The following is a 72,089-nucleotide window of genomic DNA, read 5'->3' on the forward strand; positions in this document are numbered from 1 at the left end:
TTAGGAGGCATGAACTGAGGTTTACTGAAGCTTGTTGTGCTTCATGGAAGGTCCTTCTGTGTGTTATGCATTAATGTTATCCTGTGCTGAAGTTATAATCTGATTTTTAAAAGAGTATTTGAGCCCTAGGGTTGTATTGAATGCTGATCCCTTAAGGACTATTTTGACATCAGTGCTGGAGTATGGATTGGTTTTAGCCACCCACATGAGTTTAAGCTTTCTGTTCCAGCTGGTGAAAATCCTGTTTTGTTTTGTGCTAGAATTGAATTGATTTATTATTCTGAGGTCTGCAGATTCTTACAAATGAAGACAAGATTTAAATACTTCAAATTATTCCTATTGTTTTCTTCTTAAGCAGAAAAAATGTATTTGGATGTTGACCTATGTCTCAGTTTGAGACAATTTGGAGGGGCGTAGACTCAGACAGAAGTCTCCTTCCTCCAATTAAATACTCCTGATTCTCTCCAATACTGAGAGAGAGAGATATCAAACATATCTGGATGTAAGTGGGAAAAAACCCCAACTCTTTACCAAGAGGAATGCTAAAAACCAATACTGCTAAAACTGGGTTAAGCTAACCAGAAAATACCCAAGCTCCCACCCACCAGATCAAAACGAGATGGCTGCCGGCCTCCCCCCACCTGTAAAAACCTGGTAGGAATGGTTTGGAGGGTCAGTGCTAGAGTGAGGCTGCAGAGTTGGCACAGGCAGTTGGAGCAGGGCTGCAGACCCCCAGGCAACTGGAAGGACCCACAAGACACCCTCTGGATCAAGCAATGAGACCTGGTCGCTACAACTCCCATGGTGTTTGTAGTCCTGTTATGCTGATGTGGTGGTAGAAGCCCCAGGTGGTAGAAATCCTGTGAAGTGACGGAAGGAGAGCCTCGATCTGCCGAGTGAAGTCTCAGTGTGGTCTTCTATTGGGCTCAGGGTAGGTGGAAATGCCTCTGGTACCTCCTCTGGGGTGGGGAGTTCTTCACTAGATGATTAACACTTGATCATGGGACATTTCAAGAGTTTTTGACACATTTTAATATGTTACAACTTCCTGTTATATCAGCACAGATGGATCCATGATGGCCATCAGCAGAGATGAATATCTTCAGGCCATGTGTGTGAATTGTCCTGATGCCTCCCCAGGGGGAGTTATCAAGATGAGTCATTTGTGTAAGGACAAAGAAATAACACCCAGCTCATAGCATGAGGTATGCACACTCTCAGCACCTGGATTGTCTGAGTCATCAGCATTCCACTCTTTTCAGACTTGTGGATACATTCTTCTCCTAGGATAATAGAGTACCACCCTTAAGTTCCTCCCCACAGTTTAATTTAGTAGGTATATTGGGGGAAAAGAGAAAAGAAAACTATATCACAGTCTTTGTGTAACCCAGGAGAACCTGCAGGGCTGCAAGATGCTATTCTTGACAATATAAGGGACTATGGGAGTGGGTCTGAAGACTGATGGTCACACTTGAAGTTCTTAATTTTAAATAGGTGTTTTCATTGTCGGCTTTAGAGAGACCTTTTTTCTTTCAGATTCTGCTTTCAGCAGTCAAATCTGCTCTGGTGGGTTGACCTTGGCTGGATGCCAGGCGCCCACCCAGCCACTCTGTCATTTACTCCTCTTCCCAGCTGGACAGGGGAGAGAGTAAGATGGAAAACAACTCATGGGTTGAGATAAGGCACTTTATTAGAGCAGAAGCAAAGCAAAAGCCTGCACACGCAAAAGTGAGGCAAAAGATAACGTAGTTTATTCTTTATTTCCCATCAGCAGTGATGGCTGGTCACCTCCACAAAGCAGGGCTTCAGCACACGTAATGGTTCCCTAGCAGGTAGCCATTGGAGACAATGAATGCCTGCCTTCCTGCTCCTTGCCTTAGCTTTTATATCTGGGCTGATGTCACTATGGTATGGAATATCCCTTTGGTTGGTTTGGGTCAGCTGGCCTGGTTGTGTCCCCTCCTAGAATCTTGCCCTTGACCGAGGAAGGAACATTACAGTGCTGATGCTGTGCTCAGCAGTAGCCAAATCACTGGCTATGTGTGTTATCAGTGCCTTTCTAGCTACCAATGCAAAGCACAGAGCTGTGAGGGCTGCTATGGGGAAACGAACACCACCTCAACCAGACCCAGTACACCTGCATACCTACATTCCAGTCCAAGTGGGAAGATGGTTCTAATTCCATAACTGACTGTCTGGTAAGAATTGTAAGGTCATTACACATGACTGACAGTGCTTAAAGAGCAGCTGAAATTTGTATTGATTGTGAATTTTTGTTGATTGTTGAATGGCTGACTGGTGAGATTTTTCATCCAAGGGCTCTACCTTGGGTTTTTTCTGAGCTGTGGCATCACATGTGTAGTGAATTTATGAGCCAGATAATACCATGTTAGTTTCTTCTGTAGTGGGTGTGTATTTTAGGACTTTTGATTATTTTCATAGTGTCATACACCAATAATCTTTACTGAAAACACTGTTTTCAGTAAAGTGTTGAAAGAATTGGTGCTATTTTCAAATTGATGCCTACTAGCAGCAATAACTCAAACAGAGTCAATTGCAGAGTTTTGAGACCTTTCTTGAACCTGGCTTGTTTACAGGTTCTGGAAGAAAATGAAGCAATAAAATCTTATTAAATGTAAACATTGAGGAGAAGGCTACATGGTCTTGAATTGTGGTTTTATCTGGTTGCAAGGACGGTTGTTCCAGATTAATTAAGACTGATCATGTTAGAGGTGGGAGTCAGGATATCAACAGGCTACTTGAAAAGGTCTTCCCACATACCTAAAGGCCAATGTGTGTCAAAAGCCTAACATGCAGAAAAGCTTCTGCAGCTCTAACTCTGATTGCCTAACTCTGAGATAGGCTCTGCAAAATAACACCTAGCCAGTGGTGCAGATACAACCTTTTAAATTTTCCTTTATTTCCCACTCTCTTTTTTTTTTTTCTTTTAAGTTACTCCTAGTCTTTTTTCATAGCTATTTTTAAGATGTGAAAGTGAGTATTATGCCTGCAGGTATTTAAGGTGTCTTAATACAAGAGTGTAAGAAATGTGTATTCACTGGAATTAAATATTTTGCAAGATAGGCTTTATTTAGAAGTCTGGTTAAAAGACAGTGTAATTTCTGATTAAAAAAAAAAGTGGTTACACTTCAGCTTAGTAGAAAGAATCGTGATAGAAATAAAATGGGGAGAAGATGAGAAAGACATGGATGAACGAAGAGTGGAAATATAAGTAAAGAGTGTTACAGAGGAGATATTTTGATATTTAATGTTGTCCAAAATATATTGGACAACATGAAACTCTCTAGTCACAAATCACAACTGAAATGGCTTAATGATATCAGTTTTTCAAATTTTCTTTCATTAATAAAGGCACAGTTATACTGATTTCTAGTTTATTTTCATTTTCTATTAGTATTTCACATGAAAATGGGACCTGATTTTTGGTGATACCGCTAAGGAGACAAGGGTGTCTCACCCACCTTGTCACCAGCTGGTCATCCTCAGAAGTCTGATCGGTTTCCAGGTTGGAATGAGGAAGTGTTTCCAAGGGTGCTCAGACTTCATTAATGTGTCACGGCTTCATCTGCCATTGCTCACAGCGAGGAGCAGCCCAGAGTAACTTGTCAGAAGCGCTGTCTGCATAATCTGCTTATGGCTTGTGTGATCAAGGAACATATGTCTAATAAACATGGTTATAAACAAACATATCATCAATATTCCTGCCTCCCAAGCCCACCTCAGAAGAGATCATGGTGTGTCAGGTTGGATATAACAGGTTGATTTCAGTGCAGAATGACAGAAGTGCAGATGTGCTTGTGCCCAGATTCAGCACGCTTTTGGTTAATACCCACATCTGCAACCTGAAAAGCCCGGGCTACAGTTTAAGGACCTGCATCATCCATAAAGCCAGTAAGGATTATAGACATCCATGACTATGTTTACTCAGAAGTAAACTAATACATTGAAAAGAAAGAGAGAGAACATTTTAGAAGGGAAAATCTGAAAACTATACCACCCCTGTTATAGGTTCTTTCTGTACTCTAAAAAACTTGATGTTTTCCAGGTAGCATTTTTGCTGCTAAAGGCAGCTGTTCATAGAGCTTAATAGTTTAATTCATGGTGTCCAGTGTGATACATGCAGGTTTTTGTTTTTTTCTTTTTGTGAACCAAAAGTTATCTCTTTTTATTAGATTATTCTTTTCTAAATACATTTTTAAAAGCACAAAGAGGTATTTATTGCATGGTATGAGTAAGAAAGGATCAGTAAAATTTAAGGGCATATTTCAAACTGCACTGAAATCAACTGTAAAACTCCCATTGATTTCAACAGGCCATGGACCAGGTATTAATGGAAGTTGACATTAGGCAGAGCACCTGTGTAGACACTAACTATTATGCACAAGCAGGTGCTCTGCCTTGCTTCTAGCTGGTATTTAACTTCTGGAAAGCATGTCTTTTGTTGACAAAAGCTTTATAGTTTAAAAGGTTGGTTCATTTTCAAGTTTGGATGTTGCACTTGTCAAGTACAGATAACAAAGATTCTTGCTGTTGAGCTTTATTAATATAGTCTCCTACACAGAACTACATAATCATCCCCTTTCTAAATTGGCGTGTTTACTGGCAGTGACAATAATGGGTAGGTAGAGTGCAGAAATGCTATTAAGCATAGTATTGGTACATTGGCTTAAAGATCTGGATCTAAGAAATATTGGGGGAGAGAGAGGAAGAGTAGCCTGAATTGTAATATTAGTGTTTAGACCAAAGGAAGCAAAACGTTATCGCAGCTCACCTGGTGTCGTATATGATAGGAGATCTCTTGTGATTTATGCTTCCTACAGTACTGCAAAGAATGTATACATTGGAACAGAGTTATCTTGAGTTGTCCCATTCCTAATTTAAACTGATTGCCTCTGGTCCTTCCTTTATAAGGGTGAGCTGAGGTTTGCATCATACAGCCTCGGGCTTTCTTGAGGAAGGAGAACAGTAGAACATGCTTGATCATACAGTATCAATGCTTGTTTGGCTGTTTTTGTACAGCTGACCACCTGGATAAGCCGTGCAGCTCAGCACATAGTATTGATCTGCTTCTTTGACCACTGGCATGAAAAGGGCTAGTAAAAATCTGTGGTGGTTTTTGTTTGTTTATTTGTTTACGGTTTCTTTGGTTTTTTTCTCCTTTTATGACTTGCATTCTGTGGGGCTCTGCAGAGAGTGCACTACAGAGAGCACAGTGCTTCACTTTGCAGTCTCCAAGGCAAAAACTATAGTTTAGTACAGTTTTTGATTTTACTAAACTATAGCAAAGTATAAGTAGACATCAAGTGGTACATTCCCTATGCTCTATCCAATTGTACAAAATACAATACTTAAGAGCCCTGTAATGGACAGCTGCCAGAAAGCAGATATTGATATCTGTCTGATGAGTTCTCTTCTGAAAATGGTGCTGTTCACATTGCCTTTTGTTCCTCTCTGGTCTCTTACAAAGCCAGTAGAATGCTGTGCTCACAGAAACATAAGCACTTCAGGCTTAAAGACTTTAAGATTCAATGCAATGACTCCTTTCTGCTACTTTCAAAATAGATCTGGGGAAAAAATGTCTTATTGCTTAAAGTGCTGCCTGCCCCTCCCATGCTCACTGCTGAGGGCCTGTGACATAACGGTTTGCCTTGGCAGGTTTTCCACTCCCCTGCTGCTTCTCCCCCTGCAGTGGCTCATTTTGGAGCCCATGCGGCTGCATATGTTGCTAAAAACCACAGCTGCTCTGCATCTATTGTAAGCTCCAGCTATTGATTTAGATTCTCCAATTTTTATGTGCTGAAAGACAAAATGGTTGTTTAAAAAGGCATTTGTGTGGAACCTGGAGTCAGCCAGGGCCTTAAGGCAGAACAGCTTCAACTTCTCTGCATGGATGATGTGACAAAGTGCTCAAAGTAGCTCCCAGTCTCTTGTCCTTGTTTATTATAACACACACAGAGTGCCCACAAAAGCCGCTCTGTCACTCCCCTTCTCAGCTGGACAAGGGAGAGAAAATATAACAAAAGGCTGGTGGACTGAGATAAGGGCAGGGAGCGATCACTCACCAGGCACCGTCATGGACAAAACAGACTTGACTGGAGGAAATTAATTTGTTACCAATCAAACCAGAGTATGGTGATGAGATATCAAACCAAATCTTAAAACCACCTTCCCCTCACCCTTCCATTTTTCACAGGCTTAACTTCACTCCTGAATTCTCTACCTCTTCCCCTTCAGAGGTGCAGAGGAATGAGGAAAAATGTTGTGGTCAGTTCATCATGTTTTTGCTGCTCCTCCCTTCTCAGGGAAGGCACTCCTTCCCCTGCTCCAGAGTCAGGGTTCCTTCCATGCGAGACACTCCTCCACAAAATTCTCTAAAGTGAATGCTTTCCACAGGCTGCAGTTCCTTACTGCTCCAGCATGAGTCCCTTTCCAAGGGATGAAGTCCCTCTGGAACAGACTGCTTCAGCATGAGTCCCCTGAGGGGTTACAGGCCCCGCCAGCAAACCTGTCCCAGTGTGGACTCCTCTCTTCACAGTTCCTGCTCCAGCACGGGCTTCCTGTGGGGTCACAGTCTCCTTCAGGCATTTATCTGCCCCAGTGTTTGCCCTCTAGGGGCTGCAGGTAGACAGCCTGACTCACCATGCTCTTCATCACACACTGCAGGGGAATCTCTGATCTGGCACCTGGAGCACATCCTCACCCTCCTTTCTCACTGACCTTGATGTCTGCAGAGATGTTTCTCTCACATACTCTCACTCCTCTCATTGCTGGCTGCAACTGCTTTTGCACAGTAACTTTTTCCCCTTCTTAAATATGTTAGCCCAGAGGCACTATCACCATCACCTATGGGCTCAGACTTGGACAGTGCAAGGTCTGTCTTGAAGCTCTCTGACATTGACTCTGTCAGACACTAGAATAACTTCTTGCAGCTTCTCACAGCAGCCACCCTACAGATTTTCCATGTAATCTCCAGTGAGATTATTTAACAAAATTCTTATTTTGCAAACGGAGAATGCTGTGCTCTCAGGGACAGCTGGGTGTACTTTTTTTCAGTTGAAATCTATCTGACAATGCCACCGGAAGGACTAACATGTAGAGATGCAGCATTCTCAAGTTATTTGAGAATTTCAGTTGCATATCAATGCTACAAGAAATGGAAATATTTGCTATTATCATACGAAAAATTCTCTTTTTAAAGGAATATTGCCAAACCAGTTCTACTGTGAATTTTATTACAGTAGGTTAAATTATGAGTCTGGTAATAAGCTGTAAAATACATTTGATTTGTTTTAAATCTGCAAACAAAAAGAAAGAAGATCCAATTTCTTTCAAATTAAGTTTTCAAGGTGTAACTGTTTTTAATTAGGGGAGCTATTTGCTGCAAATTATTTATACTGCTTAGAGGTAGAATTAGAGGTATCTATCTAAAGGTAGAGTGGTTTCTAGTGTGCATATTGCTTGCCACAGAAATGTGAATAGACTACTATACTTACTCCAAGGATGGAATGAAGCACAGCTCAGGAACAGCTTTCACCCTTGGATTAAGTTAGAGAGTGAGGAAAGGAACTGACATCTCCAACTACCAATTTTTCCCTACTGAATATAACTGTTCTGTACTTTGGGAGAGTTGCTAACTTGTCATGGGATGTGTATTGTACATTAGCAGACCTATGAATGCCCATGTTGCAATTTATGTTGCATCCACACTGGAATCCTATCGTGCCTAGTAGTTGGGAGTTTATGGTGTGCACCTTTTGCAGCTGAGGTTATGGGTGCAATGTGAGATTCGGAACGTGTCTTTGAACAAAATGTGGTTTGTATGCATTGCTGAATTCACTGCTGACTTTTCTGCCATGGGAATTATGGTGCAATCAGGTTTTGGGGAATTGACAAAGGAAGCTTGTCTCATGTCTGGAAGTTTGGCACTTCGGTGTTAACACTGAAGGGACAGCTTTTTGATTTGGGATGGAACATGTGTTTTCTTAGTCACTGTGCTTTCAAGTTCTACAGATGATCTGTCACATATTCTGTGCCATTGCACACACTTGGCAGTCTCTGTTTTGAGCTGTAGCAAAATATTAGTGAAATGCAGTCTAAGTCTCCTCAGGGAGGCTGTTTGTACATATACAAATGGCACTATTGGTAACTGTAAAAGGAATTCAAGAAAGCTAAAAGGCATCGTAATTTAGAAGACAATATCTCCTGTGTAGCTAAAACACTATAATGGGTTCCTTCCTTTTTTACCCCATATATTACTCTTTACCTGGAACAAAGAAGACTCATGAATAGCCACCTTCTCCCCTTGCTTTCCTGATAAAAGAAATTAATTAGAAAAATCTGGTTCTTTGCAGAAGAGAAATTTTGCTGTTTATAAAGATTTGTCTTAGCAGTGTGAAATAACATCATGCATTAAAAAAAGATGTATCCAGCTCTTAGTAGGAGAACACTTAAGGCTCAGAGATTTCCAGTGTAGTCTCTTTAGATGTGCATTCTCACTGAATGCTGCTCTCATGGGATTTATTTTATTTTTGTGTAGCCTATTGTTTCCCTATAACCCTGTAGCTCAGGTGTCACAATGACTGACGTTGGCTGTTTGGCCTGCAAATGACTTCTGGGAAAGTTAGTAAATCTGTGAATTGCTCGGGTTTCTGTAACTTGAAGACAAAGTGGCTTCTAATCATATCACAGAGTAGACAGAAGAAACTATTTAAACCAGGGTTTGACTATCAGTCACTTGCAGATTTTCACTATACCTGAGAAACAGTGCGAAGTAGGGGTGCTTTAAAAGTAATTAGTATGTATTCAGTTAATGACTTCTCACTCTGACTTTTTTTTTTGGAAAAAGAAATAAAAAAACTGTTTCACAAACTTTCAGTTCTCAGCTCTAGTCCATCAAGAATTTTAAACAAGCACATTAGAACTAATGTTATTACAAGATATGTAGTTGATTAGTTTTAATTAGGAAAAGTATGTTGAATACACAAATATAATTACAGATTTTTTTTTTTAATAAACCAGCAATTACTGGAAAAAATGTTACTAACTCAGAAGCTTTATTTACAAATATAAATTTCCAATGATGTCAATATAAATATAGAAGTACCCAGCTTTATCACACCACTGTTGTTGTCTTAATTATGAATCTTCAACTGACATGAGATGTACATCCACACTGTAAGTGTCCTAGAAAAAGCAATGAGAAGACTAATGGGCATGTTGTCAGTGTTGCTTTTTTTTTGGGGGGGGGGGGTAGAAATTCTTATAATCAAGTGGCACTTGAAAGCTTGCTATATAAATTGATAGTTTGGGTGAGTTGAAGACTTCACTTGACAGAAAGTCTTATGTAGGTATTGAAGGCAGATATTAACTTCTGAAGATGTTTTAAGGGGCAGGTCTGTGCTGGAAATTCCTGTGAGAGAGGTTTTGGGAGGATGTGAGAAACACAAACTGAATATGGTATGCTGAAGATACTGAAAGATAAGCTGCTCAAGATGCACACACTACTAGTGCAACAGTTTTTTGGGTTTTTTTCCTGAATGACAGTAAAGATGTCAGAATATTGCAGATTCAGTAGAAAAATATATGCATGTGTGCCTGTGATTCTGGCTACTTGCCAGATACTGGAAATAATGTGTTAGACACAGGAATTTCCATGGCTCTTCTCTGCACCCCCCTTGCCTGCTTCCATCCCCTCTTCATTAAATTGCTGAAGAGACTATCTTTTACCTGTAGTATCTGTGAGAGACAGACTGTGGAAAAAAAATTTAGTTCACTGCCTCTGGAAAGCTGATAGTCTGCAGCTTAAGTCTAAATTGTCTTAATGGGTTTTATACTGCTAGATAGCAGGCATTCTGCTCTATGACAACTCTACTTTGGAAACTCACTGAACAGACCTAATGGAAATGGATATAAAGTTTAGTGATTGTTAAACTGTGATGCTGAGAGACAGCACCCTTGAGGTAAAGTCCTCCAAATGAACTGCAACTGCAGAACAGTTGCAGATAAGGAAATTTGTCATATAACCACTAGGATCTGACATTGCTCCTGACTGGCAGAAGAGAGGATAAAAACATTTTGTGGATTCCTACAGTCAGAAGCAGAATTTCCCAGTTTAGAGTGAATCTAAAGTCCTTTTTTGTGTGTGTGTTTTATCTTTGTAAATACTTGGTTATATTGATGTGCAAAGAAGCCTATTAAACAGGTCATATTAAATACTCATAACTCTTGCAGTAAACAGTGACAAATCCTTTGTTACAATGTCTAATTTTTTTTTTTTTGCTTAAGAGAAAATGACAGGGTATTTAATTTACTTGTTGTTTGAGAACTTCAGCAAGGTTATCAGAGATTCTCCCTGACCTTGTCACAACGTTGTCCTTCACTTTGTGATGCATTATGGAAGGTGTGATAGGATGCAAATTTCAGGAGTCTAAAGCTGTAAATAGGGACACTTTTTACTATTCAAGTTTATACTAGGCTTAATTGAGTGCCAAGCCAGGGTTATGTACTTGAGCTGCACAGCTCAAAAAGTTTGGCTTCACAGGCAGATGGGGACTGCTCACTTTGTTCAGCAGCTCCTTTTAGAGCAGAGCAGGAACTTTTCACCAGCCTCAAAATTGAGAATTCATAAGCTGGCATGTTACAGATGTCATTTTATAGCATGTGGAAATCTGTGTGGAAAGGTATGCATTTCAGTAGGTTTAACAGTAAACTCTAATATGAAGACCCTTTCATTAAAATCCTTTCCTTTAGATACCAGATGCTCTGAAATCTGCAAAACTGAAGTTGAATTTCAGTGGATCCATTCTGTATGGAAGCATAATTCATGATGTTACTGTGAAGATGAAGAAGGGGATATCTGGTTTTTTTGAGAGTTTTATAGTCGTAGTAGTGTTCAAAGAGGACTTGCATGACACTGGGAGTTCTACCTCTGAGATACCACCATGATAAATAACTAAATAAGATGTCTTGGTGAGTAAAGTCCTTTGTAATGCAGTCCCTTTAGAAAACAATAGATCAGACTCCTAGCTGAGTTGTCCAGTATTGTTCCATGGCTTGAATATAAATACATGCATATATATATATATATATTTAATACTTTCTGAGATTTTGCTCTGTATTTCTAGGAAGTTCTTCACTGAAGTGCATCAAGGTGATCTTGGAGCATTGCTATAGAGTAGGTTGTTGGCTGAAAGAATCTTTGTGTGCTTCAGGTTATGGTTATAGAATAGTCCTTTCTCTTTTACATTTTGAAGTGTTTGGTTTTTTTTTTCTGTTTGAGAAGAGGTCTAAGAAATTGGGTGCTTTATCTCAAATTGGAACTGTCCTAGATGAAATCTCAACACTTACTTTTATATGCTCTACATACTTTAATATGTTTCTGACTATGAAATAAAATGCATCATCTCAACAGAATAGCTTCTTTTTTACTGCTATTTCACTCTGCAGAGCATCTTCTGCAATATGTTTAACTTCCCAGTAGCAATTCAGTTCAGTTAATATACTACAAATGCAGAACTTGTATTAAATCTGCAAAATGACTGCTCACCCAAAAATGATCTCACTAAAGAAATTCTCCTAAAATCTTTTAACATATCCTAATAAAAGTATGTAACAGCTTTAGAAAGTTTAAAGAAATGCTATGGAACTGCAAAGTATTTCCAGAATCTATTTTATCGCACTTCTTAGGTGATCAAGGTATGAAGGCAGTTGCTGTCAAGCTGTAGCTGTGAGAGGCACAGCTTAAGGACAGCACAGCTGGATAGTAGAGCAGCTGAACTGAACCTTTTCTAGACCTCTTCCACAGTGTAATTGTCCCATCCAAGGCTAATGCCACTATCCCATCACATGTCTGCTGGAACACGCCTCTGCCTCTCACTCTCCCACACCACCAGGTAGGCAGGAGACGTACAGGTTTCTCTTGTGGAGTTCCCCAAGAAATGTATTTTAAGGCACGGCCTAGAGTAGACAGGCTGTAGTGCCATAGTTTTGTGGACTGTTGCTTCCATGGAAACAACACATCTTTTGTGCTCTTGCTCTGAGGAAGCTGCTTCATGAGACACGATTAAAAGAATATGCTAACTTAAAAGCATAGATTTGAAGTACTAAAGCTACACAAAAAAGAAAATGGTAAAATGCATTAGGATTATATTTAATAAGGATTTCTCTCAGCTTTCAAGGCTGTTGTGTCCTGGGGAAATTAGAACTATGTCCTTCCTGCTTCTCTTCTGAAACATTCTTAAAAACAGGTTTGTAGAAAAGTCTCACTGGATGATCTGCTGGTCTTTAGTCCCAGATGAAAAGGCTTCACTCTTTTCTTTATCTACCTCCCCTTCCTACTGGCACTAGAACATGGCTTGCTATTGCTGGGGTTTAAGTTGTTCTCTTTTCCTTCTCAAGGTCTCTTGAAATATGTATGCTTTAATTTATATGTTTTCAGCTTGGCAACTATTTGGGATTTTTTGCCTATTTATTTGAGGCCTTTTCAGGTATAGCAATAGGATTTTTACAGATTTTGTTAAAGTCTTTGTTTACTACCCATGCTTCTTAGGCAGTGCTGAAATTAGTTTATTTTCTGCAATATGTATGTTTAAATTACATCTTGGTTTTTCAGTTAATGAGGAGAAAAAAACCCACCCCCTTCTTCATTTTAGGTAACTTTCAGAAGACTTGTCAGACTGAGTGGTGTCTTGTATGTTGGGATGCTCATGCATTTGCTACTCATGCAGAAATATAACTTCCAGGTTTGCTCATTCTCCCATTGCACTGAACCCTTTCAGTGGAAAGCCAGACTAGTCAAGCTAGATCTCCAGTACCAGACTTTTCTGGCAATGCATGCAAAGAATGGTGTTTATCCATACCATGGTGAAAGAAACAAGAACAATAGGTAAGATTATGAGTGTGATCATCTTTTTAAGTCTGGTAAGTCTGATTGCCTCCCAGTAGCATCTTTAATGATAAAGCAGCTGGCTGACTCTTGTACAAAGTTTCACTGGCTCCTATTTGAGTATGGAAGAAGTTCTCTACATTTTCAGTAGCCCTGTTAGCATCATGAATGAAGAAAGAGTATTTTTATCATCATCTTGGCGTCACTGAAATTGTAGGTGAATAGAACATGCATGATATTTTCTTCAGTTCACTTTCCTGTGTCTCATTTATTTAGCTGCTATATGTGTTATTTTTTTATAGCTACCTGTTGTGAAATTCTGGATGTCTGGTATCTGTAAGACTTGCTTTTGCAATAAGTACCATTAAATGATGCAGAAAATTGTTGACCAGACTTAAAATAATTTTATAAACCTCTTATGATAACTGAATTATCAACATCACTTTCCTTACAGAGAAACTTCAGCTTTAGTTAGTATCACTTAATCGAAATAAGGTTTTAAAGACAGATGAAATAATGTGTACATATTAATGATTTATTTAAAAATCACCTGCCTTGTGTATGTTTTCTGCATGTAAAACTAGATGATGGTGAAAAGAAAGATGCATTTTCTTTTCAGCATTGAGCAGATTGAATCATATAGTAGTTTTTCAAAACACTGGTATCTCTTAGTTTCAGTTAGCACACCTGGTATTCTACAAACCTTCCAGGCACACAGAGGGCTCTCATTGCTCCTTCCAAGGATATTTTTAAATCCTAGATTACGGTGACAGGCAAGGATTAAGAAATTAGTTTGGCAGAATGATCTTTTTACCTGTTTTCTAATCTCGTTTGAGAGAACATAGAATATAAACTTATAGGTCTACTTTTATTTTTTTTTACCAAAAGATTTAAACATTTTCTGGAGAGTATTGCAAATTGGTTATTGACTATTCTGGCTCAGGAATGAAACTTCAGTGATGGAACCCTATGAGAAGAGGGAAAAAAAGCTTGTTGAGCATGGCTTTTTGTCTTTTGGATTTTTTTGTTCTTTTCTTTGTTTGTTTGGTTGCTTGGGTTTTTTGTTTGTTTGGTTTTGTGTGTGTGTGTCTTTGGGGTATCTTTTTTTGTTTTGGGGTTTTTTTGTTTGTTTTGTTTTGGTCTGGTTTTTTTGGGCTTTGTTTTTTTTTTCTTCTTTTTTTAAATCTTCTGCTTCCAAGGATACCGTTGGTTCATTCAACCCTCCATCTGTAAACTGCTTGGCATGGGGTATTTTCATAAACATAGAATTGAGAGGAGAGAAAAGACAGATTTGATCCTCCTACACACAGTGACACTCTTTTCCATAAGGGAATATATTTACCCCTCTGGCCTCAGCGGGGGCAAGATGCTGGTGTGTTTGTGGCAGTGGAGGTGGTGATATTTGAGTTGGTGGTGTAGTTATCCACACATACTTCTAAGTATCTGCTGATCTTAAAATGTGTTGTTCACCTACAAAGTTGTCACTGGTGGGCACGTGTGTAAGTGCCTCTGCAGTTTGCTGAGGAGTAGGAGGGAGGTGTGAGCACAAATGGACTGTGTTCCCAAAAGGTAGAGATTAAGGAAGTGGGTGAGGCAGTCACATGGCCATCTGCTTAATATGGTACAAGTGAATTTTCAACTGTTGCAGTAAAATAATCTATTGTCATGGTTTTAGAAAAAATAGAACATTATTTTGTACTCAGTTTTCTTCCAAGAAAAATTATTTTGTGACTATTTGAATCACACATTTAAAATACATTTCAGTAACCTCTAAACCCCAAAAGTTCTATTAGGGAAAAAAAAATTAGCTCCAAGAAAGTACATACACCCCTGACTAAATGCAGACATCCTGAAATGAACAAGGAAGGAAAAAAACACCCCACAAAATCTATTGGAGAAATGTAGAGCACTGTAAATAATCTCAGACAAATACAACTGTAATAGAATAACCTTATCCTGACTCAGTCCACTAATCCATATTTATTCATGTAACAAATAGAGTTCAGAAACTCAAATTTAATTTGTATCTTGTTGCCAGAATGCATATGAAAAGACTGCTAAATTTGCTTATATAAAAATTCCATTTCATACCTTTTCATCAGAAGTAATAAATAGTAGTTCCCTCTCTATTTTCTTTTAGTGTAAAGAAACTAAATTATTTTCAGATTCATTCCTATTTAAGGTTTTGCATAAGTACAGTTCTTCAAACTGTATTATAATTTCTGTTCAAACCATGGGGTAAAGAATCATATATAAATATATATGTGTATATATATATATATATATATATATATATACATACACGAATTGAATGGATTTCATAGACAAGTACTACTATTTAGTCTAAATGTCATTTTATCATCCCCTTGTATTATATAATTGGCTGAAAAAAATGCCAGTTTCCCAGGATAGGTTATTTTATGCAACCCTGCAGAGGTGTAACACACTGCACACATTAACTTGCTTGTGTCAGGCTGCCCTTGACAACGTAGTAGGAGCTTGGTTTCTTTTCTGATTAACCGGCTACAGATCACCTCGAGAAGAGGAATGAAGCCAGTTTCAGAGAAAATTAACACCACTGTTTTCAGCTCCTGATATTCAGTCAGATAATTACTGATGTTTGTCATTAAAATTGGGAAAATTTATGTTCCCTTTGACTTCATTTTTCGAATTTTTATTTTGCACTTTGTTTGAAATGTCAGATATCTGCAAATGCTTTTGTACTAATAATTATTTAAATCATAAAGAAGCCAGTCAAAGCTGTGTAGCCTTTTCAGTAAAAGCAATTGTTTATTCCAGCTGTGTTCTGCAGAACAGTCTTTCAAAATTAGTATTGGAATTCTTTATTCTAGATTGCCATGTTTAATTGTCTTTCAATTGTCCTCATTTCTGTTTCTTTATATTCCCTTTCTCTTTGTTTCAATTATTTTTCTTGTTAGTACTTTCTGCTTTCCAAATTGTTTAATGAAAGCTAAATTATCCAAAACATTTAAAGATTTAGAACTTCAAATTAAATGCCATAATGTATCCATTGTGCATTTTTCTCTTAAAATATATGAACAGAAAAGGTCACAGATGAAATTACAAATTTCAGTCCTGGTTTCATTAATATATGGCTACTAGAAATAAAAATATCTTTATATATAGTGTACAGATAGGAGTGATGCATACCCTGGCATACTTGGAGAATGAGGAGACCCTGGATCAAAAAAGGCTGAGCCAGTTGGTGTGTTGTTTCAGCTAAACTCAGTCTCTTAGAAATACACTAGAAAATTTAAGACATCAGCAGATATCATGTGAATGAGGATTGTGGAAAACATCTTTCCATTAATCTTGCAGAACCATTGCATATGAAGTTTATCAGGGTATCTAAAAGTCAGTATTATATAGCAACATTCATTTGGATTTTGACACAGTGGGTCATGTCAACACTGACGTTTGTGATCTATCTGCCCTGCCCAAGGTAGCTGAAAGTGAGATACCTACACCCATGTTAATTTTTTTTCTGTTTCTTGGGTTTTTATTGGAAAGAGATTGCCACTTCTCCATGGCTGATTCTCTCCTAGGATATAGGTGTCTAAGACTGGCTGGATGAGATGCAGTGATAATCTTTCATTCTCTGTTTTTGGATAGCTAACTTAAAAATGAAGCCCTTGTGAGCTGTCAAAGGGGAATACAGGCAGTCCTTTCTAAAATGTTAGATTTCTGTAAGACAGCTTGCACAGGGCACCCAAATGTGAGAGAATTTGCTTGTTTTGAATGTGATGTAGTAAGGAGCACATGTAATACTGATATATATAGAAAGTCAAGAGAATTTTAAAGCTAGAATCTAAAAACTAAGAAAGCTAAGCCTGTGCATTTTCAACTGAGAAGTACTAAGTTTTTCACGTTTAGTTGGGTTTTGGCTACTGTGCTTCATGTATGTGTAATTCATGTGCTGTTGCTGCTTTTGTCATCTTTGCCCTTCTGCAAGGAAAACAACTAACCACTTTTTGTCATGTTTATTAAACTTCTAGTGTTTCTTTTTCTACCTGCACTGCTAAGGTTTCCATCTGTATACTTTCATGCACAAAAACCTGAGACACATCAGATAAAGTAGTCTGTAGAGATTATCTCAATTCACTGCAAACATACAGGGTCTAATTCCAACATCCTCTTTATGCAGTCCTTCCACTGATTGTCATCTTAAATAAAAAGTACACAGAATTAAGAAAGAATGTGGCTTATCATCCCTCAGCTTGATCGGTCAGTTAAAATAGTTAGTGGGTAGTTTATAGGAGATGATGTAAAGAAACATTTTATAGCATGTTTTGTTAGTTATGATTAAGATGGAAACATTTGAAGCAGCCTGGGAACTCTAATGATGTGCAGAGATAGATACTTTGAGCTTCCCTATCACAAATGTATACATGTATCCATGCTTTGCTGACCTGTATGGGTTATTTGAAGACTTGTAAAATATAGGCACAAAATTGAGGCTACAAAAGTTTGCATACAGATACTTCCAGGGACAGTAAAAGATTGGCTGGGAATTTGTCATGAGCTATTCATTTCCAGAGTGCTTGTTCTGTTGATGTAGAACTCATACTTGAGATCAGCAAGTATATGGCAGTACAAATAACTAAGGTTTCAAATCCCAAACATTCAATTATTTTGCTGCATTTTATCATATCAGCATTGGTTATCAAAAGTCTATTATGCAGCTTATGAGAATCATGACATGGTCAAGTGCTAATCATTACTAAGACTGTGGGTTCAGATCACACAGCTTTGAATGTCATATTTGGAAATTTTCTGAGTTGCAAGTTGTCACTTCGCAAAATTGTGCAAAATTGTGCAAAATTGTTTCTGCCTGTGATACAGGTCAAATGATAGCCACATCATAAATCACATTCCATCCACAAATGGAGTTGAATTGTGTATGTAGTTGGTTGCTAATCTGTGAGTGATGGAGGAGTTGATAAAGAGGTAAAGAGGCAGCAGAGACTAAAAAAAGTTTCTTACAATAAATTTTCAGCTGTATCAGTAACAGGTTACAGCTGAGACCAGCATATTTTTCAACGCTGCAAAACTGACGTATGATGGGAGAAATCTGTTGATCTTTGCTTGATCTCCATGGGTTACTCTCTGTCTTTACAGCAGGGTGTAGGCTATGGAAAGCATTGGTGAAACCCAGGTTTCAAGTGGCATAAATTGATTTTACTATTTTGGCGTTGGCTGAACTACAGAGACTCAGACCAGCTGTTGAAACTGTCTGGATCCTTAACTGATACAATTTGTCATTTACATGTGAGTTTCAAAGAGAAATTTAGTCTGGCTCCAAGGTTTTCCATGTACCCATAAATATGTGCATGCAGGTATGCATACAAGCCTGGAATGATTTCGAGTTGACACATATTTACTGTTGACTCACAAAGTCAGCAAATTTAGTGTGATTGAGACAGCTTATTACTTTCTCGTATTGCTGTAGTAATGTTCTCAGTGATGGCATATGAGGGCTGATTTCCTAATGTGTAGTTTAACTTAGTTAAGCTTACTTTTCAGAGCTAATTCATCTATTGCTGGCAAATAGAATTTTTTCCTGCTTTGACATACTTCAAAATACATTTTTCACACACTCCCCCGTAGCTGGAGATAAGATACACAGAAAAAGTGAATTGAGATGAAAAACATTTACCTTTTTTGTCACTGGCTGAAAGATATGATCCTGCAGCAGCTGTCTCATCATCAGAACATTTGTTTCCCATTGAGATTTCTATTGACCTCCACCAAAGCTTTGTTTGCAGTGAGAGCTATGAGCTTTCAGCACATTGTTTGGTTCCACCACAGGTCCTGCAAACAAAAAGATTACTTAGGTCTCAGACCTGACCAGGAAAGGCATTAATGCCAGCACACTGCCAAAAGCTAAAAGCAATGGGACTGTTTATGCTTTGGAAGGATCTCATTTTGTGAATTTACTGCATGGGCTCCCTGTTTATTTCGTTTTCCTTTCTTGTGGTGTTGTAGCATTTTATTTCTCTGTCTAGCTTTCCTTTCTGAAGTCAGATTCCTTTGTGAGGATCAGACAACTGCTGTCAGATTTCTCACTTTCTGCAGCTGATTTTTATTCAATTAGGAACAGGTTTTGAGCAAGACTGCATGGTCCAATGGTAGAAAACAGACCCTGACAAAGATTGCTCAGTTTTGTTGCAACCCTTTCTGATAAGGTTGAGAAGGGTTAGATTCTGACTGACTGCCACATTGCTTTCGTTGTTTGGTTTGTAGCACTTAAAGCTTTTATTGTTTTGCTATTATGTCAGTGTGCTTCATAGGCAAAATATTTGAAATCCTGGGTCCAGGTTCTGGATCTAGATGTTCTGGCTAAAATGACTTCCAAAGGCCATTATTTACACTCCATATTATTTACATGTTATTTACACTTCAAGCTTGATTAATCAAGCCTTTGGTTCCCACCCTTGAAGCAAATCTGTCCTTCTTCCTCATCATCCCACCCCATGCTCTCTTTGGTGTCCCAAAAAAAGGGCACTACTGGTGTAAGGGAAAGGTGACACTATCAGTACATGTTAAGAGTTGGAAAGGCTGCAGGCTGCGGGAAAATATAAAGTCTTTGGTAACAGCCAGAATAAACTGAGTCAGGAGATTTGCAGTGTGACCTACAATTAGACATTTTCCCCAGAGGACAGTAGGTGATGCTAATATATCCCAAGCCTCAACTGGTGGTGCCTTAATGGCCATGACTGCTCTCTTGGGCAGATGTAGGCAGAGTTGAGGTGTGGCTGACTTTGGCACCCTCTCATCTGCTCTGCCTGTTGTGAGAGAGACGTAACATCGACCAGGATTGGGGCTTTCTACCTTCCTCTACATTCAGTGTATCTCTTTCATCAAACTTTTCCCCAAAAAGAGTTTTCCCTGCATTCATGCATCTCCTATTGGGCAGTTAATATAACCCTGCACTCCGTGGCAGCCCATGGGGGCTTGTCCTATGCTGCATGACACAAGTAGTTTCCAGAGGGAAATAAAGGATGTTTTACACCTCCTATGCTTTATGAAGATTACTGTGGAGGGTAATTTGTGGCTTTAATTGCAAAGGAGATCCAGGGTCTGTGAGGAGATGTTAAAACTGTGCGCCTACAGGGCTCCTGAGTGACCCAGTAGCTTGGGAGTGGTCAGTGAAGATGGCTTCTGTATGAAATGTGTTGACAAACTTTTCGCAAAGGATAAAATTAGTGGACAACAAGTGAATGTGCTGCATTGGAAAAGTGCCACTGTGGCTTTTTCAAGGGAACATAATACTTCAGAAATGGCCTGGTTTTCTCTGGAAGAAAAAAAGTAGTTGGTGAATCAGGGGATGAGCTAGACAAAATTATTGAGAACACTAGAAGCTATTAAAGCAATTGTCATGTGGGAAACCTTCTCATGGGTTAATAGCTTGCTATGAAGATTTGTTTTTTACTACTGACTTTTGTTTTTCTGCTGTCCATCTTTCTCTAGCAATGGCTAGAGGTAGATACTGGGGTGAATGACTAGATTTTTGGGTTTAATGTAATACATCCATTCCTATGATTTTGGTATCTGCACCATTTGAAAACTTGATGTTTGAAATCTTGCCTTATTTTCACCAAAGTGTAATACTTCTAATATCTGGAAATATTTTTGCCTGAACTGAAGTATCTGGTGGAGAGAAAAAGCAGATTTATTGTTTTAAATTGAGTGTAGTAGGCATAGAAAGCTTAACTCTTATTAAGGAATGCTCTTTTACTGAGAGATTAGTTAAGAAATTAAACTTTTTACTGCAGAAACTGAGAATACGCACCCGCAATAATAATTAATATCCGTGTCAGTTGGAACACCACATTGAAGTAGAAAAAATTTAAGATTAAGACATTTCAGGCATGGTTAATGATTTTAATTCACTGGCAATTTTTTTCCAAGCATCACTGTAACTTTTTTGAGGGTAATTTTAAATAAGTTAGTGATCTAAATGGCTTGCAATTCCGAGGTTTAGCATACATTACCACTGCTATTTAAAAAGCTTTTCAGAGACATTTTCAGATCTGGTTTGAATGCTATTGCAGTACAAGAATAATTTCTAATCCCTGTTGTTAAGAAATAACTGTTGTATTTTTAAACACCTTGTTAAAGATTTTAAAATAGGTTAGGAGGTCATCTAAGCTTTTCTTTTTTACGCCCAGTGAGGTTGTAGAAAACTCTTACCCAGCTGAAGAGACTAATGAATTAACAGTATAACATCTGAATGGGCTGTGTGGGTGGATACCTAGTACTTGTGCTGGTGGTGATCCCTGCAGGGACTAATTTATTTCAAAAGTAGTAGGTAGCTAAGGAAGCTGACTTTGACTAAAATTTATTTCAAGAATTCACTTTTGCTTCACTTTAATGTATCCTACCAAATGCTAACACGGGGTTTGAAAAGTATTACCAGGACATTACTAACATGAAAGCTCTGTCGTTGTGAACAATGTGATTGTTGATTAAGTGCCGTGATATTTGCAATGTGAAGTATAAGACAACCTTAAAGCTGACTGTACTAAACTTACTGCTGAGTATTTACTGAGCAAATTGAGTTCTGTTCCTTCAATATGAGCTGGCATAACTAATCTTGACTGAGGTTCAATTTACTTGAATGGCACTGCCTTGTTAGGAGCGCTGTTTTGAGGACAGGTTGTGGAGGTGGATGCTGTGTTCTCATGATGAGCTTGATGTGCTGTCAAAATTCATCTAGACTTGGCTGCTAGCAAGCGTTTTAAACCTAGAGCTGAGATCCACCCGTTCTCGGACTGTATAAGTGAGATACAAGCCAATGTTTCCTCTGCCCCTCTCACGATGTCCCTGGAAATCACCAGTCCCATGAACATACGCAGTTTTAGGCCACAAATCAACAAAAGTTCACTTGCAAAGAGGACTTGTACAGTCTGCTTTAGTACAAAAATTGCCATGTTCATGAAAAATGTCCTCTCTTGATTAAATTTGAGAAAAGATTCTTATCATCAGTACCTCTGCATTGGAGCCTTGTTGGATGTAGACGAGGGCATCTCAGTGGATCTCCTCGGTGCTGACTGATGCAGGACACCGGAGGGACTTCTGAAATGAAAGTCATTAGTCTGTATGAAGAAGAGGCACTAAGCCTGAACTGAAAGAAAAATAGTTTTAAATAATGAAATCAAACTTCTATAAAGGTTTGATTTTTCAATGATATGTCTATTCCAGTTGAGGTTTTCAAGTCCTACTGCCTTGGATACATGTTCTTAGCTTTCCAAAACAGCCAAGAAAATCCTGAGGGTTGAAGGCAGCTTGCACAGAGGGGTGACATTTTTCTCTGATAATATGGCAGTGCAGCATTTCTTAATGTCTACTGAAAATGATTAATGTCTGCTATCAAATACAGCAGTAGTAGCGGGAACTGTCCACTCTTCTCCTTTCCTTCTCAATACATGGAGAAGAATGTGATCTAGAGGGATTATATTTTATCCATGGATTCATTTTCTTTTTTTCAGTTCATGAAATAACAATGACAATAGTTGATGGTTGGATGAGGTAAAAATTTAGGATCACTGTTGGATTACTGAAGGAAGCGTTTTATGGAGATAATGTCACATATGTCAAATTTCCTGTGGCTCTTGTGGCCCCTATGGGCAGACTATAAAACCCTTTCATAAAATGTCAGTGAGTTTGTAAAATTAAAAACTGGGAAATATGAGTTACTGTCTTTCATGTGTTGTGACGGTTGTTTGTTTACAAAAGATGAAAATGGATATAAAAGGGGAACACATTCATATAACAGCATCCAGGGATACAACTTGTCTAAAGATCAGTGTCAAACAGAGTTTGCTCTCTACTCTTTCCACCAGGTAAACCAGTGCAAGGGGTCAGTAGGATTGCCAGGGAGGCAGGCACAGGTCCTGCCCTGCTTGCTCCAAACATGGGGTCCCAGGGAGTTCCAGCTTGGGTGGAGTCAGGATGAGTGACTGAGGTAGGACAGTGACTTTGGTGGTGAGATTTTTGAAGGGAGCAAGTGTAAGGCTGTACTGTGGTGCAGGGGCACACAGGCCTCTGAAATAGGGGTAGAATTAAAGCAAAAGTCTCTAATGCATTTGTAATTGACCTAGAGATGGAAATAGTTTCTGTGGTTCTCTTTCACTGGCCCTTTTCTCAAAGCAAGACTTGAAAGGCTTTGATGGCTGGTTCTTCTTTCTGAGGTTATTTCTGGATGCAGGTACAAGTGAAATGTGAGTAGTATAGAAACCTGATGTGGAAAACCAGTGGAGAAAACAAGCCCATCTAAGCCATGGGGATGATCACTTTGTGGAGGTTGTTTTTTCTGTGCTTTGTCACACGCAGATACTGAAATGTCAAATTTTAGACCTTCAGTCATATTTTCACAGTCTGCTTTTTGACAACACAAATCGCTGTTTTTAAGAATTACATACATCTCTTTGCTGTGTGTATCTTGTGCTGCTAGTTTTTAAACAGTGAACACAAACCTGCTGGCTTCCCCTATTCCATACAATGCTGTGACTAACTAACTGGTGAAATATCAACACCTAGAACGTAATAATTCTTTTGTCCTAAACTGAACAATTTCTCTCTCATTTTATTTAATCTCCAGGGCAGCTGTTCTGGTGAGAGTCTTTCTTACAGTGTCAAATAGCATAAATGTCTGCTTACAAGAGCTGTTGCCCCATATTCTCACATAATATTAGCTGGCAGGTGATAACTGCTATAGCTGTCTCTTGAAGGCTATGGTGACAAAGATAAACCTCAGGCTAATTTTCTGAACAGAATCAGTCAGCTTGAGTGAGTCTTCTTGTTTGAAAGTTAGATAACAATGACAATAGCTGTAACCTTTTAAATTATGTAGTAAATAAAGAACTGGATGCTTCCTCATATAATTAGCTCTTAATTGTCTTCTCCAGTGGCAGTGATGGGATATGCTGATGTTTATGATGCATATAGAGATTGTTCCAAAATTTCTTTAGATGACAGTCTGGAAAACCTACATTTGCTTATACTGTGCAGCATAACATCTGTTTTTCTGTCTTTCTTGACAACAGGCACCAACTATATTTTATCATGACATAATTTCCCAGCGAGTAGGTATTGATGCATAAATTGCAAGGGTTTTTTTTTTTTTTAATGTGTGTTTTTTTTTCTCAGAATAAGAGGTTTTCTATGTTAAAAATAAGAAGCTGTGCTTAGAAGTCAAAAGACAGGTAGATATGATCCACCATAGCCAGATGGGAGGCTTCAAGCTGATCTCACTGCTCTTGTTGACCAGTGCTCAAATGGTTTAAATTAGCAGTTGTGTGCTTCTTGGTATTTATATGCTCTGGAATGAATGTGAAAGAGGGTTCAGGACAGCTTTGTCCTCTATTATTGAGATGGACTCCTGGAAACAGGCAAGTGTATTCACTAGTATGTCAATAGAGGAGATTGTCAGCCAAGCCAGAATAACCATCTCAGCTAGTAAATCACAATTCACACCTTAAAATTGTATTCTAGTGATGCCACCTACCCTTGAGAAAGAAGAGAGATGCTTCTTGGAAGTGTTGGTTTTGAAGTGAAGGCAATACTCATATGTTTGATATGATAAATATTATTCTTGACTCATAGTTTCCAGTGACGTCAGTATTCAGAACTGTTTTGTATAACTTTGTTCCTGGAAAGTACGTATCAATGTGATGGATATGACATATTCATCATACTGCACCAGACCAACACCTTAAATCATCACCTCAAAATATCCTTCCTATTGCAGGGACAGACAATGCTGAACTGGGTCTGAATCTGGGCTGGTGGCTACGTGCTTGTGACTGGTGACATCAAGGATCTCCAACTAAAGCCCCTCTAGGTCTTGTCCAAAGCTTCTCCAAAATATAGACTTTTCTGAAGCAGTGACTAAGTTAAATCAAAATTTCATGGGAGTGGGTTTGTAACCATAATCCAGAATGCAATCCCAGCATAGAAATGCTCAGAAATTGGGAGAGGCAGATTGAAGTCCTGTTAACTGTAATCCTAATTTACTCTTCCCATTTCTAAGGGCTGGATAGGGAAAATTACTTTCTCTGTGGCTGAGGAACCACATTACTTAAGACCCTGGTGTTCAGAACTCACATATTGGCTTTGCTGTGAACCAGTCAGAGTTTCAGAACACAGCCTCCCAATGAGATCAGTCAGAAAGCCCAGGGAAGAAGCAGAAATACTGTGTAGCGATGCGACAAAAAACTTCCTGTACGCTTAGCTATAATTGTGTGGCAAGTCTGGGCTGCAGGTTGTCATAACTGGGGCATTTTGCAACTTACTTTTGTCAGGAAACATAGTTTGCAGCAGATAAGTCACCAACTTTTGGGGTCTAAAATATGTAATTTAGTCCTATTAAATTTGTTTTTCTCATTTACAGCAGCACCACCAGCAAGCAAAACAGTGATTCTGTGCCATTAAAGTTTCCCAGATGCAGTCTTTGCCAAAGACTACACAGGCACTGCTAATAAGTCTCCCTGAGAGACTGCTTTGAACAGCAGAAAATGTGCTATATTTTCCGGATGTCCTCATAAGGCTGAATGTGAAATTAGACTTATTGTCTCAAAGCAAAGCATGCATTTAATGAGTCAATAAATAATAGACATCAGATGTCATACTAAACTACTGAGAAACGTATATCACGTGTTTTTCATAGAAGGCTGGAAAAGACCTTTAAGATCCTTGAGTCCAACTGTTGACCCAGCACTGCCAAGCCACCACTGAACTGTGGGACTAAGTGCCATATTTACATACCTTTTTAATAGCTCCAGGGAAGTGACTCAGCCACTTCCCTGGGCTCCCCACTTTTGTATATAATCCTATAGATTTGTTTATAATACTATATATTTATTCTGGTGGATTCTTCCTCTGGACTGATCACAGATAAGCTATTAAATGAAAATGAACGGATGGTGCTTTTTAGTTTTGATCACCTAGAAGGTTCCTTCCTGAAAAGTCTTGACTTTCACCTCGTGACTCCTTCTGTATATGGTCTTTAATGTACACCACAGTACAATACAAATTAAATTCTGTTCCACTTAGAATCTATATTTTCTCTTTAACTACTTTTTAAATTACCTAGGTACTTTTGTTTCCAAGGGTGAAGTCATTGCAGTCAAGCATGTTAAAAAGTCCCATCCTGTCTGGAAATGCTATTTTTTTGTAATATCTTTTTTCACCTGCAGGCTGTTGGAGGGCTCTGAAATAATTTTAAAAGACTTGGGAAAGACTTTGAACTTAAAATAAAGCCTGCAATGTAAAACAAAACAAAAAAATCCTCTAAAAAAACCAAAAGAATACCCCCAGTTTTAATTGGTCCCACTGTAATGGTCAGTGAATGAAGGTATCATCTCTGTGTTCTTAAGATGGAAAATTCTAAGCTTCATTTTGTAGGTGATTTTATTGAAGTAGTGTTTCAGCTTCCAGAAGGTTTTCCTTTTTGATCTGTGTCTGAATTTAAGCTTGCGTGATGGATCACTTTTGATAACTGGAGGGGAGGGGATCTCATGTGAATAGGTCAGTGAAAGGTTTTTTAGTTGTGGACAGTCTCTTAATTTTTTGCTGCATTTCAGAGGTGTGCTTTCTGTGCATTGAAGTCTGTCTCTAGCTGGGGTGGCTCCAAAATTCTGAAGAGTTTGGTTTGACTCTGAAAAGATGCAATGCCTTTGCTGGTCTGACCCTCTTTCTTGAGATGTAATATTTCACATCGGAAGTTTTACTGTGGCAAACTCTGTCACTTTAAAGTGATACTAGAAACGATTTAAAGTACAGAAGAACTGCAAAAAAAAAAAAGGGGTTTTTATCTTGAGATGAAATCTTGGCTAGCAATGCACTTTTTAATGATCACTCCTAATATCCTTGTCCAATCCTTATCTGGGACACCTGGCCTTGAGAAGAGATTGGTTTAAAAGGCAAAGCAAATTTTGAACATTTCAGTTGATTAAAATTACAAAAGCAACGACACTGAAGTATGTATGGTACAGTTCTGCTACCATATTTATTTTCCCTTTTGTGTCTGCAGGCAAAGTGTAAGGCCTGTTTCTGTGGTACTGTTTAGGGTAACTGCTTTCCTAATAGACCTTATGGTTAAAGGGATTCAGGATTCAGAGGAGTGATAGTGGTAAGTGTTCTTCAGCTTTGTGCAGTATTGTGAGCTGAGAAAGCTTGCATACATTTCCCTACTAGCATCGCTTCCTGATGGAGAAAATAACCCATCACCTCTATGGTAAGGGCATTTGACTTAATTTCTCTAGAGATCTAAGCCTCCAAGAAAGAGAAATTTTCTTGGATACTCTCTCAAGCACACCAGGAGGGTAGGGCACCTAGTCTGACCCAGTCCCTACCCTTGGACTGTCTCCTCTCAGGCAAGTGACTACCTACTTCCCCTGGATACTGCCTTTTAGATCAGTTCAAAAAGGATTCAGTGTTGGCATTGGCAGTGAAAAAATTGGGGAGGAACCAGTTTGCATTACTCCTGTGCTATGTGTTTTGTCACAGCATAGATGCTAACCCCAAAGCCAGGACTGATGGGAAGAATAGGGATGAAAATCCTTCCCACTACAAACATTGATCCATACTCTAACCATGCACGGAAGATAGATCCTGAAAAGTACTTAGCTGCATATCAAGCATCACATAGATATTGTTTTGTTTAGTTAGTTTTGGGGTGTGTGCAAAAACATCTCCAAATGACTAGGAGATATAAAGTATTTTGAAAAGCAATTTGTTGGGTAATTCACAAGCAGTAAAAAGTGCTAAAATCACTAAAAACCCCCCATGTCTTCATAGTTTTCTGGCTCCAACAGTGGCCATTAAGCAAGTTTCAGCAACCTGGTATAATGTAGTAGTAAAGGATGCCATCCGGATTTCCCTGTGCTGGGACTTGTCATTTGTTTGGATACAGTTCACTTGTTGTTTGCAGTTGTGTTAGTAGCTCTGGAAAAACAATAAAAAAGAATTTAAAGCTAGTATATTTATACAGCTCTTGTCTAATCTGCCTCCTCTGCAGGGTGCATAGGAAATTAGTGTAATGAAAACATCTATGAAAAACAGTGCTTTGATACCAGAAATATTTTGGAGATGTGGATTTGTTTTCATACTAAAAGGCCACCTTGGTAAAGTAAACACTAGGAGAGTTTATATTGACATCAGCCTTCTAATTCCTTTAGTCCAGACCATTATATTAAGCCCTACTTTTTTTTAGAACAAATGTGAAAGAACATGGAAGTTACAGATATTAGCATCTATTATCTATCTTAAAATGTATCCTTACCAGTTTATAAACAAAAAATTGAAGCCTCAGCTGCTGAGTATCTGCATACCTCTGTGGACTTCAGTTTCAATTGTGCCGGCACTTTCAGTAGAGCTGGTTTGAAGTGAAAAAAAAAAAAGAAGTGGATTTTCTTCCCTGCATCACATATAATCCGTGTTGCTTTCAGACTACCATTCAGTCCAGAGAATTGTTTTTAGGTGCAGGAAAGCTTCAACATTTATATGATGGAAGTACTCCACAGCAGAGCTATGGATGATTTTATAATTATATTTCTAAAAGAAATGTTATTTGAAAAAAAAAACCCAAACCAAAACAAAAAAAGTGAACAAAGTTGTAATTACTGAAGAAGTTCAAAAACAGAGAAGTGAGAGGAAGAAAATTAAGGTAGACAATTACTTGAGGTAGTTTCAGTATGGATGTGTAGTAAGTATTTTGAATGCTTTGTAAGACAGAGGTAGCTTTAACCTGGTAATCTGGTAAAAATATCAAAGTATGGTAAAAATTGTCAAGCTTCTAACTTGAATATATGCATTCACAAGCAACCTCGAAACCCTGCAGTTGCAAAAAAGTATGAATAGAGCAGCCATACAGCTGGAAACAAGGTGTCTGCTTTCAGCCTAACGAGGATAATTAGAGTTTGACAACAGTATATGGTTATGAATAGAAACTACAGCAGCCTTAAAGTAAATATTTGGAGGAAAAAATGTAGCTCTGTGGAAGTTTGGATATGAAATTGGAGTACAGATTGTTACTTCTCTCTGTTTCTGGTGATCTGGATAGAACCAGCCTTTTTTAGCAGAATTACAAGTGAGAAGTATGATAAAAGCTAAGTATGAGGGTTTCCTTGACCAGTATATATGCTTCTCTTCTGTAATGTAATTACATTCTGAATTTCATGATTCTGATCATCTAAAAATAGTATAGACAACCATGATTTAGAACTTTGAGCACTTTCCTGAAGTGAAAGAACAAACCAGGAGAAAGTCTAACAAATAGTACAGAGAAAAGAGATTAAAAATCAATGCTTTATGCACTTGCATATAAGATAACACAGAAATTATGATAAAGTACTTCTCCAAGCTCTCTTGCTTTGAATTAATTCCAAGGCCTTTTGGGGGGGGGGGAGGGGACACCCTGGGAGACACACTCAAAACAGGCAGATCTGAAAGCAGCAAGGTGTATAGAATTTATTAAATGAATATTCTGTCTCCTACCGGGGGGATAATGTGTTTTGAGAAAGGAGATGTTGAGTGAACGAGAAGCATTTAAAATAGTTTGGCTGGTACAGCAAAGTCATGATGGAGACAATAACCACAGGTACTCAGTGGTGCTTTCCACAGTGCTCTAGAGAAGGTACAGAAAGAGATCAGGAAATTAGTTTATGGATAAGCCTTGCAAGAAAGACTTTGAGCTGCTTGGAGGTTTCAATTTAATGAGGGTGGTGTAAAATTTTGGAAGGAATGCTTTTTTTGAAGCACTGAGGTGTCTTTTATATTCAATATGCTAGAGTGACATGATCTATTTTTGCCCTAACCTTAGTAAATGAGCCTACTGTGACAGACAGCACTGAAGCTGTGGCTGTCTGGGGTTTTCAGCTTCAGATGTCATTATATTCGACATTGTCATGCGAGCACATTTTTGAGGAACAGCAAAAGAGTGCATTTTGCCTTCAGGAGAGCTGACTGAGTAAATGTGAAATGCTCTAGGGATTTTTCATTGGAATTCAGTAATGTGTTGGAAGTAAACAAAGAAATAGTTTTAAAAATAGAGTGATAGGTAGGTCTGAACAAAATCGTAATACAATTTTATTTCAACAGGGAAAGCACAGCAATATCTAATTGGCAAAAATCTGAAACTGAGTAGTCAGTGATACATAGCTAAAGATTTTATGTTGTGAAGCTTTTACTGTATTTTTAGCCTCCCCTCCCAGCAAATAAAGTCCAAACAACAGACAAAATAAGACATTAAAAAAATCCAGCCTAGTAAGTAAAACAGTGTACTAAAATGTAAAGGAAGTGGTCAACGTACAGACCAAGGAAGATGTCTGTGCTGGATGGTGCTGTAAGTCTCAGCTAATACAACAATTTTCCACACCTGAAGAATCTGGATCATTGTTCATGGGACTGTAAGTGAGTATAAAGGAAAGAATATATCTACCAGCACAGCTACAGAAAGTTGAAGTACTGTATGATTGAGCATAATGTGAATTTGAAAACAAGCATTTTAGAAAAGATAGATTTTTTTTTAAGCTGTCTTTGCTTTCTGCCTTTTATGAAGGAAGCATGGCACAAATCTGTTTTGAATACCCAGAGAGAAGTGAAAGTGGTTTGTTATAGGAAGGCTGCATGTCCCAAAGCAGCTTTCAGAGTTAAAAAAATGCAGATCCTTACTTTCTTAACACACTTTATGAAAACTGAGTACTACTCTGGGCGGGACAATTCCAGGAATGCTGATGTAGCCAATCAGAGAACTTGGTTGTCAAAACATTTACAAGCCTGCTTTTCTTTCCTTAGGAGTTCATGAGATTGAGCAATTTAGACTGGTTGCCTTCAACCTTAATTGCTCTCCCTCTCTCTCTTTTTTTTTTTTTTTGTACTTATACTTGAAAACTGATTAGGTTTTCAGAAAGCTGGTAGTGGGTAGTGTTATCTAGGAGCTATAGAAAACTGAAAATTGTTCTGTCAAACTGTTGTAGAATACCCAGGAATATACTTGTCTTCATTTAGTTCCTTTTGAGCATTGCAGGGAAATAACCTGGGAAGGAAGGCAGGAATCAACTGATGAGGGATATTTAAAGGCAGTTCAGGATGCAGTATATTAGTGAGATGATTTTAAGGAGTTTCTGTAAGCAGCAAGGGGGATGATTAGTTATGGAATTGTTTCTGAACAAGGATTGATCCAGTAGGTTAGGATGGTTGCTCGGACAAGAGAGAAGTGAGGTAGAAGTCACTGAAATTTATAAAAATCAGGCTTACCAAGGAGAAGGTGGAATGTGGTTGCTTGTGCCTCTTCGAGTGTAAAAAATAGAGGGGATTAAACGGTCACAGATTCAAAGCTAGAAAAGATGCTTCTGCATGTTACAGGTACCGGAGGTGGGGAACTCCAGCTGGGGTGTCACTGCTGTGTGCTTGCCTCCTCTTTAGCAAATACTGCTTTCAGGGAGACAAACAAATTTTGAGAAGATACTCTTTAGATGTTAAAAATAATGACATATTACTTATCACATCTAGGTCTCATAGCTTTCCCAAATGTATTAAGGAATTTGTACATGTGATTAGTTACAAACAATAATTCTGGTTAGCAGATGGCTGTATTGGCCTACAGAATTTTGTGAATTTCCAAAACAGCTAGAATTTTGAGGAAGAAGGAAGAAAAAATATTACAAATATTGCGAATTCATGGGCCTATGCAAGCAAAGGTTTTCCTGACTGGTTGTTACATTTCCATAGTGGAATTAGAGTTTAGGTAGTCTTTTCTAAAGTGGAAATGTCTCCTCAAAGTGCCACTGAATGGCTTTGTGTGTGAAAAGATACCTTAGGATAAACATGATTATTGAAAGACTTCGGTCAGACAAGACCTAGTTTAGGACATTTTAAATTGTTTAGGTTTGCAGAAGAGATTTGTCTGTCATCTGTGGGAGATTTGTCTGTCATCTGTGGTAACACATTTATTGTGGAAAAAGTATGTAAGAATCCCTACAATATACGCAGCATTATAACCCCACTCTTTATAAAAAGCCACATTGTAATCTGAATTCCAGTACGTATGTATAATCCACAACTGTTAGTTTTTCTAACTAGACTTCTGCTTGTTGTTGGAGAAGATTGTTTCTTTCATAAGGATTGATCTTTGTAAGATCTAAATCAACAGCGGTGATGTTTGACTGTGCTAAAATACCTGGTAACAGTAAGTACCAGGAAATATGCATTTCTTTGGGCAGTTGGAATAACCTGATTCTTTCAACGAATAGAAGATGAAATTGCAGGGCAGTAAACACAGGGACTATTAAATAGGGCTGCATTCAGCCTCCCCATTTAGCCTTTAAGTTTGCATGTGTGTATGTGTGTGTGTGTGTGCACAAGTGGGATAAATCTTTGCTGATATAAACTGGCAGAGATCCACTTACACCACTGGGGCTGAAAGCTTGTCTCAGCTCTGTGAATTCTGGGTTGTAATTGAGGCTTCAAAATTATGATTTTTCTTGTCTTGTTACAGGAGCATGTAAATTGGCTTTAAAAATTAGGACAATATAGTTGCTATTATTTTTAACTGTTAAAGATCAGATTTTATATGTCAACATGGTATAGAAAACTCCTTTCTTAACTGCTTGTGGGATGCAATTAGCTTAAATGATGAAATCCTTGCAACTAATTAATAAATTTACTGGTATTAAATTTATGAGAAAACTTTTTGTTGCAATACATCTATGCATTGTTCATTTATTGATCCCATCGAGGAGTTTAGTAGATCACCAACACATGAACTCTGTCACAGTAAATCAGGTCATTTGTGTTCTGTGCGTGGATGAGTGGGTGATTTGAAGTTGAACTTCTGGGGAATGAAGCAGGGTGCGGCAGAAGAGAGAAGCTTGTAGGTTGGAGACACTCAGAAGGACTTTCAGAATGAGCTTTCAGATTGCACTTTGGATTCCTTCATACTTGTCTACTTCAAACACTTCAAAGCATCTTCTGCTGGGGTCAGTGGTTTGGCTTACAGAAGAAACAATAAGTGTCTAATTAGAGGGATCCTATGTTGTGTGCCTAATGTACAATTGCCTGATTGCTGCAACTTTTAGGTGTTGATTGTGATTTCAGAGATGCACTTAGTGAGACAAATGGAGGCAGGGCTCACAGACACACAAGTCTGGATTTATTTATAAAAGCATAAGTTTAAAAAGTGTCTTGCTCACTTTCTTGTTTCTTCTTTCAGGCAGTGCTTCAGAATCAAGATCTTGTTTTCATGATAGACTTGATTGAAAATCCGTAAAGGAACAGGTTCCATATATCTGAATCTACCTGGAAGTAGGCTTGTTGTGTTTTGAAATCTTCTCCTTTACATTTCTACAGTTGCATTTTAGAGCCGTTTCATATTGTTTCTTTATTCAAATACCAAGCAATGGAAGAGACTTTGTTCATAAATCTTTTTAAAGTGAAATACGTTTAACTACTGACACTTTATATTAAGGATAGAGTCCAACTAGTGTCAGAAATTAAGATCTGATTGGAAATCTTGGAATCTACAAAACCAGATTAAATCAAAGTTGAAGAGGTTCTGATCTTACATTATTTTATAATGGCTTAGATTAGTTTTCTCAGCTCAACAGTTATAATTACATAGGAAGGAATACTCAGTTATACCTAAGAAGGTAATTGCTAATATATAAAGTGAATTATCTGCAAGCTTTTAGAACAATGAACTGTTAAATAAAACATGTGATAAAAGTGGGCTGTTGTAGAGCTGGATTTTCATTCCCAGATTAGTCCAGTGGCACTGGAAAGATTTCACTGAAAGAAGAATGAAAAGTTTTCGAGATGTTCAGTTAAAATAGTGTAGCAGTAAGGAAGAGCTTTAATGTGCATTTTAGACCCCAGCTTTGCTGTTACTTCTGTACTGACAAAGTTTGCTAGCGTTCTGTCCTTCTATATATATTCATGATTTGTGGAAGAGGATAAAGGAAATAAAAACGTCATAGAACAGCTTTAAAGAGCAAGTGACAAATATTTAGTGTGTTTTTGTGTACATTTAATGGGCATGTAAATGGTAAATACCCACACATTTCTTTACCCCTCATTCACAGTATGTAGCTCATTGCCCAGCTCTTTAAGCCACTTGCTGCCTGCCAGTAGGAATTTGTATGTGGCCTTGAGTTAATGACTGTTGTCCTTTGGCACAGTCAGTCGTTGCTGCCTTGAGAACTGTAGGGTTGTGGGGTTCAGTCTTTGTGGGGAGGACAACTAAGGTGTTTACTTATTCCTTTTCCTCTTGAAGCTCCCTGAGCCCTTGCCCATCAGGCTGAACAAGATTTTTTTGCATTGTCTGATGATGATCTATTAAAACAATCCATTGAACATCTGGATTTCAAGTTTGCTGTTCATCTCTGCTTTCATTTTTCTATTGTGTTTAAACAAAGCAGGAAAGCTGTTTAAGGAACACAAAAATTAGAGCAAATGGGAATGCAGGAAACCTTTGGTGTTGTTTCTGATTACATTCACTGTGCATGATGATGCAGTGTGATAGCACAAACTGTTGAAACCAGTCTTTTTCCTACAGGGCTCTTAAGGTAGAAATCAATTAACTGCAAATGTACAGCTCTCTAACATATAATATATTTTTCCTTGCTGTAAAAAAGAGTTTTGTAATTAAGATCAACAATGTCCCTGGTAAATTGTAAAAAGTTTGTGAATCTAGGTAAATACTCGTTCTTTTTTCTAAGAATTTCCAGACATCTGGCTCTGAACATTATTTCCAAAATTCATTTAATTTCAGCCTGAGTGATGTTATAAAAAAGCCAAAACCCCCTACCAGTATTGTGATGCTAATGTGCTTGGGACTTTTATAGGAAAAATGTCAGGTGTACACTATGACATGTGAAATAATAATTCCAGGAATTTCAGCTTTATCTTAATAACAAATGAGAAGTAATGAGATTAATGGTGGTTTGGTTTGGGTTAGTTTTTTTTTTTAAATTTATGAGAGCAATTGCCATCTAAACTGTGCAGCTATTTTGACTCTGACGAAGAAATTAGGGAAAGCAGAAACCAAGAAAAATTGTTACTTTAGAGTAAGAGGTCCAAGAAGATTATTATTCTTACCTCTTCATCTCACCATATGTTTTTATCATCTCTCCTTCAGGCAGTCAGCTGATTTGTTTAAAATAAAAAGTACTGTTCTTCTGTGCTGCTTCCAAAGTCCTGTTTGACTTCCTGGCTGATTTTGTAGGGAGACCTTAGGTGCGGCAGTAAATCTGCAGTATATGAGAAAACTGTGGTTTAAACATGTTTCAAAATGGCTTTTTGTAGTCTCTGCTAACTCATGCCTTCTTCTCCCCAAGACCCCCCACGACAAGTGTTATCCCATGCAGGAATGTCCTGGGAAGATGTCCTAAGGTGTTCTCATTGGACCTTGTTAACCCCTTCCTGTGATTGGGTGTTCCTGTAAGCCCCTTGAGACTTCTAATTGGTTACTCTGTGAGTCCTTCTAACCCTATAAATGTAACCCCTCCAACAATAAACGCTCTCTTGCCTCCTCTCCGTACCAGTGTGCTGTCTCTGTGCCTGCCATGGGGCCACGTGGGTGGGAGGAGGGGAGAGCACCTCTCCCCTCCAGGCTCAGGACCTGAGGAAACCCCTGGTGCTGGAGTCCCCCCCCCATCCACTTAAGCCATCGGAAATGGTTCCTCAGATGGAAATGGAACTAGAACTGGGCCGCCCCACACCACGGGGGGAAAGAGATCCAGACTTAGGAGAACATAGTTCATGGGAATAGCTATCAGGTGTGCCTTGCAGAGATGTCTCTGCAGAAAGCACCATGTGGTCCTGCAATGCTAAGGCAATACTGTTTGCATGACAGGAGATTGAAAGGACCAGACCAGCCTGCAGTGATTAACTTATGTCCTTGACTCCCTGTGCTCTAGAAATGTGAATCTGAGAGTGTGCTTAGCTTCTTCTCTCAAGACACATCTCATTCAGTTGTTTGAGGTGTTGGGTGGTTTGAAATGATTTCATCCACTTTTTTCTTAGCTTGCTTGGAGCTTGATTAATATTCCACTGTCCTAAACAGGAGCAGTTCCTTGCATAATGCAACAGCTGTACCTTATAGCCCTGGTACAAGCACTGTGTGTTGAGACAGCTGGTCTTATACCCTATAAACCCAGTGCCAAGCACTGAACAGTTGTGCAGACTAAAGCAGCCCCAACAACCATCTCCTTGAGGAGCCTCTTGTCTGTTTCGACTGATGATGTTTGTTGGAGCAGTTCACTGGTGGAGAATATGAATGAGAGGAAATGAAAAAAGGAGGAGGTTTCTGCAGAGGAATGAGTTGGCAAAGAATGCAGCAGGAAAAAAAGAAAGAGAAGATGAACAGTGGGGAAAGTAACTGAAAGAATAGGAACCAATTGAGTCATGAACTCCTGTCTCTCCATGGTGGGGTGAAAAGTTACATATCTGTAAGTAGATATGTGCATACATACTGATGTATGTACTAATAATTAAGAGACTATATGAAAAAGAAAAGGCAAATATAAAAAGCAGAGTTAGAAAGGAGAATGTACTGGACAATGAAATAAAAGTTTCTCTTAGAATAAGAATAGTGCATATTAAAATTATTAAGTACAAAAATTAGACTGTAGGACTTTACTTACTAAGAATGACTTAGAGAAGCAGACAATACCAAATGGTAAAAAGGAGGAATGAATGAATACAGATGAAAAGAAAATCTAGGTTACATGATCCATTAAAAAGATACTATAAAAAGTTTTCAGATATATTTGCTTTTCAAATGGAATTAAACTGCACTAAATTGCTTTGATTTTAATAAGGAAAATTAAAATAGATTTTTTAAAATATTAGTATAGATTCCTATTGTATCTCTGGTCCTTTTAATCATCTTTTAAGGTAGCTTTTCCTTATTTGCCTGGTGATGAAATGAAAGCTCTTCTCAAATCTTTCTTTTTCTGAGGTATACCCGGTACACATAAGCTGGAATTAATTTAATGCAGGAAATTCAACTAGATGGCAGCTATTAGTATGTCAAGAAAGTAGATATAAAGTAAGTACAGCTTTTTTTTTTTTTTTTATGAAAATACCTTGTTTTCTTGTAGTAGGTATGGTTTTTAAAATGTCACATCTTTAAGCAGTGATTGCAATGTTTGAGATGATCTTGAATTCACTACATTACTACATATTTGACAGCCATCAAGAGGACTGTATTTACAGGGACAGTACTTCATACAGTTGTTCGTTTAGCTGCCCAGGCATCTTCTCAAAGGCTCTTTACTCAGTAGGTAAATGCATGAAACCCTAACCTGCCACCAGTTCTATATGTAATGAAAATGCTACTCTTTCTGCTAGATGAGTATATTCCCTCCTATAGAAATGAAAGGCATTAAAGAAAATAGCACAGTAAGCATCTTAGATGGGCAAATATCTTATACAGGTAAAATATGAAGTACATAAACCTGTATATACACAATATGTAGTCAATTGGTTTTGTATAGTTTAAGTAACTGAATTGAGAGCCAAGCAAGAAAGGATGATAGTGGAAGCTAATTCGGCTCATCCACAATAACTCTGAGTAAGCTGCTCTTGGAATTCTGCCCTGATCCCTTATGTCAAGAAGGAAAGGAAATATTCTGCCTTAAGCTTGCTTTTCTTTTATTTTTTTTTTCTTGGTTTGTTATTTAATCTTGAAAGAATTTTACATGTCAGAAATTTGACCATTTGACATTTGAAGCCCCCACTCAAATGCTATGTTTTCCTTGAAAATGAGTACTTAATTGTTGTCCTTGGAGCTCCTCCCTCGTGGTTAGATCTGGATGAAGCCTGGTTCTCTAAAGTCTTTCAGTTACTATTTGCTCCCATAATCCCTTTTGACGATGTTTTTGCAGTTCTGTTGGTCTCGCTTTTTGAGTCCATCACCTAGCCACCACTTCTCTGAGTTTTGTTGCTACATCATGCTTTTGAGAGAGGATAAGCTTTGTGGAATTTTTGTTTGTTTGAATAGCTGAGAAGGAGCTGCTAGGGATCTGTTGTTATTGTGGTTTGAATCCATGGTGCTTTGTATTGTTGCCTCTGAAATAGGTATGCTTCAAATTATGAAGAGTTTTCTCCCAGAGGTCAGATTCTGCGTGAGCCAGACTCCAAATCACTTGTGAAACAGCTGCCCTAACACTCCTTTACATACATAACTTCTGAATTTTTACACTCCTTAGACATGATCTGAAACTACGTGTTTGGAGGGTTCATACACAAGTACGTATCTGCAGCCGTAGTGTTCACTTTATGTAGGATTTCTTTTTTACGACCTTTTCAAGCTAAATTACTTAACATAACTTACATAAATAAAATGTGCAAAAGCTGCAGTTCAGTTTTCACTCCAGCAATTCAGTTTGAGAGTTTATATTCACATGAGAAGGAAGTAGTTAGCCATCTGATAATCTGTCTCACAACCTAAGTCATGGTCTAAAAGTATTTTGTGCCTGAAAAAATTATCTCTGCAGCTTCTTCTTATTTAATTCTTTTGGCTGGACCAGTCCACAGTGTGAAAAAGAAGACTGTGACCATATTTATACTCTGACATTGTGTAAGAGTATTAAGAATTATAATGTGGAGGAAGAATCAAGTCAATTGTAACTTTAGGAATAAATCAGCTACTGTTCTTTGGTTAGTAAGGCTTTTGAGGCATCGTGGACAATCTTTTTGTTTTCATGGTGGGTTGTCCTTGGTTGGCTGCCAGATACCCACCTGGTGTCTCTCCCTCTGTCTCCTCAAACAGACAGGGATAGAAAATAGGATGCAAAAACTTGTGGGTCAAGCTAAGGACTGTGAGATCGTCTTACCAATTATGGTCACAGGCAAAATGGACTTGACTCACAGAAGATTAATTTAACTTGTTGCCAATTAAAAATAGAGTAGGAGGATGAGAAACAAAGAGAAAACACCTTCCTACCCCCGCCCCTACCCTTCTTCATTATGCACAGCTTCAATTCTCTTTTCCCAGTGTCTCTACCCTCCCTACCTCAGAGTCATGCAGAGGGATGGGGAAGGGGTTTCAGTCAGTTCACAACTGTGCCTCTCCACGCTCCTTCAACCTCATGCTTTTTCCCCTGTGGTGCCTTTTAAGATGATATATGCAAAAGCCAAAGTGATATCAAACAGATCCTCATGTAGTAGTAGAGGTGAGAGGGACAGAGCCCTCTCCAGGCATTGAAGGCCTTTAATGACCTGTTTAAAATTTGGTAACTTATTTTCTCTAGGAATCAATGGCTGTTTTTCTCTAGTTAGTTCAGTGAAGGCAAAGAAGCTATTTAGAAAAGCTCTTGGAAGTAATATTCTTAAGTAATATTTAGGTCCTGACTGCTTAAAATTATATCATTAGAATACACTTTACAGACTCTCTGTGTCAGTGTCCCTGCATGGGCTGTATTCCAAGCACATACAAACTTTCCAGCCATCACTGTATTCCAATCCTGGAGAAAGGATTTTTCAAAAGGCCATGCTGTTCTTTTATATAATTCCTCTTTTCCTGATTTCCATTCATAGTTGGTAATGTTTTAATTTCTTCCTATAAAAGAGAGTGCCAAAATCTTACGTTTTTGAAGTACTTCTATTCAGGACTGTTTTCCTGTCACAATGTCTGGTCACCTATACACGGTGTAAGTTCAGGCTGATTGCAATGAAAAGTTGGTAAATTCATGTCATTAGCTTCTAAAGTTTTTTTGCAAACTCCTGCCAGAGTGCAAGGTTTTTACCTTGCAATAAGGTTTTTACCAAAATTACAGGAGTTACTGTAAATTGTTGATCTAGTTTTGCTGAGATAAATCAACCACTTCTAAGCAGGAAAATATTACTATTTGTGTTTGTAATATTATACTACTATCGTACTATCAGTGAGGAAAGTGTTTGATGCTTTTGTGGATTACTTTTCTGTGGAGGAAAGTTTGTTTAGAGTGAAAGACTATGCTTGCTTTGATACCACCTTCCTTTTTGTAGGAATTATGCAATACTGCTAAATATGCCTTTGGCTGTGGGAGCCGTGGACACCTTCATCCTCTGTCTCTATCTTTCACCACTCACACGTGAAATGCCAGGACATATTCTTTCTTTTGTATCTTTACTTTTGATTTGGTGAAGTACTGGGTGAGGAGAAAGAAGATTGATAAATGAGATGGGTAGAAGCCTACTAGAAACAAGTAACTTGTTTTAGACATATTATTGTGGAATGTGATATACTGAGGCATAATTTTTGCTGGTTTGGATGATCAATGCTGAGAAACACAGAGCAATCATATTTTATAACCTCTATTCTGAACATTTAATACCCATATGTGTTGTCTCTTGGATGAAAGAGCATATATAAGCTAAAAATTTCCCCTGCCTCCCCTTATGCTGACTTACTGTAACACCTCCTGGGAGGCCCTGTCTTCACTGTTCACTGCAGCAGATGGAAGTGGCTTTAAAACCTAAAGAATTAAGATCATGAGGCAATCCTGTAAATTCAAATCCCAAAACATACTGTAGCAACATGTCCAAGTGTGAAAAGATTTTGATTTACAGTGTTTTGTTATAAATAGCAACAGAGATGGTAACACATCATGCAGTGGGTGAGCAAGTGGCTCATGGATCCAGCACAGAGGGTAACATCAGACTGGTGAGCTGTCACTAGTGGGGTTCCACAGGGCTCCATCTTGAGCCCTGTGCTCTTCAGCATCTTCATAAATTATCTGGACAGAGACTGGAAGAGACACTAAACAAGTTTTCAGATGACACAAAACCGAGAGGAGCTGTTGACTCCCTGGAAGGCAGGGAGGCTCTGCAGAGAGACCCGGGCAAAATTAGAGCACTGGGCAATCACCAACCATAGGAAGTTCAACAAGGGAAAATGCCTGATTCTGCACCTGGGATGGGGCAACCTTGAATGTTCATACGGACTGGAGAGTGAGATGCTGGAAAGCAGTGCTGTGGAAAGGGACCTGGGGATCCTGGTCGATGGCAAGTTGAATATGAGTCAGCAGTGCCCTGGCAGCCAGGAGGGCCAACCGTGTCCTGGGGGACATCAAGCATTACCAGCCAGTAGAGGGAGGGGATTACTCTTCTCTGCACTGGGACGGCCTCATCTTGAATATTGTGTGCAGTTTGGGCAACACAATATAAGAAAGGTATTAAGGTTTTAGAGAGTGTCCAAAGGAGGGCAACAAAGATGGTGAAGGGCCTTGAGGGATACGAGGAGCAGCTGAGATCACTTGGTCTGTTCAGCCTGGAGAAAAGAAGAATGAGGGGAGATCTCATTGCAGATACAACTTTCTCCTGAGGGGAAGAGGAGAGGCAGGCACTGATCTCTTCTCTTGATGACCAGTGACAGAATCTGAGGGAATGGCCTGAAGTTGTGTCAGGGGAGGTTTAGGCTGGATATTAGAAAAAGATTCTTCACCCAGAGAGTGGTTGGGCACTGGAAAAGGCTCCCCAGAGAAGTGGTCACAGCACCAAGGCTGACAGAGTTCAAGAAGTGTGTGGATAATGCACATGGTGTGACTCTTGGGGATGGTCCTGTGCAAGGCCAGGAGTTGGACTCGATCCCTGTGAGTTCCTTCCAACTCAGCATATTCTGTGATCCTCTGACAACAACCATAAGAAAAGAATATTGCTAGCAGAAAGTGTGTGAGGTGGGAAGGTCTAGAAATGGAAACAGTGATTTTTTAAACATGTATTTGATTAAGAATCTTCAACTACCTTAGTTATTTATGTGGTGTCTTGATACTAGGTTATGATTCCAACTCAGGGAAGCTCATACCCTGATATTCCTCTTTTTAGAAGATAGGATTTATTTATGCCTTAACATGCTACCTTTATGCTAGGAGGTGGACTTTCTGAACTCTGTAAAGAATTTGTGACTGAACTATACAGTCACACCCCTGACCCTTGTTCAAAACTATTTGATAAACATTGACCCCATGTCCATGGCCAGGCATACCAAATTATGCAGCCAGAATCGGACTCCAAACCGATCACTGGTTTTTCCCCTCCTGAGACTGCAGCGTAACATTGTATCGTCCTAGAGCAGCAATGCAGGATCTCATTCAATGAGATACGATCTCATTCAGTGGATCTCATTCAACTCAGATATTCACGAACTGACAACCACAGTAAGGCCCAGATATCCACAAACAGCAAGGCAAGTGGAATTCAGTGCTCAAAGACTCTGGGCTCCTGTGTTTGTATTTCTAAGTGTGGTTGTAAGGTAAACATATGCAGATATTGTTCCAAGAATGCCAAGGCAGTAGAAGGATTAAAAAAAGGTTTATTTCAGATGCAAGGACCACTTTTTTTACGATGTTGCACACACTGGGTCTCCAGGGGCAAAAGGCAATGCCCTGCCTCCTCCAAGGCTTTTTGTATCTTCTCTCTCCTCCCCCACCCCCCGCTCTGGCCCAGGGAGGCCTTGTACATGTCTGCAAACATGTTCTTTCTCTGCATACCAGAGAGCAAGGCTGAGAACTTCTCTTGCTATGTGGAGGGGGAAGAGGAAAGCATTGAACTTGCCTTTGAGAAAGAGTTACTGTTTAGGCAGAAAGCTTTCCTAGCGAAAACCTAGTACAGAATTCCCGTTACAGATTCTTCTGGAAATGTATCTATTCCTACAGTGGTATTTTCAGATTTCATGGGTTCCCACTGCAACTAATTGCCCAGTCTCTAGACAGTGCTTGCTGTGTGTGAAAGACAGCCTTTGCACATATTTATTCATGTGAGGACAGTTTTATACAATATCTGACTGTGGGCTAGAACACCAGCTGTTGGTCTCCACTGAGGTGTGCAGCACTCATCTGTACTGAGTTTGATTACTTTTGCATTACTTTAGATTCGTTAACTCTTCAGAAGCCCTGACTGACTGTCTAATAAGTCGCCTTGTTCCTTTTCTAGTTTTCAGTCCTTACTGTACACTTTATGGTAAAAGACATTTTCTTAGGTTGCCAGTAGGTCTGGCTGCTGTTTTCAAGAACACCATAAAATTAATGCATTGAGTCTGATTTATGATAAGGAAATGTCTTTTAATTTTGATTGCTATAACTGAAGGAAGGCAGAAGCAATGGCATGCAGTGTATTCAGGTTTCTTTAGTAACTACGTAGTGATGGACGAACAAAAATACCACGTTGTTTACAACCAGGGATTTGAAAGAGGCAATAACTTAGTTCTGTTCTAGGACTATTATCTTTGTGTCTTATACATATAGTATGCAGATGCTGGTGTATATGATGACTATTGCCTAGAAGACTGTAACCTAGGAAATGGAGGCACTTTACAGTGTTTGAATTAAAAATGGCTAACCTGTTACTACAGATAGTTGTTCGTATTGCTAGTCTATAATTGACTTTTGAGAGTAACTTATTCCTTGCAAGAACCTAAGGCCTAAAGCAAATGCAACAGCCATGAAAAATAAGTCACTTGCCTGAAAGTGTTTGACTGTCTCACATTTCTTAGTGGTGGGTACTGAGGTGCTATTGTATTTCAGTAGCTATTTGCATCTCTTTCATAATAGTTAAAGACTTGATGCAGAGGACTAAATACTACTCTGAAGCCATAGGATATTCCTGACCCTTACTGTATGTTTGGTCACATTGGTATTATCATTTTGGCTAAGAAAGTATGTTTTAATTAAGTAACAGTAGGATCTTGCTCTGTTTTCCCACCATACTGCTAAATCCCAGTACTTTGGATGTGTCAATGCTTACCTATGTTGCAAAATAAAGGACTCTATTTGCTGATACCTGCCCCTGGTGAGGCGTTTGGAACTTAAATGACCTTTAAGGTCCCTTCTAACCCAAACCATTTTATGATATCTAAATTTTCTTTGCTTCAATGATTATTGTGTCATAGCTTACTTGTCCAGTACGTACATGACATTTTCTTATTAAATGTATTTGAGAAAGAAGGCTTATTGTAGAGCACAGAAGTACCCTGTCAATGCTAAACTATGCTTTGACTGTCATCTTGGAGATATGAAACTGGAGGGAGTGACAGAGGGTACCTGTGGGCCTCTGTGGGAGAAACTCTACATATCAAATGCACAGAAAAGTTTGGTTTTTTACTAACTGTTCTGAATTTTATCATGGAGAAGGCCACTGCGAAAGAAGGGAAACTCTGTCAGGGATATCGGATTCTTCTTTTAATAGGCTTGGAGAAATGAAACTAAGTTTAGGAAAGCTCCTGGGAGCTTATTTGCTTTGATTGCTAAATGTTTTGAAGTGTGCTTATTGCTGTAAGGAAGGAAATCTGGAAAAGGTCAAGTATGAATTAGGTGAGAAATACAAAAAGGAATTGCTTGAGATGGTCATTAAATAAGACAAAAATAAAATTCAGGAGTAAATGGAAGAGTATCACTGTAAAGGTGAAATGCCTCAGTATAAATCAGTAAAGACAGTGAAACTGCAACAAGTCTATCCAAGACGCACTGACTTTGTAGAGGTCCAATTCCAATTGGGTGAAGTTGACATTTTGGAAGAGCCTCATATCCCTGTCTACATGCCTGTTTGTAAAGACCTTGTAAAGACCAAGGGTCAGTCTATCTGCCTCTGTCTAACACAGCCATCATCACCACATCTAGGCAATAGGAAAAATGATCTATATTATTGTCCCTGGTGTTGGGGAGTATCTAAAGCCCTGCTACGTAAGACTCCATTGAGTGACTGATACAAAGACACCCTCAGCTCCCGGGAGCCCATGATCTCATGTTTTGATCAGGAAGTTGGCAATAGATGAACTATCAGATGAGCAGGAAACAGAAGTACGGAAGTGGCACCCCCTTGCAGTTGAAATAGTATTCAGTGTAGCCACAGGTGGCTGGAGACTAGGCCTCCAAAGTATACAGATGTTCATCTGAGAAGGAACCTCTTCATTCTTCATGGCATAGCATTAGGGGGTATTGGAGAAACACTTTCTGATGCTCTGTTGCCAGCTTTGAATGTGGGAAGACTGAGTCCTGCTGATTCTGTGTAGTTATTCACACTCTGAATTAATCCAAACATGAATTGCAGGTGTATTTCTCTGACTTTAATCTTATTTGTCCCATAATTTAAATAAAGCAAAAGGCTGCTAATGTGAAGCAGGTAACTGCTGTGAAGGGGGCTCTGCAAACGATAACAGAGATTAAAACAGAGTGGATTAATGCAAACAAAAACTGCTCAGCACATTTCTTTGGTCCTTGCAATATTTACCTTTTAAAATGTAAATTTTGTGTGAGGAATGTTAATACCAATATTCATATCTGCTGAGATAAACAAAAATAACAACGTATTAGAAAAAATAAATGTTAGCCTGCACAATGAAGTTTTCAGTGGAGAGTGTCAGAAAGCCAGTGAAAATCTGCGAGGACTGATTGCATCTCTGAATTTTAGACTGGTGACATTGTTCTACACAGTCTACCAGTGTTCCTTGCTTGCTTGCTTTCCTTTTAATAATCTGTCTCTACGTAGTGGCAGTTGAATATCCTGCAGAGAAGAACATCTCTAGTTTGTATCTACATGAATGTGCATAGCTGGCTTCAATACTTAATTGTTTGATATGTTTAACATGCTACCTGTGTCTTTTAGAGAAGATACAATAACTATGTTTAATATATGCCTTTTTCCTGCAACTTCCCTCTAATTGCAAATAAAATTTGTTGGCTGCTTATTTCTTTAACTGTACACTTTCCTGGTATTTGAAAACACTTTAAAGTGGAAGCAGCCTTAAGAGTTATTTTCAATAGAAGACGGGGATTATCCTTTTTTGTTTTTCTTTTTTTTTTTTAGTCTATTTTCTTTGATTTGTTTTTGCACAGGAGATTTATGCTTACATACATTCAGCCATTGTGAGAGGAAAGAAAATGCTGTATAGCTCTACAGTCAGACCCAAATGCAAATGCCCTGTCCCAGCATAGGTCTCTGGTGACAGAGCTAAAGCTACCTGGGTAACCATTATCAGTGAAGCTGAATATGTGCAGTACCTGCCTATTTGGGATTGTGGATGTTGGTTCTGGTGAGAAGTCCACCATTGATGGCTGATATCATGCTTGTTCAGATGTACTTGAACATGATGCTGTCATACTGAATTACAGTGTGGATCTACACTGACAAGACAACACCTCATCTTTATTGCCCCCAAGAGGTTTAGCTGAAGCATCCCCTCATGGTTTTGAGCTCTGGGCAATTGCTTGGTGTCTGACAGCTCTGAGTCCCTGTAAGGTACAGCATGTCCTCAAATTGGCACATGGCTCCTAGCCATGCCTTCCCCTGCCAAGTCACAGGAGTAAATTTTGCAACTCTCTTCCCGATGGTTGTGACAGGGAAATCCACTGTCCTGTGGGGACTGGAAGATGCAGATTGTCCCTGATGCCATTCTGGGAGCCTTAAACCAGGTCCTGGTTACCTTTACCTAAAACATTTGCAAGAAAATTGTGAGAGACGTGGCTCAGGGGAAGTTTTCTCCAGTGACAAATACTTGGAATCTCATTAGGACCATTTTATTCTGTGAAACAGGGGGCCAGAAGCAGCAGCTGGTGTAAAGCAGCATTGGTCCCCTGAAGAGATTAAGGAGATGCTGCTTTACATTGGCAGCTGCATCTTGTCCTGAGTTTTCAAATTAGGTTATTATGGATGAACACTATGACTTGTTCTCTGAAGAGACTAAATTTTCCTCTGAAGAGACTAAGAGGATACCACTTTGCATTGTCAGCTTTATCTGCATTTTGGCCCTATTGACCTGCAATCTGTTAGCAGGTTTTGGCAATTACACACTTCATATAAATGATAAATGACTAATATTACTGAATGCATTCATTTTACACCCTTTCACCTCCTAGTTTTACTGCAATAAAATCACTAGTTTCTCCTGCTTTTTGGTAAATGAGTAAAAACTTATAAGAAAAGTGAACAAAGATCACAGGAATGGTATGGTAGAGCTGTCACCCTCTGTGCATTGCACTCATTTACTGCAATAGCCTAAAAAACGCACGAGGGTGACTCTATCTTCCATTAATTATCTCAGTCTGGAGGGAGAGGATCTCTTACTTTGTCCAGATATCTTGTGAGGGTAATCATGTTTTTCTACAAATTCCCCTAACCTGATTTATGGTTTGTATGGAAAGAAATCCCCCTGCACTTTCCATTCTTCACGCTCTTTGTTGTCCTTTGCATTTAATCTGTTGGTTTCTTTTCTTGCTTTAAATGTTGATCCCAGTAACATGGTGTAGGGATAGATACAGTCTTGGAAGAATTTGTGATGGAAACTCAGGGACTTTGCTTTCGCTAGGAAGGCTTTCTGCCTAAATGGTAACTCTTTCTCAAAGGCAGTTTCAATGCTTTCTTCTCCCCCCCCTGCATAGCATGAGAAGTTCTCAGCCTCTCTGATATGTGAGAGGGAGGAGATAGCCCTAACAGGTATACACAGAGGCCTTGGGAAGGAGAGGGAGAAACAGAGAGGATAAAAAAGGCCCTGAGAGGTGGGAACTTGCCTTCCCCTCCCCAAGGCACGTTGCGCAAACCACACTATTAAGTTTCTTGTGTTCTGGCCTTCTAAATAAACTTTTTTTTGAATTCTTCCACTGCCTTGGCATTTCTGGGCGTACCTGCATATCTTACCATGCAAGATAAGTCCTGCCTGGCTCTTGGGCTTTTCATAAAACTTGGCTTAGAAAGACCATTTCCTACTTGGCCGTTCCATCTCTGGGCCTTTGGGGGGGCATTTCTGCTCATCAGCCATTGACTTTGGTAATTGCTCCTGGCATGGCAAATAGCTTAGGTTTCCCTTTCACAGAATAACATGGTGACAAAGAACCTTGTCTGAGGGCCAAATCTGGCAGTGGACTTTCCTAAAATGGCTGCTAGCACAGGTCTTTACTGATTCACTCTCTGTGGCGGAATCACAAGATGAGGAAGTAGGTTCATTTCAGTGTGCTCCAAATGCTATTTTATGTTATGTTGTTTGCAGTGCTGTAGTTTGCTGCTTTACTGCCATTTTCATCACCTTCTATAAAGCTTAATTTAATTGTTCCTTAATTACCTCTTTGGCTTAGCGTATAAATCTCAGATGGAAGCTGTAAGTAGCATCCATAAGGCTATGGATGTCACAAAACATTGCTTCTCTCTATTTTCATGTCCTTGTCTGGGCCAAACCTTTGCTGCTGCTGTAAAAATGTTCAGGGGAGGGAGGAAGGTCACATGCTCACAAAACTTCATTTTTAGACAAAATTCTGGAAGGAACGGCAAATGGTTACTCCAGGTTTTCCAACCACTTTCTACTAGAGCATGTATTATTTCATAGTGTTTTGTCAAATTATGTGAAGAGAAGTAATCTCTGATAACTCATATGAGTTATTACCTGAATAGTGTCAGGACCATAAATGTTTCTATTTGCAAATAACTTTTTAAATAAACCATATATTCTACTTTGGGAGTGAATCAAAGCTGAAATACTTTTTACTTGAGTTCTTAAGCTTCTTTCTGCGTTAAAAGCAGTTGCACCAATCTTCTCCTCTTTGCCCATCTTCCCAGCTCCTGAGAAGTCCTGGGTTTAGGGAGATTGTATTGTGCTGTCATAGCTTGCAAGGTGCTCTTCTCGCCTCCCTCTGTGCCAAGTGGGTGTGGGAAGATCTCACATTCATTTTAGACTTTCAATATGAGTCTTTAATGTTTTAGTGTATGTTAATTTAAGTGTTCTTCCTTTCAAAGATAATGTAGTTCTACTTTTCAAATAGATTTCTGCTTGGAAAGTGTATGTTATATATAGAATTAGACAGAGAGGAATATTGACCACAAGGGGAGCTGGCATCAGCAGATACTATGTAGATCATTTGTTTACAAGGAGATTATTTTCTTCTCTGTGTCACTCTTATTATGCTTTTTTGTGGTTTTTCTTTTTTTTTGTTTTTTTTCCCCCTTTGGCTTTCTGTTGACATAGTACTCTGTATTTTGCTTTACTTTGCTCTGTTTTCCTTCTGCCTCATGTAGGCAGACTAGAAAGCCATTAATATTAACCTGTTGACTGAAGCTTTTAAAGCCACGATGTTCATGGGAATTCAGAAATGAGCAATATCAACTTCCCACCTGTTATTGGATCTGCATTTACAAAAAACAAATACACTTGACCTTTTCATGAGCTTTCTAAATAATTTTTGTTGAATGCCTCTGTGAAACTCTGTTTATTAGAAGACTGTAAAAAAGCTTATACAGAGATCACGAAACTGCGCCTTGGTCTTCTGAAGCTTTAGATTCAAATAACTTCTACAAGTTGGAGTGGAATAGGGCTATAGGGCTTTTTTTTTTTTTTTTTAGCGTATCAGACTTTCTTGTTGATGACTATAGAGGGAGCAAGAGCTCTCCACCTGTATATTCTATCTCTGGCTAGTCCAACTGGACATTTAATTTTGCTGTGGTCTGTGCCTGCAACACCAGTCTTCCTGGGAGAAGTGATGAGATTTCAGCACCGAAATATATCTTGAAGTTTTACGTGAGGATTGAAATGCACATTAAAATATCTTGACTTGTATTATAACCCCTTAAATTACTTAGAGAAGGAATTTTGAAATACAATTTACACTTTCTACTTATAATCTGGCTTGTGCTTGACATCTATCTACTTTTAGCTGATGAAAGCAACCAGGCCATTTTGTTTCCATTTTCAGACAGGTTCTGGGCAAGTCTCACTGTCACTTTTTGACACACCATCAAAGTGCTGCACTGCTGAAGTAGCAAACCCAGGGCAATGTTTTACTTAAAATGCACTTTAAAGCACTTTAAAACATACTTTCCCTTGTTATTACTTCTTAAAATCATAAGCATTTTCTATTGGCTCTTTTATTTTTCCATAAAATGCTTAACTGGGGCTAAGTTTCACCTGGTGGTGTCTCTTCAGATACCGCACTTTGCCTAAGGAAAAGATGGGAAGACAGATGTTGTACTAACCTCCACTGATTGCTTTCTGATTGCCAGTTTAGTTGTCTGTCTTCAGCCATTTAAGGTGGCCATATGGGAAATCAACAGTGATGATCTTTATTAAAGTACCAGAAGCAAGGTGCTTCACCTACACATATTTTCAAGAGAGGCAGAGGGATCCAAACCCAATTAGAAAATTTATGAAACTGCTAGAGCACGGTATTCATTTAAAATTGCTGAGAGCTGCAAAATGAACAGAAAGTTTGACAGAATATTCACACTGTTGCAGGTCCTGTATATCAATTAGTCTCAGAAATGGAGAGGGCCACAAACTTCCAATATTTTGTTTTCTTTCCATGCAAAAATCTGGGCAGTTCTTGTTATTAGGAAATGAGAGATGAATTAGTCAGAAAGGCCTTGGAAAGTTCAGTTATAGAAAAGTTGTTGAAATTTGCTCCTGTTGAGTGACAGGATAAGTCAGGATCTGATCTGGTATTTCTGATGCTTCCTGTTATGTTAGGAGTTAAATATTTCCGTTTAACATTTATTTTCCTAACAGAAGGAGTCATGATAATTTAAAATTCTTCAAATTGTACCAAAGTACTTTGCAGCAGGCATGGGAAACAAGACAAATTCAGTCACTGAGGAGATGATGGTCTTTGGTTTTGGATGGTTAATTGTAGTGTGTTCTTAAGTTAAATGTATAGGCTACACTTGCAAAAGCAGCCAGCTTCACTGGGCTAGAAAGTGAAGTTCTTTGTTTATCTGCCCAGGTAGCGTAGCAGAGGCTGCCTCTACGTCTCAGCACTGTTGAAATCTTCTCTAGTGTACTTATACCCACCTGCTGCAGCTACATTTATTTTGGTGTTCCTTATTTTGTTCCCCTAAAGAAATTAAATAGAATTTGTCACTGGCCCAGCTTTTACCATTTAGGAAAAGACACCACATCTTTCTCTCTCAAGTCATTTTAAGATTTGTCAACGGTTTGGTGGAGTTGTAGATGCAGTTTTACATCATCCCTTGATTAAAAACAAGTCTTCCACACCACCAATTCCATTTCAGTCTCTAAATTTGCACCATTTGGATATGTAGGGTAGTACCCTGATGTGAAATCCAGGAACAGCTCTATTTCATTCTGCTTTTTATCTGATAGTGGTTTTGACAATACTTGTGCTATAGAAAGCTATATGGAATTTTTTGTATGAATATAGTTATCATCTCAGAGGGTCAAAATGTCACCTAGTTCATGTTAACTGAAATATCCTATGAGGTTCCCTGTGGTCAACCACTGGATGATAAGACATCAAATATACATTAGTTGTCTTGCTAATTAAATATCTTCATTGCATCTAAAACACATAGTAGCATTTTCTTGCTAGTAAAGAGAAAGGACACTGCAGTCAGTTTGTTGCAGATACCTCATTGCCACTCTATGCAGTCTATTGTAGGAATAGGATATGAGCAAATTTGTTGTAAAAAGTAACACATAGCTGTGATTTTACAAAGTGTTATCCTATTTATTTTAAGTGTCATGTAATTATCAATTCATTTACTACCTATTGTAATACTATGAATCATAATGAATGTATTTGCATAATAGGTAGTATCACACGAGCTCAATTATAATTTAGTATTAGCTAAATGTACCATGAAAAGAAAATGTTTCCTGTAAAGGTAGGCTGGGGTTGATATATAGCCTGTCTTATACATGGTGTATTGCAAATGCTGTCATGGGAAATTGTTCCATTTGTGGACTTGTTCTCAGAGGGAACTGTTTTGTAGCACTGTCCTGTCATTCATTCATTTCCTGTCTTGTCTCCAGCCCCCCAGTTTAAATGCTCTTCAGGTTTGACAACCTCTTGGGTGAAAAAAACTTCAGAAACCTGTTTCTGCTGTTTAGCTGGTATGTTAGTGCTCTGCTCACTGAGGCCACAAGGCAATGTCTGCCTAAAGACTGAGCTTACTGCTTCAGTGATACCTTGAGACCTGTGCACCCTGTGCTGGGTGATTAAATCAAGGAGTGGTCACACTGAGGGCCAGTGGATTGCCTCAGCTCTGGGTAGGTTCTTTAAAAATTTGTTTCCAGACATTCTTTTTAAATAAAAAGACCCCATAAATTACACATGCGCCGTCCTGGAACAGGAATTAGCTCTGTGTTGCTGTGTTGGGGAGTATAATACAAGGAGGCTGCCAGCTTCTTAGTTACACAGTTTCCTCTAGTTATCCTCTATGTCTAGATTGCTTTGTGCTCTCTACTGCTTACTCATCATCAGCACAGTCAGTTGCCTCTTCTCTCCTGCCAGTGTTTAAACTAAGAAGGTGGTCTCCCTTTCAAAACCAGGTGCAGCCTGTTACTACATACTCTACATGCATACATTTGGCTTGAAGAATGGCCAGATGTCCTTTTCGCTAAAGAACAGTGTTATCTGTAGTCCCTGGCTTCTGCATGGCCAGGCATCAGAGATACTGCTTCACCTCTGCCCTTTTGTAGAGAATGATCAGAGGTGATGCACCAGCCCTTGGAGTGTTACACCACTGCAGGGAGAGGGAACAACTCTGCGCATGCACCAATTGTCAGCAGCAGTTCAGAGGCCTGTACTACTTCCCAAACCTTCCCCTTTGCCATGTCAGAGCTGCTTCTCCTACCCCAGATACTCTGCTGTATTGTTTCTCTGCCTTTATTACATGAAGATTTATGCAAACGGAAATGAAACATATATCATGCTCTGCATACAAAATAAGTGGTCCCTTTTGGCTATGGTTTAATGTGTTTTGATGACGTGATCTTGCAACAGTAGAGGGCTTAGAATAAACCAAATGTGAGCAATATCTAGTTTCTGAGAAAAATCTTAGTGGCTCTTAGCTATCTTTTGGTTCACTTACAAGTTCAGCACATTTTGTTGCAGAAGAAATACTTTCTCATGCAGTAGCCTGAAAATGATCACTGTGTGAACTTTTGTGTCTGTAACAGATGCGTATAATCCCACTTTCCACTTTTTAAATGTATCCCATTTCCAAACAGAATATGAATTGCTTACTTTCTGGCTAGCACAGTTGATTTTTACTTGCTGCCTGCAAGTTAGATTAAGAACACTGAAATTGCAGAGCATAAAAAGAGAGTTATTGCCACAAATACAGTGGACTTACTGGTACCTCAAGGGTGCTGTAGCCTGATCTACATTCAGAAGCACTGCAATGGCAAAAAGTGAACATAGTTGAGAACACTTAATTTGTTTGGACTTGTGTCACCATTGGCTTTACAATTTGACAGGAGAAATACATCTCAGGAACTGATGAAGTAGTGCCACATTTGCACAATACTACAATGCTCTACACACATTTAGGGCAAGATTTCCTCCTTGATATACAAGGTAAAGCTTCTGATTTTCATGTGTGTACCCTGGCTGGTGTGCAATTAAAGCCACCCTCTCTAAGTTATAATTCAGTTTGGCCGATTAAGAATCAAATGGGCGGTGGAAATAGAGCAATGCCATTTTTGGATTTGGGTAAAGTTAGAGCTGTTACAAGGGAAAGATTAAATGTATGTTACAAGGAATCCATGCAATATTTGTACAACAGACATTCTTGTCAAACATAGAGTTGATAATCCCCTTAACTGGGACAAGCACTGGACATGACAGAATGCAGTTGCCCATATGAACATACAGAGGACGGTATACCCGGCAGTAGAATTACTCCCCAGTGAGAAGACTTATTTGAGAATCTGTGTCTTCACTAGGCCAGCTTGTCAGGGAATAGCATCCCCGAAGGAAGTCACAGTTGAGAATTTGAAGGAAAATTCTTGTTCTTTAACGGAGATATCAACTTATGTTTCCGTAGTTCTCTTTGACACGCTGCTAACAGGTGGGAATTTCTGGGCCTTGCTTCTTAATGGGAAGTTTGCAAATAAGGTTTAGGAGAAAACTAAAAGCTAAAGTACCCATGAATTTCACAGGGGAATATTTAATGGTGTTTAAATTCAGTATATTATTTCAGTTTTCAACCCATATCTTTGAAATGTGCCTTAAATGTGGTTTTTGTTTTGCTCTGTTTTTACTCCTAATGGCTTTTTATAGGCCAAAGGCTTATTCTCATTGATCACAATTCAGAAGAGCCTACCGTGTAGGAATCAAATTCACTAGGTGATTGCACTTGCACAGGAGATATAGTACTAAACCTGGTCAGAGGAAGGACTAAAAGCACTATGAAAGCTGGTGGTGTGATGTTTTTTGCACCATAACCAAACTTACTGTCGTGTTTGTACCAACCACTGATGATTTTGTGAAGGGAATCATCTGTCACTGGACAGTACACAGGGATCATCAGTTCATTTTGCACAAGTTATTAGCGGTCTGCGAGCCATGAGGTTAATTGCTGTCCAAGGTGATAGGAGGTCTTGCTAGCTGTTGCCTTGCACTAGATTTCCAAAAAAATCACAAAGTTCAGATCAGTTTACACACCTGTCCCCTTCCCATTATGTTCCTATCATCATTATTATTATTATTATTACTACTCATCATCATCATCATGGCTGGGCTTCGCGAACGAAGATTAGGGAATTATTACTACTACTATAAAATAATAACACTGTTTCCTCCAGAAGGATAGAGCCTGTGGCATATTTGAATCCTAACAACTACGTATCATGTAAGATTCCTTTCTGATATAAATTTTGGTACAAATCATCTGGTCTCTAAATAAGAGAAAAAAGAACAGAACTACCCTAGGAATTAGTCCCAGGGAGTTAAAATCTACTTGATATGTCATGTGATTCTTGGTATAATTTTTACCGATCCATGAAAAGTGAAACTGTGCAAAAAATGTTCATTTACCACCACAATTATTTGCCTCCCCCAGCCCTGAATCAACTCTTTAGTATTCTGTTCTGCTGTTAAATGTTTTGAAAAGCATCCTGAAAACTATGTGTAGTGTCTTCCATCCAAGCTGCAGTGATGCTAGCCTTAAGTCTGCTAGCTGGGGGTCAACTAAATCAGTACTAGATAGTAGTTCTACTCATCTATCTTTTTTCTTTGGGGAAGGAAAGACTCCTTTTCTACTGGAGTTAAACTGGACTTAAAGCTGCTGCCTTAGCTCAAAATGGCTATAGGTTCCTTTCATTTGGTGACACAACAGTGTTGTGTCCATAAAGGTTTTGGGCGCTAAATGGGAACCTACATTTGACATGAGCCTTGGAGTGGGGCAAAGGAAAAAACAGAGCAGATAACTGCACAGGATTTTGAGGTAGGTCCAAACACTGCAGGTGATCATTCTGCCATTTTACACAGTACGCATTATATGCACTACTTCCAGGAAAAGAAAGCTCATCTTGGACACATGACTTAAAGCAAAGAGATGCTGGTGTTTCTTCGTCCTATATAGATTTTCCGCTCGCCTCTAGAGAGCATATTTCTGCTAAGACCATCCTTCCCTAATTTTCCCTACTGTGATACACCATTCATAAATATTCTGAAATAAAGAGTGAAATGGGATATCCCTCTAAAATCATTTGTATCATTGGCACAATAGCACTTTTATATAAAATTTTAAAGCTTAGAGAGCCTGTCAGTGTCTACTCCAATCAAAGCTAGAGATTACCTTCTTATCTCTTCTTCCGGCTTTCATCTTTACAAGATAGACTTTCTCAAGCTCACAGCAGAAGTGCCTGGAAATTTTGAATTGAATAACCTGCTTTTCCCCATGGCTGATTAACCCCCTGTTTTCATGCTCTGATAGCAAGAGAAGTAAGGCTGTAGTGTTGTAAGACATTAGTACCAGCTGAGGAGAGGGCTACATGAAACCTTTCCCTTGCCCAAACCAGCTTTGTGCTGGCTGGAACATGACTTGTTCAGACCCTGATCAAACCCGTGTTGCCTGTGTGCTTCTTTCCTTCTGCACGTGAAGGATCTTGGAGGTCAGCAGAAGCCAATGCTGACACACAGTGTGGGCATCTTCAAGCAAAGGGAGTGTGGAAAGGATGTCTTAAATGCCCAAAGCACTCACTGTATGACTGTTATTGCATTGGCATGCCAAGAATACTGCTCAGACACATCTCTTTTTTTATTTGTTTTAAAGACAAGCTTTACGTGAGGGGTAGAGCACTTTTAAATTCATTTTGTGTTTTTTAAAATGCCTTTTCCATCTAACACTATAGCTTTAAGGCAGTTCAGATATGGACACTTTTTTTTTCCATCTTAGCAGTGACTCTATCAGTAACTTCATAAAATTATTTCAAGGATGTTTAATTTCCTGCCTCCATTCAGTTTCTACGTGATGCCATTTGTAAATGGCTGCAAGAATGAAAGTCTGGAGAAGAAGATCTTTTGCCTTTCTGATATGGTTTCTTATTCTTGGTCCTGTAGCTGCTTACACACATCTATTGTGTTATGTTGGTTTTAGTCTATGGGTGGCAGTCACTTTCTAAATTTCTTGTACAATGTTTGCAGTCTTTCCTGCACTAGGCTTATCAAATTTGCTGTTAGTAACACACATCAACAGGCAATCGATAAAATCAGAGCTAATTACATAATGTAGGGGTTTTTTAAATCTGTCTGCAGCACAAGCAGATGTTAAATGAAAGCTAATAAAGTGTGTCATCTTTTAAATAGGGGTATGCCCTAGGATTTTACACTGGACAAACTCTGCAACACAAAAGGCAATTTCCATAGAGGTTTGTATGCAAGAAAATGAGATAATCATGCAAGTAAAGCATATTAGAGCTAAATCTGAGCAGTCATTACAGATCTCTGCAAAATCTTGTGACCCTCTTAGAAAATAAGATACCAGGGAAAGGCAACAAGCAGTGCTGCAAGCAGGCTGCTTAATAGAGAAGATACACTAGCAAAAGTCCCAGCTGTTCCCATAGGTTTGCATATGTGTTCCGTGGAAATCTATTGTTTGTCTAAACAGTGGTTCTTTAAGCGTAGAAATAATGGTTGTTTACTTGGCTTTCATTCAAGAAGGGAGAATTTATACTATGTGCTATGTAGAAAGAATAACACAGAAGGCATATAAAGTAAAATGTGTTTTTCTTTTTACTTGCTCCATTAATAAACTCATGTAATAAACCTCTATACTGCTACAAGTTATTTTTAGTCTTTTGTTTTCTTTCTCTGTATTTTTCAGCAATGCTAGTGACAGGCAGATCTCAGTGATTTGAGGCTGCGTCTCTTTCTGAGATAATAAGTAAGTGTGTGCTAAATCTCAAAGCTGACTGTCAATGAGAAGAGCCAGTGAGAAATAAAAGGAGAAGAAAATCTTAAATTCCCCTGAAATCAACAGAAAAGGTGGATTGGTGCTGCCTCAGAAATACCAGTAAATGTCATGTTATAAGTTAAGTATTGCGTGGTGCTGTGCATTTGCTTTCTCAGAAAACATGTGACTCCTATGGGATTGGGGTTCTTTATGCTTGTCACTTGAGTAAAACTACCACCACTAAATACCTAAATGTCATGAGCTAGATCCCGGGTATCACGGAGGTAAGTAACTTAGATTTTTGTGGGGAAAGCTGAAACACTTTTATTTACCATTTGTTGTTGGATTCCTAAGAGTTCACATTTTTTAGACATTTTCCCCTGAATTAGTAAAGGCTTAATTTTTTTAAAAAATATGTTTTTAAGAAAAAAGTGTGAATTTCAGGTACTTACATCAGTTACATACTGGGAATTTTTAATGATGGTTCAATTATCCAAAGACTCAAAGTAAGTTCTCAGGATATGGTACCATAGGAAATTGGAGATCCCAATCAGAAATGGAAACCATTTCTGTCTGACAGTCATTTGAGTTTCTCTTAAAATTGTTGAGAAATTTAATAGATAAATTCGGTTGAAAGTGAAAACAGAAGAATTACATTTGATAATTCCTACATAGAAGCTTAACAGCCCAAAACCATAAACAGGTGAAACTGGATATCACGGTAGGCCTCCTTTGGTGGGGTGTCTCTGATTTTGGGATAATTTACTAAGCAATTTCTTAAAAAGTAGATTTTATTTCTGTATTCCTAATTTATTTTTCTTTGAGACAAATGAAGGAATGGCCTCTGACTTCAGTGCTGGGAGCATCACATGAATGAGTCACCTGAAAAATCTCACCCCGAGCCTCTCAACTGGACTTTTGTGTTGTTATGAGCTATTGATATGGTTTGAAGCTGGCTCCCTGCCAAGTCTCCAAACCTTACCACAAGAAGTCCCCCCCCCCGCCAAAACCTCAGGGAGAAGAGGGACAAAAACAACTAAGAAAACCCTAAACGAGAGAGAGAGAGCTAAAGCAATATATATAAATATATTTACACTTATGTTACAATTATATACAATTTCACAAGGGAAAGGGAAGAGGGAAGGGAAAAGGAACAAAACCAAAATAAAAAATATATATATATATCCCAGTCAGTAGCCCGAGATCTAGTAACTACAGAGTTAGCAAAGAAATATCCCACCACTCTCCTTGGGACAACCGAGAGTAGCTCCGGAACGATCACTGGCAACCTCCGCCTCCCAAAGTCGACAAGGCCTCACCAGGCCTCGCTCCCCAACACGGCAGACTCAACAGCAGGGAACCTGCACCTCCAAGCCACCGGAAGGAAAGAGAGCGAAGGCCTCTCCTCCTTTCTTCTTATAATCTGGCTTATGTAAAAATCGTAGGGAATACTGGGTAAATCTGGACCCTTCCTTGGTTACAAACTGGTCACCAAGGAAGGCCTAGCCCAAACTACCACAGTTATTAAATGGCCTCAACTCTGTTTGCTGATCCAAGTGTTAAAAAAAGGAAAAAGATAGTTGAGAGTAAATAACATGAAAAAAATAAAGTTAAAGTTTTGAATAGTCACCATAATGCTCATGAACAATGATCAATGAATATTATTATCACATTAATAATAGAAAAATAATATCTGAATCATTGAACTTCAACTTGCTTTGTGAATATTCATTTTCATTATTCAGCTGGCTTTATTTTTCCCTCCAGGAGTGGAAGTTCTCCTTCATACTTATCATCCTACTCTTTGTGCCTTTTGACAACCATTTAAAAGGTTACTGGAATGATTTGTCACTCCTGTGTGCTGGAAAGACCATCTTCCCCAACACTGAAGCCCCAGTAAAATCTGGAATGCAGTGTAGAAGCCTCCAAACATTGTTGTAGGCTTTGAAAATGTAAAATACTGTGACTTTCACTTATGGTATCTCAGAACTTTTTGGGGCTAGAAAAGAATAATAGAAAAAACCTTCCAGTAAGTAATTTTGAATGAGCTTTTGTCTGCTATGAATAGAGCACCCTTTAAAAAGCTATGCTGAACTGGAGTACCTTGGGATGGAAATGTAACTCAAAGGACTTTCAGTCAGCTTAATAAAATCTTATATGGTATTTACAGCCTGCTTGAGGTCGTCATCCATCTTGTCTGGAGGGATTTTGCCCCTTGTCTGACATTATCACCTGAGCTTTTCAATCTTTTTGTCACAGAGTGGCCTTTTTTCCTTCTGTAACTGGATTGCAGAAGGTAAATACAAGATACCTACAGTGACCACAAGTGACTTTTACAAGGTAACAGGAAACATCAGTGATATCATAACATCTTCCTTTACCTCCCTTCAGCACAGCCAATAGACTGAGTTCTTGGTGTGAAGCACATTGAAGAAGTAAATCTAAAATGAAATAAATATATTTATTGGATTCATTTTTATCATAGTATTTTTAACTCTGGAGTGATACTACTAGAGATCCTAAAGGCTTTGTCATGTTAACCTTTCTTTGCTGTTTCCCAGCTGGTTGCCTTTCAGCACAATCAAGGTACCACACATAATAACTAATCAGATGCAGTGAGCAGAAGTGATGTGAGGGTGCATTTTAATTGGAAATAGTGAAGAATTTCAGTATATCTGTCTGTGCTACAGGGTGACATTTTTAAATGCTCAAAGGGCATGCAGGTCTCCAGCTCCTGGTGAAACTTCGTGAGAATGTGATGTGCAGTTCTGATTTGTGTTCTTTACAGTGATATATATATATATATATATATATATAAAAGCTATTACTGTTATTTATTTATTTCAGATCTGGATTTTTTAATTTCTAATAAGAAAAGTTGCCAGTCAGTGCCACTGACTAAAAATCCCCTCAAGGAACTATACCAGCATAGCTGGGGGCACATGCTTTCCAGTACTTATATTTTATTTAAGCAGAATATATAGACATCTTTTAAGATCGCATTATTATGTGTGGCTAAATAGTTGCAACCTTTTCTATTATATTCCATTTAGTTTTGTCATAATGTTGTCTTCAGAAATTGCCTCTACCTCCTTTGTATATGCTTTTCATGCATGTTTACTGCTGCAACTGCAAAGGTCTGTTGAGAGAGAACTTGAGAGTACTGAGAAAGCTCAAAAACTCTAAAAAGCTAGTTTGATATTTCAGGATTGTTTTGTACAAAAGGTGTTTTCTGCTTACATTTAAGCATGTGTGTTTAGAAGGCTGATAGCCACTCTCTTATACTCCTGGAGAAATGTGTGAGTCTGCAAAAGACTCAGGTGAAATAAAACTAATTCTTTTTGTGAAAATTACTCTTGATAATTAAGGTTCTTCATCCTGAGCTTCAAACCCATGAATTCAAATGCATGAATTAATGAGTAAAATAGGAACTCAAAGATTGAAATATTTCAAGATTTTAGTATAACATAATGTTCATGTGAACTCCATGACAATATGAAGAACATATTTGCCAATTAGAAACAAGTGAACAGAAGTGGAGTGAGATGATGGCTCATTGACTAGTGACAGGAGCTGACAGTGGGTGAAACTTCACTCTCCTGTGTGGAACCTATGGCTGGCTGGAGTTAGATACAAGGAATAGCTCAGAGGAATTTCTTTCAAAACACAGCTGTTAGATGACATTGGTTGACAATGCAAAGCAAAACATGGTTTTGAAGTTGTGAAGTGCTTTACCTTACTTATTGTACTGCAGAATGATTTTTCTGTTGTTCTAATTTCAACCAGGAGCGTATTAATTTTCGCAGTAGCCAAGGGAGTGTGGCTGTGGTGTGGGCATGTTAAGAGATTATTCCATACCATCTTATGTCATTGGCAGGGGTGTTGGGGAAGGGACTCTCACCTTTCTGAGGAGACTGGCATCCCTTTCTGGTTGGGGAAAAAAACATGGTGGAGGGAGCAGTGAGGTGGTGCCAGCTGCAGTTGCTCTGTGTGTTGAGCATTTTAAATGTAAACACCCTTTCGTTTATACACTGTTGTAACTAGGATTGTTACTGTTACTGTTTGTTTTCTTATCTCATTGCTGTTTCCAGTAAATTGTCATCTCAACCTGTAATCTCTTTTGTCTCTCTCTCCTGAGGGGGTCGAGGGAGGGGAGCAGCTGTATGGGGCTTTATTTCCAGGTGGACTTAAACCGCAACATCTGTAAAGTGCATACTTTGATAGACAGATGTGGCATAACAAATATCATAAAATATCCCTTTATAAAAAATAGCTTTACCAGCTACAGAAGTAGTTCAAAGTTGGTTTGCAAAATGTAGCCATGTTGAAAAGATTTTGCTGCATTAGCATGGCAAAGTTGTTTTTTTATCTTTGTATTTCCAAGACTCATTGGCCACTGTACAAGCAGAAGCTTCAGTGTTTGTTAAGGCAGTATGTAACTTGAATCTAGTCATTTTTATAGATATTCATTATTTTGGTGGTGCTGAAACTAATACAATTGCAACTGGATGAGCAAACTGTATATATTGCAATATAAAAAACTCATCTTACCCTTGAAGAGTTTGTATCATTTAATGGAGAGTGGTTAATCTTGAAACATATAGGGGTCTGTTATGTAGCAGCGGAGTTGTGTGGAATAAGTTCATGCAGAGACAGCTCTGTGCACTCTGAGGGACACATAGTATGTGAAATGGCACAGTATCTTTAATCTGTGGGATCATAAACCAAATCTTTTGATTTGTGGACATATGTATGTGAGTAGATATTGTGCATTTTAAATGATACTATGGAAAGATGATAGAATTTACTTATGATTTGTCTATCTGCTCACAGATTTTCTGATCAAAAGGAAAAAGCTGAATCCAGTGCATTACTTTCAAAGGAATACGAGAAGAACCAATTCTTAAACTTTTCAGGTTAAGATGGAAATGATAGCTTAAAGTAGTGAAATAATTCAACCAGTAAATGACTCACTAGTCAATTGTTTTGTGGAGTAACAATATTGCTACTACCTTTACTGTATAGTTCTTCTATACCCACATTTTTCTGTTTGCTTTCGTAATCATTGATCATTTCCATTACAAACTGGAAACAAGGATAAAGATATTTAATACATCTAACAATTGACATTCAATTGTTGGTAATCAAACTTTCTGTTGATTTGAACAGGGATTTTAAGATAAGATAAAGTCAATATGCTTCTAAGTCAACTAATTGGTAATTTTAATATTCAAGGATATTATTTATCTAATATAAAATGTATGCTTCAAAAGAGAAATATATGGTTTCTTTAATCATTTTTCCTTTTGAATTTTATTAGTGCTAAATTGTGCAATTAGGCAACTAGAAAATAGAGTATACTACTGTATTTTCTTAAATTCAGAAGAAAAATCAAATTATTAATGTTCATTATAAGTACTGCCAAAAATTGTGATTTTTTTTTTAAATTTTATTTTCATTAAGACACTATTCTAAGGGGACTCTGATCAAAACTGTGCAAAACCTACTATTTTTTTTCACTGGCCTTGGTCCATGTGGACTTAAGTTCTAAGGACTCACACAACCTTACGTTATGCATTGAGATTCTAACTCAGAAATTCAAGGGAGAATTATGTTGTTTATGTAAGGCTTTTGCCACAAGCAATAAATTGGACAGAGCAAAATTCAGCTGAACTCTTGAGAAACCTGTTTGTTGTTATGGATTCCTAATAAATAATTTGTGCAACTCTAATTGCATGCACTAAGGATTATAATCTAGATTTTCATGTTGAAATGCATTTTTTTTAAAAAGATGTGCAGATTTAAAAGTTAAAGAGAACACAGCAATAATCTAATCTGAACTCTTGTCTATTATAGACGAGTAAAAAGTGCAGAGGATCTTAATTCAAGAGATTTAATGCAGAGACATGATTGGGTTTGTGCAAAAGTGTTATGGTCTGAGTTTCACAGTCAAGAAGGTGAGGGGAAATCATATTTCCATCTAGCTTCCTCTGTCACTTGGCTGTGCTGTGTTGCCAGTGTCACCCTTCCAGTGGGGCAAATGTGCTGTGTTTCTACTTGCTTCAGACACCCAGTACAATTGTGCATACCAGCTTCAAAAAGCAACAGCAAGAAGTAAACCAAAATATGAGTAAAGAACAGTGGTATGGTTCCGAATTTTTATTTACTTTTAATATCCTTATTTGTTTTCTAAACAAAATTTTAAAGTTCTAGGAATTGTGTGTGTGCTTGGCTGCTTTTTCTTTAGTTTTCTTTCCTTCAAGGAACCCTTTTTAGTGACGCTGCTTGCAGATGCATTTCTTAATTAATTGTGAATGCGTAGTGTGGTGACAGATGCAGAGGATGTTGCCTTTATTGTGATCACATTAAAATGAGTTGTTTTGAATATTCTATGATGTTTGGGGAAATTGCTTAATCCTATTACTTCTTGGGGAAGATTGAGTACCTCCTAATGTGAAATATGAAACCTCAGAGCTGCACAGCGCAACTGCTGCCTCAGAGAGCGCAGCTCAAAATGTATAGGATTTCTTCTAATGTGAGTCAACAATGATTTCTAGGCTTGTTTATCACATAAATGTTATCTGGCAAATTATTGGACAGTTGCTATGGAAACAAAGACCTAGTAGTAGAAGGATTTGTTACCATAAGTAGTTAAGACAATGATCAGACTTGAATCCCTGCTGCAAACAGCCAGCTTCTAAGGATGGAAGCGACAGATAACAAAACACTTATTTTTTACTGATAACAGAACAATTTAGAAATATTTATCAGCTGGCCTTTGCTTTTCTAACAAACACAGAGATATATGAAATAAAGTCCAAAGGTGTGAAATCACTAAAGAGAAAAATATTCTTTTATTTTGTTTCATAATGTTCAAAAAGATAATATAGATGTTGGTATCTGCTAGAACACAATGTGTAAGACATGGAAAGCCTGAGCGTGTTTCTCTCACTGCTCTGTAGTGTTTCATGAAACAAAAGGACCATATATTCCAGCTGCAGGGAATATTAATTGCTGATTGTTGAGCTGAATAAAAAGAAAAACGAGGCATTTGGAAATGTTGTCTTCCTTCTGATGGAAGGTATAGTGGAAATATTGCAAAAGAGAAATGGAAATGTTCATGGAAAAGATGAGCCATAGTTGGATTGTTCCAATTATTTTCCTTGTGGATCAGCAAAAGTAGTATCTTCATTTTCTGTATTTATCTAGTAAAGAATGTCAGGTTATGATATTGCAAAAGCTCTAATTTCCATATAGGCTTCAGTGTCCTCAGTGCTTATAATCTTCTAAGGGGTTTCATAAAGTTCTGTGTTTTATCCATCCCCTGAATTGGGCAGTTATCCGAACCTCTCAGCTGTTGTTGTGGAAGAGCTAGTCCTTGAATTTGAAGAGAAAACCTTATAAGATGTGGATGCCAAAACCAAGCCCCATAAACCCCAGAAAGTAAAAGATCATTTTGTTTCTTTCTTACTCTTGCAATTTAGAAGCAAACAGCATATCTAGAAGGCTGGGTTGTTTTTCCTCTTGAAGCAGAGTGGTCCCACTGTTTTCATGAATGCAATCAGTATTTCCATGAATACAACACTGAAGTATTTTCTGTGGCAACTTTCATCAGCAGAGCTCTCAGCTTGTGAAACAGCAAACCGTGTTAAGCGCAGGTAGCAATTACAGACACACAAGAGGCAAAGTCCCATGACAGTGGCAGAGCTGAAATGTGAAGTTGGATTCCAACAAAATGGGCTCTGTTGTGTCAACTGACATCAGCTGAAGTGATTTGCCAGTGACCTGAACATATAGGAAAATGTGCAAAAAACACTGCTAGGAAGGGAGTTTGCCATCACCTTTTTGATGTGCACAAAAAGAAAAAAAGGTGACATTTGTTGTATGATTTTTTTTTCTTTCTTTTCCTTAGCAACTATGGGCAGCAGCAGAACAGAAGATGAATAGGCTATTGATCTAAAAGCAAAAGGATGACTGTTTATTTTAAGTTAGATGCTCATGCCTGGTCTAATATATTGCCACAAATTGTGTTCTAGCAATAAAAGAAAAACCAGAGGCACTGGAGGATTAAAAGACTAAAGCAGATTAATAGAGCTGAATTTCTATGTACTGAACACATATGTTGAATATGTGGGAAAGCCAAAATTACTCAACTTGTGCTAAGACCAGAAAAAAACAGACAACAATATCCATCATTAGGTTAAAATTGCATCAGATGTTTAGCAAGAGTTATCTTTATCCTTTGGTAGGATAAAGAAAACAAAGGAAATTTGGAGACATCATCCAGGGAGCAGGAGAGCCCTCAGCAGAATACTGAATTGAGCTGAAAAAGCTCTGCTTTGCCACACCATTAATGACCTAGGATAGATCCTGCTGTCCAAAAGGCAAAAGGAAAAGAATGCCACAGGCCCTATTGCTTTGGAAACTTCTGAGCAAATAGAAGAAACAACAGGATGAGTATATTAATTTTTCGTTCTGTAGAAATACTTTATATATAAAGTATAGATATATATTTATAGATACATACTTTTGAATGATCATCACAGTAGGGTTCTGGCAGGGCTGTGTGTGTGTGTGTTCAGCACCTTGTTTGGAGGGACTGTTTCCTCCTGCTGCTGTTTGGCTCATGTTCAACACCTGAGGTGTAGCAGATTTTTTATAGTATAAGGGGCTTTAAGTTTATATAGATTTAGTTTACAGTTTATATAGATGTAGTTTATATTTTATCCAGGGAAAAGCCATAGAAGAATGCCCAAAGGCAAACAGACTTTTTGGCAAGGATAACAATAGTGGCTCCAGCTGAGTAGATACGTACATTTTGAATAACAAAAATAAGCTACAGGAGAGACATTAATCCAGCAACATGTATAGATAGGTCTTCACTAACACACTTGACTTTGTAGGCAATGAAAACCATGCAGAGATTCCATCTTTTGAATGATGTGGAAGGAATTTGGGCCATATCTTACAGGCCTCGAGATGTTAGCTTGGAGGACGAAATTCATAACCTCTAGCATACTGAGACAGAGGCTTTAAACTTAGCTGATAGAAGTACCTGATAGAGGAGCTTTGTTTCTGAAATTCAGTTCTATTATTTTTCTGAGACTAAGACATGTATCTGCTGCCTTCAGTTATGTATAATGTAAAACTGGAATGTCACAGCCACCACAGGCTGTGAGAGAAATGACAGGTTTTTCTTTTAGTTGAATGTGAAGTCAGTGAAGGCAGTGAGACAGTAAGAGCAGCAGGGAACAGAACAGAGATGTGGGGGTTAAATTCTCTCCTCAGTCTGAGAAAAGCACCTATATATTACCTGCTGTTAGGAAATTGTCTTCACCACCCCCTTACATTTCCCTGGAGATCATCCATCAGCATTCCTATTGAAGTTGGCCATCAGACTGACAAGTATCCAACGAGGAAATTTCAAGTGGATAAAGGAATCAGAAGCATGACCTTAATGTCTAGAAGTAAGGCATGCAGTTGGAGGAGGGGAGAACGGGGGTCTGAGTCTCTACTCCTGAGGGTGTTTGTGTGACAGTCACTGGATAAGCAATGTGCAGCAGCTTTCTCTGGTCATGTCTGTGAATGATAGAGGCTGTAGTTTCTGTGTGTTTAGTTGAACTCCGTGATTCAGTGTGTTCCAAGTATGTTTTATGCTTGATGGATTCTGAGCATGGTTTAGCTTAGTTAGTTACCTGACCTGCAAATTCTAGACTACACTGTGCAAAAGACTGGCACCTGGAGAGAAAGTTTGTTATGCAAAGATGAGGGTATATTCAAGAGCAGATCTTTGAACGTGCAGGGTTTTGCAATGCTATGTAAGAACCTGCAGCCTCTCATATGCTAGAGCAGGTTGGCTAGCAGCTTTGTGCATGTGATGGAAATTTGGGATTTAGGCACACAATTTCTGTAAGTTTTGCCTATGAAATGTTTCAATATTATTTTGAATCTTTCACTTTGTGCAGAACACAACTGCTTAAACAATAAAAACTCTGAGCCCTCTGTGGAAATATAACTGTCCTAGGCAAAGGGAATGTCTTGGTGGAGTTTTGAGAAACTTCTCTGGCAAATGGAGCAGTGTGTTAACTTTGTCTGTCTATTCAGAACTGTACCAATTATTAAGCAATTAGATTAGGATACAATTAAGGAGGAAAGAATCACTCCCAGTCTAAATTTTGTTGATTTTGTCATCTTTCCCAGTTTCAAAAGCCTGGATACCTCTTGTGGAAATACCTTCCTAATGATGAGCTCTGTCAGCTATACAATTTTAGAAGCTCTTTTGTTTTTAATATATATATGTCTGTGTGTATATATATGTATATGTATTATATGTTATATACACACCCATAGACATATATGAAAATATTTTTAATGATGTAGGCAGTACTCCATTTCATTTTAAGGTACAAATTAAGGTATAACACTATTGAACCACTACTGATTTAGGAGGAAATGGCAAAACCAGAGTAAATTTAGTGGCAACAGTAGTATAATATTAGAAATTAGTTACTTATATTTCCCTTTCTTGATTGAATTCTAGAAACACCTCATTCTCCTTGAGAATTTATTATTTATATTTTATTTTGATTAAAGTGAGTTTTCTTCTTTCTGTTTTTGTATAAACACTCAAATAGATCCATAAAAGGATATTTTAATAAAAAAATCTCTGTGCACCATATTTAGTCTATTATAAGAGCTGTAAAGACTATGTGTGATTCTGCATACTGCCCTATTTTCAACTGGAATAGAGTTAATTTTCTTTTTAGTAACTGGTATAGTGCTGTGTTTTGAATTTAGTGTGAGAGTAGCGTTGATGGCACACTGACGTTTTAGTTGTTGCTAAGCTGTGCCTGCACTAAGTCAAGGACTTTTCAGTGTCCCCTGCTCTACCATCAAGGAGATGCCTGAGAAGCTCGGGAGAGAGCACAGCCAGGACAGCTGACCTGAACTGGCCACACCATAGGATATCATACCCAGTATAAAAGCTGGGGCAGTTACCCAAAAAGGGTGCCAGTCGTGGTTTGAGGATGGATTTGGCATTGGTCAGCGGGTGGTGAACAACTGTATTGGACATCGCTTATTTCTCTTGGGTTTTATTCTTCTCAATCATCTTCATTATTATTATTTTATTTTGTTTCAGTTATTAAATTCTTCTTATCTCAAGGTTTACTTTTTCTTTCCCATTGTCCTCCCCACCTATGAGGTGGAGGTGAGGGGAGCGAGTGAGTGGCTGTGTGATATTTAGTTGCCAGGTGGGGTTAAACCACAACACATACACACATACTTTCATTCATATTTGCCTATTAGAAGTAAATATAGCCAAAATTATCTTCCAAAGCACCTTAGCAGGGACAAAGGACATCTCCTTTTGGACTATAATGCCACTGATATGCTTCCATATATAACTCATTTTGGAAGCAATTCTCCTTAGTTATTACAGCATGTGTGAGCGTTTTTCTCTTAGTCAAATTCTGCTTAAACAGTTGAAAATCTGCACCTAATTCATTTCTTTTCTGAAATTGGGGGTCTATATTTCCCAATGTAATAGCTAATGGCATTATAAATTATCTTGAGAAAGGTAAAGCAGTCTGAAAAAAGAAAAGAAATTGCTGTCCTTTTCTGCCTAGAGGCCAGCAGCTTCACTGAGCCTGGTATGGAAGAAGTGGAGCTCAGAATATAGATTCTTCAGGGAAGAAAAACTATTTTAAACATTTCCTTGCGTGGAGTTGATTTTAATGTGCAGTTAACCACCAGTGACTGTATTTTGTTCATGACTTCGGTCTTAAAATTCTTTTTTTCCCATAAGAGATGGAGTTTATCTGTAAAATGCATAATTCTTTGAACCAAGTATCTGTCAGTAAGTGCGCTGCCGTAGATATGTGCCTAGGGAAAAACATTTTTTTATGATTTAAGTCTTCATTTGTCTTGTTTAGTGTTCGTGTATTCGGGCAGAAGAAAACAACAAAAGCCTAGAAAACCTCTTATTTCTCCCCTTATACTTTCTCATTCATTAGTTTCCTTTCCTCCACTTCACATCCTAAAACTGAGTTGAAATGCATTCACTTTTCGTGTAAGTACTGGTATTTTTTTGCGGACAGGCTTTGAATCTTTTGGAGTGGAAAAATGGTGGTAGTGCTGGCAAAGAGTATTCTATTTTCTTTTATTCTGTCAGTCCGATGTTCAATAATTAGGAAGTGCTGCTCAGAGATGAAGGTCAACTGGTAATCTTGGCTGACGCGTAAAATGAGGTTTCCAAGCTGTAGAGTCTAAGATTCAAGTCTAAATTCAAGAACTCTCTTGGTTTTATTACAATTCTGATCAATCTGTCGATAAGGTTGGAGGTCATTAAGGATGAGAATGCCTCTTTGTAATAACCTTTGATATTCAGTTGAAAGGTGGAGAGAAGGAGAAAGCAGAGACCCTCATGTAGCACTGAAAGAATCAATTCAAACGTACAGTCCCTGATGGTATGAGAGGAAGAGGTTAACTGAAAACAGAGCAGCAGAATTCATAAAAAAAAGAGTCGTGAGACCAATTTTTATACTGAGAAGACTTTCTATGAGCTGCAGGGGCCAAGCATTTGTGCAGATGGTCAAGAACTGATTGATCTAAACCATCATTACTGAAGGAGACTGATGTGTAAAAATGAGCCTTATTCTGAGCAAAGGAAAGTTTCCTGAGAATGTCCTGCTGGTAGCACATGCTTCAAGCTACGATTTAAAGACTTAGAAAAATGCAGTACCTAGCACTGTAATCCTCCAATGAGAGTTGTGCATCTAGCTTGATTTCCCAAGGAAAGGTGACTTTCATGATCACATTCTTGCATATATATATGTTTATACACATGGACTTAAGGATGCACTTGTTTTCCCCATTCACCAAGATCTATTTAATCTATTGATTAATTTCAACCAAATTGCAGAGATGCAGAAATCTCAGAGACACTACATTTCTAAAAGTTTTATAAGAATAAGCAGCCAGAAAGAGGAGAACCTATTACTGCCTCCACTGGAAGAAAGTTCCTATGAGAATTGGGTCCTTATTAAACATCAGAAAATCTACACAAGGCAAAACCACAGGAAACACCAATTCGTAAGAATTTGGTCTTCATTACTTTTATTGGTAATGAAACTACTCCTCAGTGTTTAACAGTTCTTGAGCAAACTTGTGTCTGAATAACACCATCTGCTCCTTCAGCTAGCAGGAGGGAAAAAAGAACAAAACTTGTAAGTGTGAGAGGGCAAGAAAATGCATTTCATATGTCAGCAGCAGTGTGTACCTTGTTTTTTTTGTCAGCTCTTGTATGATGATTAGATTTCTTAAATGTGACGGTTTGACAATAAAATAAAACATCTGCTTTTAGAAATTGAGAGGCTAAGACAGTTTTCTATCCTTATTTCACTTAAATCTGATTTATCTCGAAATATAATTATGGTGATCACAGATTTGCACACTTAAACACTTAAGGATAATGTTAAAATAACTTAGATACCAGACTTATGTACTTATTTAGCTGACTTTCAGTCAGCTCAATTCTGCATATTAAATTTTAGAGATAAATTCTATTTTGGCAAGCATGAAGGTCTGGGTCTTTGTGCAAACTACAATTAAAGGTCAATAGCATTAAACCATAACAAACAGAAGTCTTAGAATATAAATTGACTCTGTCAGATGTGCTTCAACTAGATCTAGACTGTAGGCTCCCTAAAAGCAAAATAAAAGGAAAACTATATGGATTAGTTTGAGTAAAAAATTGGAAGTACTCCAGAAATCAGAGAGAGTTGCTCATGATATTTTGGTCCAGGCTTCTTTCTTTTTTTAAACTAACAGATATACATTCTTTGTGTAACGGAGAGATGAAGAGATTAAATCTAATATAAATGAGGACGCTTATGCAGTTGCCTTCTTGTAACACAGCGGTAAGGAATTTACAGCTAAGGTTTTGCTTAAATTCAATTCACATAGTTTCCTACTGTGTGTGTATCAGGCTAAATCTTTACATTAAATTGTTGTTAGAAAGAGCAGTATGTAGGAGATTAATCTTGGTCTTTCTGGTCCAGCTTTCTAGAGCCAGACCAGGGGTGATAAACAACTGATGAGGTAGGCTTGGTCCCTGCTTTGCACCAGTGATGTGTGTCCTGTAAGGAATGCATCCTCCAAACCTACAGCACAGGCACTATAGAGTTCAAGTTGCCTCCACATGCCCTAGCACAGAGATATACCAGTGCACAGGTACTCAGGCAGCTCTCCAATCACTTCCTGTAGCAATGGTACTGGGCATTTCCCTTGTTTGTGCATTTGTCAATGTAGCCTATGAAAGCAGGAAGGAAAAAGGCGACCTATGCAACTTATCTTTCTTAGCTATGATCACTAGAGGTGTGATAATTGGTTGTGGTGCTACTTTCTCTGAAGAAGATTGTGTTTGCGAGGCAAAGATTCATTGAAAAAACACTGATTTGTTTAAATATCTTCACTGGAGTGTTTCTAGATTGCCCTAAATAATTTTTACATTTGGAATAAAGCAGTAGACTCTGAGTTTAATGTCAGAGTTCCCTTTTCCTGCAATACAGCAAATTTGCCCTTGTAGTCAGCAGATGGGGATAGGCTGGGTGCTAAATGCTTGACCAATCATCTCAGCAATGCATAGTGAGATGAGGAAACCAGTGTGATACTTAAAAACATTTCTTGAAGAAATTGCATTGGAAAGGAATGCTTGATATTTGACATATTAGAAGGAAGTATGGGTACTCAGTCTAATGGTAGCCTCTGTGACATGTTGAAATCTTCATATTTTCTGAAATTAGAAGATACTGGTTTGTGACATTAATTTAGAAAATAGAAAAGAACACCTGCTTTAGAGAGAGGTTCCTTATTAATCATCTCCACTAACGTCCAATGCATGTCTGTAATCAAAGATCACGTATTATTGATTATCTGCATGTTAAATTCCTGTTAGTCACAATTTTTCCCATATATTTTGTGTCGAAGCAGTTTTTGATTGATGGGTGACCAAAAAAATGCAACAAATGTGCAGTAATTTTTTTTATTCCGTAGCTTTCATGTGTAT

The sequence above is a fragment of the Corapipo altera genome, unplaced genomic scaffold, assembly GCF_003945725.1.
Source record: "Corapipo altera isolate COAL_440 unplaced genomic scaffold, ASM394572v1 48, whole genome shotgun sequence".
Classification (NCBI taxonomy): Eukaryota; Metazoa; Chordata; class Aves; order Passeriformes; family Pipridae; genus Corapipo; species Corapipo altera.